The sequence below is a fragment of the Emydura macquarii genome, unplaced genomic scaffold (assembly GCF_026122565.2).
Source record: "Emydura macquarii macquarii isolate MOO-44397 ecotype Brisbane River unplaced genomic scaffold, CSIRO-AGI_Emac_v2 contig_306, whole genome shotgun sequence".
In the NCBI taxonomy this organism is placed as follows: domain Eukaryota; kingdom Metazoa; phylum Chordata; order Testudines; family Chelidae; genus Emydura; species Emydura macquarii.
The window spans coordinates 8,221,606-8,291,350 of NW_027130443.1; the positions used below are offsets into that span (position 1 = coordinate 8,221,606).

Below are 69,745 nucleotides of genomic sequence, written 5' to 3' on the forward strand. Positions count from 1 at the left end.
TTGTAGCTGTAACGGCCCCAGACACCCGCTCCGGTTCTGAGAGGCTCCTGCGGCCACTCCGGCCTTGGCTGCTGACTGCTGTGCTGCAATGGAAAGCGAGGTGGAGGGTGGAAAGGACAGCATGAGCCAGGCTCACTGCGTGCTATCCGCCAGCCTTTGCAGGCGTGACATCTGGGTGCAGTGATGGTTCTGGGACAGGCTCCATGAAGATTAAACCAACCCCCGGAGCTAGCGGGGGGCAGCTGCCTGACGCCGGGACTGCAGTTTCTCTGACGTGCAGTGGAAATGGCATGGACATTACTGGGCTTGGGGACATTTCTGGGGACTCCGTGAGCATATGTTTCACCGGCCGGCTGGATTAGGGAAAAGGCTGGTTTGCCAGGAATAATAACACCACCATTCGGTGCTGCTGGGGCCCGGTTCTGTGAGGGACTGAGTGCCCGCAATCCCCATTAGCTTCTCGGAGATGCTAGGGCGCTCAGCACCAGCATCGCTTTCCGTGGAAGAGCGCGAGTGGAGATGGGTCTCGGACCAGCCCCTGGCCCTGATTTGCCTTTCGCCGACACCAGTGTAAATCAGGAGCGACCCCACTGCCGCCAGTGGAGTTATTCTGGTGTACAAGTGGTGTAAGGCAGAGAGAATCACGCCCCACAATCTCTAGCCCACCCCACTCCCCAGCGGCGCCCGTGGGATGTGCTGCCACCTTGTTCTGGGACGTGCCCTCATGGGCTGGGTGCTGCATAGCCGGTGGCTCGTGGATGTGGGACTGGGCCAAAGGTGAATGCTTTTCAGTGTCACTTGCTTGCCCCTTTCCTCTGCCCCAAGAGCTCCTACTACAGAGCTCTAGCTTACAGAGGGGCCAAGCGCTGAGGGACCCTGGCATGAAATCTGCTGCAAAGCTCGTCACTCCTGGCAGTAATAATTGATACCTGGCAGGACGCATCGGTCGATTTCCGAGCACTTTTGCCCAGGTGCACAGACATTATCGACTCTCATCTTACAGCAGGCAAGCCACCGGCCCCACTCATGGTCACGGAGTCTGGGGCAGCGAACCAGGAATGGAACCCAGGCACCCTGACTCCCTTTTGGCAAGTGCAGATCTGGGTCTGACCTTGGCCACTGGGTCCATCTCTTTCTAAAGGGCTAAACTGACACCCTTGAGTCAAGACCCCTGATTTTGGGGGGCAGCTGGGGGTCCAGATGCAGGTGCTGAAGTTGCATTTCAGGATCATCTTTAGAGAAAACTGGCTCCTAGGAGGCCCCCAGTCTGAGTTTGCAGATGGTTAAAGTTCCAAGAAGGGTCAAAACTTTTGGAGGGTTTCCCAAGGCCACCAGCTGAACCTTCCCCCTATCAGCCCTGGCCCTCCCGCCTCGTCCTCCATTGAAACAAGGGCCCGCTGATGTCCTCACTGTTAACTTTGATTATTTTCAAATTATGCCAACAACCATCAGCCTTTCTTTATAAAACAAAAGCCCAGCCACCCATACTGGGGTCCAGAGGCACCGCTCGCTCTCGTTTTTTATTGGCGTGATAAATCAGGACAAATTGTGCCGCAGCTTTAAACAATTCAGTTTAATTTAAACCTTCCTTAGGACCCTAGTTCCACCATAAATTTGCAGGTGAGACGCTAACGTGGAACATTTAGCGTTTTGTTTCCAATTAAAAAAACACAACGGATGCAATCAGCATATCATGAGGGCCAGAACATTCACAGGGACAGGGTGACATTGACCAGAGCAGCCGGATTTACTCTTTGCTTACGTTCCTCTCTCTCTAGATCTGTGCTTTCCTTCCAGTGCCAAATGACTCCATCTTTGGGACTAGATTGGGATGTCTGATCCTAGGACCTTTTAGGAGGTAACAGAGGCCTGGGATGGGGGACCCACATTCTTGGACCTTGTAGGAGGAGGATCTATCCAGCCTGCAACTCCCTGCCTTTGCTTCTCCAAGGAGATGCATCAAAGGCACGCGGACGAGCTGAGTTGACTCCCCTTGGTATCCAGATCATGTCAGTCTTATTAGATTCCGCTCCATGGAAAGGACCTCTTTCTGAAGAGGACGGCCAGGGGAGGGACAGGAAGGGGATGCCCCAGCCACGGCCAGCTCAGCAGGGAGCTATGCAGGGAACTGTTTGCAGTATGGTCCTGCTGGGTGCTGTGCTTGGGACGGGGTGGGGACCTTGCCCAAGTACAGGGACCCTGGTCCAAGGCAAGCCCTTGCAGCGCTGAACTCCAGCCCAGGAGGTTTCATAGAAAACCAGCTTCCCAAACCCCCCAAAATGGGCTTCTTGGTGTCTCCAGGGGATACTTGCAGAGCGGGGTGTGGTGTTCGGGTGCCAGGCGGGGCAGCTGGGGACTGAATAAGGACCAATTCCAGGTGGTTGATGATATCCCAAGAGGCGTCCGGGTTTTTTGCTAGGGTGGGATTTCCTGGTGGGGGAAGGGGGATCTGTTGGGTGCTTAGCGGAGACCATCCCACCCCAGGGTGTCACTCCTTTGGCTGGGGGCGGCGTGTGGGAAGCCTTGTCTCACAGGCATTCGAGGGGTGGGCACCAGCACAATATGGCCTGAGTGTCCGAAGATATCAGCTGGCATGCTGCCCATTGGAGCTGAGCGTCGCCGCCTGGGCCAGCCGTGCTAGGCCTAGGAAGCATGGCCCGAAGGGAGGATGCAGGCGCCTGGGCGTTCGGCTGGTGCAGCTGAGCATGAAGCAATGAGATTGTCCCTGGCCGCTGCTGCTACCTCCTGGCCTTTGAGGTTCTCGGGGGTCGCGCAAAGGGTGCTCTGTGGGCTGTACAGGCTGACCGAGCGGCGCCTCACCCACTGCAGGAAGGAGAGCATGCTGCAGTCACATGCCCACGGGTTCTCGGAGAGATCCAGCTCCAGTGTCAGGTTCTGCCCTGAGAAACAGAGGGCCAGCGAGGTCAGGCTGTTGTTGGAGAGATCCAGCAGGCCCAGCTGGCCCAGACCGAGGAAGAGTTCTGCAGGCAGTGAGCTCAGGTGGTTGTTCTGGAGGAAGAGGTACTTGAGGCTCGGCACCGGGTCAAAGGTGCGCTCGGCGATGGAGTGGAGCCGGTTGCTCTCCAAGATTAACCTCTCGAGGTTGGCCAGGCCGGCCAGCAGCCCTGGGACCAGCCTGTCCAGGAGGTTATGGGACAGGTCAAGGTTTTTCAGGCTGCTCAGGTTGCGGAAGCAATTTGGAGGCAGTGCCTCGAGCTGGTTATTGGACACGTCTAACCACTCCAGCTCCCCCAGCGTCTGGAACCACGCCGGCTCCAGCGCCCTCAGCCTGTTCCCGTTCAGAACCAGGTGCTGCAGAGGGCTGTAGGAGCTGATGATCTCGGGGGGCAGGTCTTCCAGGAGGTTGTTGGTGAGATCCAGGACCCGCAGCGCTGGCAGGTCCCGGAAGAGGCCGCCAGGGAGGCTCCTCAGCCGATTGGTGGAGAGATGCAGCTCTCGGAGCTTGGGGAGCTTCTGCAAGGCCTGCATGGCCTCTGGGCTGATGCTGGAGAGGTTGGTGAACTCTACGGAGATCATCAGCGTCTCCGGGGGGAAGCTGGTGGGGAAGCTGCTGAGGGCCGTGGCGGTGCAGACCATGTGTGTGACGTTGCTGGGCATGGGTGGGCAGGGGGCTCCCAGACCGCAGGGAAGGAAGGGCACCAGCGCAGCCACCAGCGTGATTCCCAAGCAGCCCATCCTGCCGGGAAAAACACAGGGAGCTGCTTCACTTGGGGGCGTCACACGGGGGCCTCACGGCCAGTCGGCCTTAAAGGGGCCTTGCCCGGCCTGGGAAGCAGGGAGGCTGGAGGCTGGAGAGAGGCTCCCCACTTCCTCTGCCCACACGGGGCTTCTCAGTCATGCCCAACAGCCCTAGGATTCTTCCCCCCACAGATGCCCCTCCAGCCCCCTAGCCCCACACAGCCCTGCCGATGCCCCTGCACCCCCCAGCTCCACATAGCTCTGCCAATGCCCTTCCAGCCCCCCCTCCACCCCTGCTGATGCCCTTCCAGCCCCACGCTCCCACCCCACACACCCCTGCCAATGTCCGCCCAGCCCCACCTGCAGCCTCCTGCTGCTGCAGCCCTGAGCCCCGACCCCTCTACTCATCTCCCGAGGTCTCAAAACCACACCCAGAGTCTCCCCCTTTTCATCTCTGCTCGCTCCCTCTCCTGAAGTTCCCCTCCTCCCCCAGCCTGGAGGACTCTGGCTCCTCCACTGGAGGGCAGAGGGGGGGGTTTCTTGCTGGCAGCGCAGTGACCAGATTCAGGCCCTGCGCTGGCAAGGCAAAGCAGCCAGGACGCTCCCTAGATTGGCTCCTGGGTGATTCCCTTGGAGTCAGGGAACCCCTGGGTGACCCACAGGCATGGCTCTAGGCCTCCCCTTCCCGCCCCGGCACATGGGGATATTGCCTAGGGGAAAGGGGGCATGGCCAGGGCACCTCTTCACTTGGCCTCTCCAGAAAGGCCCCTGGGGTAGCAGGCAACGGGTCCTAACCTTACACTGGGGACCAGATCAGTCCTGAGGCAGCTCCTGGCCCGGGACAGGTGATGTCGAGCCCCCTGCAGGTGCTGAGTCCCCCCTTCCCACTGCAGGTAGCCACAGTTGTGGGTGCTCCGCACCTCTGGGAACCAGGGGCTCCCAAGCACCCCCAGAATATTTACCTGGTCACTATCCTGGCTGGGTCTCTTCACCAGCACAATCTGCTCCCCACGCAGCCTGCTGCTGGCTGGACTTCTCTGTAATTCAAACTCTCCTGCGTCGGAATCACTAGCTGTTTGCTTAACCCTATCACGGGAGGGGCAGGGAAAGCACAGAGTCTGAATCTACCTGGCCCTGACTACGAAGCCTCTTCTCTGGCTGTTCCTCCGGGACCCTGTCCTGTGCCTGCCAGATGCTGGCTCTTTATAGCGGTCCTGTAATCCCACCCATCGGCCCTGGGGCTGGGAGAACAGGGAAGGGGCAGGAGCTGGGTGGCTGTGAGTCTGGTTCTGGGAAATGCTCTCCTCCCTGCCCCCCCCGGCTCTGCCCTGTTGAGAAATCGCCTCTTTGCAAAACCCGCAGGCCGGCGGGCCAGATCCCGAGCGGCTGGAAATCGGCGTGACTGAATTTGATGGAGCTGGGCTGGTTTGGACCCGCTGAGGATTTGGCCCAACGCCTGTGATAGCTTCATAACAGGAACATTGTTCCCCGGATAGGTAAGGGCTCCCCAGAGGGGCAGCGGGTTATGCTGCTCCTTGCTCCGGTTCTCTGGGCCCGATCTCCCATTGCCCTGGAGTCACTGACCCGAGGGCAAAGCAGGGGCTGGGCATGACCATCCTTAGCTGGCAGCATTTCATGCCCACCCTGCCCTGGTGTGAATGACTGCCCAGGGGGTGGGGCGCCGAGGGATAGGGCTCTGTATCACCCCCAGATCTGGGGTCTGGGTGTGCGGCTCTGCCCCGTCCCCCCGGGAATGGCACAGTTAAACCCAGTGAGCAAAGTGCACCTTGACGTGCATGTTCCCTGCCCCCCCCCCAGTGTTTACCATGGCAGGGATTTGAATGTTTATCTCTGATTGGTGCAATTGCCGGGACAATGACAACAGCTGTGGGGATTGAAAGGGGCTTTTGTGTTTGATTTCCCCGTGGTTTATTTAGCCAGCTCAGCTCCAGGCCTGTCTCTCAGTCCATATTTGCTCAGGTTGGAATCCAGGGGAAGGGGGGATGTTTTTCTGGGGTTTGCATGCGTGTTTGCTCGCCTGTATCCTGACGCGCTGTCCATCTGCACACGCAGCTCCCGGCTGAACTGAGCAAAGGGCAGCAAATGTCTGTTCTCCCAATTCTCTCTCTCTCCCCCCCCCACACACACACACACATCCCGATCCTTTGTAGTGCATCTACTGGCCACGTTCGCCAGGCGGCAGCCGTGGAATCTGTGAACTGCGGGCACAGATTGGCACGATTAATCCTCTCTCTGGCTGGCGGTGCAAAGAGTCAGGTCTGATGCCTGCAATTTTCTCTGGTGGAGCAGAAACGTGGGTGTCATTTGCACCCACAAAACTGGCCATCAAAAATGTTCCCCTAAAGCGCCCAGAGGCAGATGGGTCCAAGAAGAGGGGGAAGGGCCTTTCTTGCTGTGACAGTGGCATTGTATGGGCCGCTCTGTTGGGATCGGCCAGTGTTTGCGGGCTGGGGGTGGGAAGGCTAAGTTCGCTCTTGTGGGGAGACCCATGGGGCGAGTGAACTCTGGGCGTGACAGAAGCTGGCTACAACCACGGCCCAGAGCCCACCCCAAGAGCTCAGCCCGTGGGCTGTTCTGACCCCGGCCGCGCTCCCTGTCCTGTCTGATCAGAGCTGGGCCAGCCCCTTCCCAGGAACGCTCGCTCAGGCCATAAATGGGCTCTGCTGCGTGGTGGAGCCTGTGCCCTTTGCCTGCCCCAAAGGCGCCGGTAGCCGGCCCCCAGAACAGGAACGTTTGCCCACCCGGCACCTTGGAGGTGGGTTCCGAACTCGGTACCGAGAGGCTGAGTCCAGAAGGCCCAACCAGGGAACAGAAGAAGAGCCCCGTGGACTCTTTGTCCTGTCACGATCACAAAGAACCAAGGATGGAGTCAAATACATTCTTGGCCTCTGCGTTATTCTCTGCTCTCAGGCTGAGTCATCTCGGCCCCCTGTTCCTCTCTTGCTTTTTGCTGGCTGGTTTCTTCCCTTCACCTCTCTCAAAGGGATCATTTCCCGCCCAGTCCCTCCCCTAGAGGGGCTGAATTCCCGGCCAGTCACTCCCACGCCCCAAAACTGGGCCACATCCAACCAGGCCACAGGTGACAGCAAGAGACAAACATCCTGCCCAGCAACTTTCTGACAGGTGCCACGTTCACTGTGACCAGCCGGTGGCAGCATTGCTGCTCCTTTAAATCCCGGCTCCAAGAAGAGCCAGAATTCCTCACCCTGCTTCTTCTGTTCTCTGGGTCCCGCTGGGACCCTGCCTTCCAGACCCCTTCCCATATGGCTTGCAGGCAGGGCGGCTAACGGGAACCCCACCCCCGTCGGGGTGGGAAAATGCAAGTTGAAAAACAATCCGTCCTGGTCCTCGTTAACACCAATAATCCGTGGCTCTCCCAGAGGCTTCCAAGCCCCGCGCCGAGGTGGACAAATGGATCCAACTCTGTAGCGGGCAGGACAGGTGCCGAGGAGTCGTCACACCCGTCCCGCCTGGCTGGCGGGGGAGCATTGCGGGTGAGCCCCAGGCGCCGAGCCAAACGGGCATTGCCCCTCGAGCCATTTCCCTTCGGGCCTTGGAGGGCGGGTGCTGGCGTTGAGCTGGAAAGGTGCATCCTGCAGAGGGGACCGTGGCTCGCAGGTGGGACGACGAAAGGGCTTCAGATCTCCAGACTCCTTGGCCCAAAACCCCTGGAGTCATAGGGCGTTAGAGGAGTCCAAGAAGGGGATTATATGAGGGGGTGGCCTGAGATCGCTGGGGAATGGACTTGAGCCTGGCCGGTCCTATGTTCCTCTGGGGTCCATGGGCATCTTTCCACTGACTTCAGCAGGATTTGCATCCGCCCCTTATTAGTGGGCCAGGGTTCTGCTGCTCCTCACAGCACCTGGCTCTAGCCTAGGGGAGGAACCGGCCGCGAAGCCAGCCTGGGCACGAGAGGGGCGTACACCTCCACTGCCATCCTGCCCTTGCCGTCCGTGCCGAGGGGGGCCAGTGAGTGCCAACCCTGGCGCAGCTTTTGGGACGCAGGCACCTCGCTGGTGTGCCCCAGGCTGAGACTCAGCAAATTCATTTCTCCCGGGCCACCTCCGAGCTGCTGGCTTCTGGCTACAGTCCTTTCACAACCAGCCCAAGACGGGCTCTGTACCAGCAAGTGGAACGGGTGGCTGGATACCACAGTGAGGGTCTCTTTAAAGAAGGAGACCGCCTAGAGACAAACAAGGGGCATCGCCTGCAGTTCTTCCTCTCATCTCCTTCTGATTGTCAGCAGGGACCCGGCTCCCTTTTCGTGCCGAGCTCCCACTGCCCTGGGTGCCCCTCTGCAGCTCTTACATTGAGACAGGTGCTCTCAGGCCAACTTGGGCCAGGACAGACTTGGGAGGAGAGAGAGGAATGGGCCAGCTCTGCCCCTCCAGATCGCAGCGGTGGGTATCAATATTCCCATGCCACAAAGGGGGAAACTGAGGCCCGGGCCTGATTTTCAGCTGTGCTGAGTGCCCCGAGCTCCCGCTGACTTCAGTGAGGGTGGTGGGTGCCCAGCACCTCTGGAAACCAGGCCTGAATGAGACACACCCATGCTCACACAGCAGGGCAGCGGCACAGCTGGGAGGAGAACTCAGGAGTCCTGGTTCCCAATCCTGGGCTCCGACCCAGTGGATCCCCCTGCCCATGTCCCTGGAGGTCCTCGGTCCTCCAAAATGCCCCGCCCTGGGGCTAGCGGAAGCTTTCAGAGATGCAGAAGGCCTGCCAGGCCCCCTGTGCCAGGTGACAGTGCTGATTTGTTTCCTTTCCTAGCGTCATTTGCCTGTGAGCAGCACTAAGGGGGCAGTGGGAGGGTAGCAAAGGGGGCTGGATGGGCTGACGGCGTCAGCGAGACCTAGCCAAAGGCAGCATTTCCAGGCAAGGCCGAGCCAGGCACAGCCCCAGCGAGGTGAGCGGCTCTCCCCGGTCTGTTCCCTCCCCCCATCTCTGTGCCGCGCGGCTCCTCCATGAAGTTTTTCATCGTGTTACCGATATTGTTTTCTCTTTTATTACCTCCTGGGGAGCAATCAGCCTGTGGATTTACAGCAGGGCTAAAATCACCTCCCCAGCTAAGTGAGCCATCCATACTCCCTGTTTGGAGGGGCCCGGGCTTAGTTGCACACAGTCAATCTCGCTGCTCCCCTGCGGAGCTGATCCTGTTAATAGAGTCAGCCGCGAGAGCCCCCCAGCTCTGACCTTGGGGTAGGGGGCCCTGCCTCGGACGCAGAGGATTTGATTAGCAACAGCACCAGATACTCAGCATCAAGTGCCTTCTGCCTTGTAAAAACAACCAGAGTCCTGTAGCGGGTTAACACATTTAATTTCTGCAGGCAAAGCTTTGCGACCCACTTCGTCAGATGCAAGAGACAGAAATCAGATGGGGGGTATATATACACAGCCAAGGGTAAGGAACAACCATGGGGAGGGGAGGTGTTCGCAAAGTCCATTCAGTTAGAGTAGATGGGGCCTATTCACAACCCTTGATGAGAAGGTGAGAATGTGTGAACAGTGACAGTTACTTCTTGTAATGAGAGAGCCATTCCAAGTCCCTGTTCAGACCCAATCTGATTGTGTCAAGTCTGCATATGAGTTCCAGCTCTGCAGTTTCTCGCTGAAGTCTGTTTTTGAAGTTTTTTTGTTGAAGTACGGCAACTTTCAAGTCAGCGACAGTGTGCTGGGAGATTGAAGTGCTCTCCGGCTGGTTTATGGATGCTACCATTTTTTAGGTCTGATTTGTGTCCATTTATTCTCTCGCGTAGTGACAGTCCGGTTTGGCCAATGGTAACATCCATAAACCTCTCGGGCCCTATTCCCAGTGTTGTTCGGGCGGCACCAGTTGCTGTGCTCCCGCGCTTGGATGAGAGGGCGTGGCTCAGCAACCCCCAGCTTCTGCAGCCGTGCCAGGGCTCTGGAAAGCAGCAAAGAGTTCGCTGCCCTTGGCTACCCTGGAGACCCTGGGAGCGGCTCTGGGATTCCCGCCAGGCCCCTGGACTCTGGATGAGCTGCAGCCGTGGCTGTTTGACCATTCCACTCTGCACATTCCTCGGTTCACAGTCATCTTGGCTTCACGTCCGTCCCACGGCTGGGTCCCTGGGGAGCAATACACATTTACTAGTCAGTGCATCTCCTTCAAATGCCTCCTGTGCCCTAATGCCCAGCACCCAGCTTCTGCCCAGGCACATGGGAGGCACGGGCTGGCTGCAGGGAGCAAGCTCGCAAATTCCAAAGGTCGAGCCCGGCATGAATTCCATTATTGCAGAACCGATGAGGAAGCAGATTCCAGTGACGTGCCAGCCCCTGCCGGCTCGACTTGTTTTCAGACGGTGACTGTGAGTGTGTGAGAATGTGTGTATGTGTGCATGGCTGTGAGGGTGTGTTTGTGTACATCTGTGTGTGTATGGCCACATGCAGGCACACATGTGAGTGTGAGCATGTCTGTGTGTGCATGCATGCTAGTGTAGGCACGTGTGCCTACTTCGGGGTGGGGGTGTATTGGAGTGTGTCTGTGTGAATGTTCACGTATGTCTGGGTATATGGGTGTGTGTCTATCAGCATACTAATGAGTGTGTGTGTGTGTGTGTGTGTGTGTGTGTGTGTATGCAACAGGGAGTTAGCGAGTGTATTGGTGTGCACAATTGTGCATGCCAGTGAGTGGCTGTATACACGGTTGTGCATGTCAGTGAGTGTGTCTATGCATGATTGTGCATGTCAGCATTTGTGTGTGCAATTGTGTTAGCGAGTGGCGGTGTGTTAGCAAGTATTTCTGTGTGCGTGATTGTGCATGTTAGCGAGTGTGTCTGTGTGCACACGATTGTGTATGTTAGCAGGGGTGGTTGTGCATGGTTGTGTGTGCACCAGTGGTGCAGGGATACCAGTGGGGAGGGACTATTCTGGGCTGCTCTGCTTGCTCACACATGCTCAGAGCTCTTGCTGCTCTTCAGGTTTTTCTTCTGGGTTATTTATATCCCCGCTACCTAAAGAATCCCAAGGAAGCAGACTCCCTTATCCCCACTGCAGCGATGCCGGGAGCGCGATCCCTGTCGCAGTGACATGGATGCAGGGATATGAGCACAGCAGGGCCGGGCCCGAAAGCTTTGCTCCGCTGCAGGACGATGGGGGAGGCTCATCCCAGCATGGCTTTGCTGCTGTGTCGGCTCAGGACTGCTGTGAACCAAACGTGCCTGTCTCGGGGCGGAGGCAAGCTGGGAGGTGCACGCGGAGATGGCTGGGCTCCTGGAGGAGATGAAGGCAGCGCCTGGCCTGGAAGGGGTATGGAGAGCAGTGCTGAGCTCAGCAGGCCCAAAGTGTACTGGATGGTCATGCACAAATCCTCGGGGCAGGGGGAGAAGGAAAGGACCCTCTCCTCACCGGACTCAGGCCATTACAGGAAATCAGGGTCAGAGCCCTGGCTTGTGTCCATGCATCATTGAGGTCAGAGGAGCTGCGGTGAGCTAGCCCAGCCGAGAACCAGCCCAGAGAGAGTTTTCCCATCGTGTCCAGCTCAGGGGGGTTAGGTCCATCTCTCCCCAGTGCTGTGAGAAGCCTGAGGTGTGCAACCGAGTCTTGTTTACTGTCGTTGTTTGTACAGCAGCACGGAGTCTCCCGCCGAGATCAGGGCCCCAGTGTGCTCGGAGCTGCATGGACCCATAGCGAGACAGCTCCTGCCCCCACGGGCTCACACTCTGAGCTGCCAGCGGGGGGGGAAGCTTTATTATCCCCTGTCAGCGAGCGGGTGAGAACCTCAGTGATTTATCCCAGGGAGGCTGGGTCAGAGCAGGGAACTGAACCAACATATCCAGTAAAGGGCCCGGACTCACCTTCTGCTCACACTGTCCCATTGACCATGTGTGTAACCTTGCATTGCGGCCCTCTGCAGTCCCCCCTCCCCTCCCCGCAAGGCCTCAATGCTGGCCCCTTAGCCCTGGTCCCTGCTGGCCGACCACTACGAACTCCATGGGCAGGGACGTCAGCTGCTCCCAGAAGGCCTTTCCCGGAGCGGCACCCCCAAGGCAGCGCGATGACTAGGCCCGGGCTGCGGGAGCAGCGGCGTGGGCCGCGGGTGCTATAAACAGCAGCCGTGTGGGGCTGGCCGCTCTGAGGCCGTATTTTAAAGGAGTACATTGCACTCTATGGGCGGCCAGGATGGACGGTTTGAGCTGCCACAAAGCAGGCGTCAGGTTCTTAGCACCCTCCCTCGCAAAGCCCTTCGCAAAGCGCATGTTTCTGGCCTGCACGTACGTTTCACCAGCAGGTTCCCCTCCGCCTTGCCCAGGCGTGCTTGATCCCTGGACACCTCTTTCCCAGGAGGGGGTCGGGGCCTGTCTGCGGTGTCCAGGCCCGGCCCGCTCCCTGGAAATGATCAGCAGGCAGGGCCAGGGCCGGTGGCATGGCAGCCGGCGCCACCATCCCTGTGCCCAGTGGCGCATCGGGCCAGCCGAGCCGGGGACGGGCTGAGAGCCTTCCTGTGCTCTTACGGGTCCTGCGGGTGAAGTCGGCTGCTTCCGGGGCTGCTGTTGCAGGCACTAAAACCCGGGCTAGCGTCTCCGTTGTCTAATGAGTCATGGCAGGCGGCGGCTGCAAATTGGACACTGAAGGAATTCATTAAGCGGGAGAGAGGCAGGGAGCAGGCAGATTCCGAGAAGGTTTTTATTAAACCCAAGCCTGCCGTGCTGCATATATTAGTTTGTATTATTTCTCACCATCTGTTAGTGCGAGCTCAAAGCTGCCCCACTGGGTCATTTATTGTCCTCCCTCCCTCGCCCCGTTAAAGACGCGTGTGTGTGAAGGGGGCTGTGTTTTCTCCCCGTGCCTCTTTCCGTCTGCAACCTGCTAATTTGTTGTCTAAAAAACTAAAGACTCGCTCAGAGATCAGTTTCTGGTTCGGCAGTGCTGCTAATGCAATGTGATATGCTCCCGCTTGCTCCGCATCTAGCTGCTCTCCCTCTCTTGCTGTTTCACGTTCTCTGTATCCAGTGTCTGTCTGTCTGTCTCCCTCCTTTCTGCTCTCTCTTGCTTATAGTATGTTTTATCTATATATCTATCTATCGATCTATCTATCCCCATACACCCCATCTATCTATCTATCTATCTATCTATCTATCGATCTATCTATCCCCATACATCTATCTATCTATCTATCTATCTATCTATCTATCTATCTATCTATCTATCTATCTATCTATCTATCTATCTATCCCCATACACCCCATCTATCTATCTATCTATCTATCTATCTATCTATCTATCCCCATACACCCCATCTATCTATCTATCTATCTATCTATCTATCTATCTATCTATCCCCATACACCCCCTCTATCTATCTATCTATCTATCTATCTATCTATCTATCTATCCCCATACACCCCCTCTATCTATCTATCTATCTATCTATCGATTGATCGTTTTTCTGTAGCACTCATTGCCTAATGTCAAGTACAAAAATGAAGAGCCGAGGAGGTTTGTTTCTAGAGTACCCTGCTGGCCAGCGGTCCTCAATTCAGGTGCTGTTAACCCGCCCTCTCCACCAACTGATTTTCTCTTTTCGTCTCCTCCCCTGCACTGTCTGTCCCTGGGAAATGGTTACAAGTAAACTTGTGGCCTTCACTTTTGTGGGCAGGGATCGGCTGGTCTCCCGCTGTCTCCCATCCCACCGTGTGTCTGACCTCCCGTCTGCGTGCCCCCACTGCGCTGGGTGTATGTGCACTGTCACAGGGGCGCACTGCCATCAGCCCAGACGCACTCACACCCACACACTCTCCCAGAGCTGCATTGACCTACATTCACCGGCAAGTCCTCAATAAAACAAACGCAACCCACAGCCGTAGGAACAAAGGCATCCCCATCGCGCAAGGCAGGCTCCCCCAGGCAGAGCGCCCCACACATTAGCATGGCCCTCGCATCGCTCGGGGGTATTAGACACGCAAAGGAGGCTCAGCTTTTGCTGGCATTAACAAAGGCCAACGTTTCAAAATGAGCCTGGAGTCAGGTCCTTTGGTCGAGTTTTAGGCACCTACGTGTGCTTGTGAAAGCACCTAGCTACGGCGCCAAATGCCTAGCTTTAAATCCTCAAGCTTGCAAAGTTTAGTCTAAGTTTCCAGCCTGTTTCCTTGGGAAGGTAGCCCTGAAAATGTAAATTGATCACTAGGAACATAAGAATTGTCAGAGCCAACCAGAGCATCGGTCCATCTAGCTCAGTGTCCTGGCTCCAGCAGCTGCCAGTATCAGATGCTCATGCTTCAGAGTCCCCGGAAGGAATAATTACAAAGTAACCGACCCATCAGAGAAGTTCCTTCCTGACCTCTATCAGTGAGGGTTGGGTTTTGTCCTGAAGCATGAGGATTTATATCCCTTAGTTAGTACACCACTTTAATCTTGTCTGCTGTAACTGTGGATCCTGTCATTGCCCATTTGAATGTTTAATCCTTGATTGTATCCTACTAAGCTCTTGGCCTCGAAGCGCTTTTGTGGCAGGGAGTTCCAAGGGTTAGCTATGATTTGTGTAAAATAAATTGTATGCCCTTCTATCACAACGTATTGTGTTTCGCTTTCATACTGGGATTGGATGTGAACGCACGCACACCCCCCACCCCTCAAAACAGCCAACGCAGCAAGGTGCGTCTATGTAGGTTTGCACTATCATGGTCAATTTCACTTCAATTAAATTCAATAAACTTTACTGGCATAACAAGGCTGCTCAATCAAGTCTGTTTCCAGGGTAGGCCTTTGCTCCAACAGTGGCTTTCCAGACTACATGCATGTGGTAGGATTGTTCATTTCTAATCCATTGGCCGGCTGCCCCACATCAGGAAGCGAATTCTGCCGCCTCACTCACTTCTCCCAGAATTATGCTTCCTTTTTCTTTCCAACTTTTGCATGGGAGAGCTCATGGTTTGACACGTCATTTGAAGAGGAAGGAAACATCTGGAGGGTGAAATCCAGGCCCCATTGAAGTCAAAACTCCCATCCACGTCAATGCAGCCATGATTTCGCCACTAATATTCCTCCCCCTTCCCCCCCACCCAGTCTTCTGAACAGCAGAGAAGCTCACAGCGTTGCTCACAGAGTCGTTCCTTCCTGGGTTTCTGGTGGATCTTACATCTCCCAGGCTGACTTTCCAGCTTGCTGTCACTGCCTCTGGACAGGCCTGTGCCTGGCCTGTTTCACGTCAGCAGGGCAATCTGCTAAAGCAAACTGTCGGTGGTGCAGCGATCTCTAGCAATCTAGCCTTGCCGTGGGTTTAATCTGTTCTTCCCAGAGGCTGTGTTCTGGTTTCTGTTTTTAGGGCTCAGTCAGGGCTTTTGCATGCCCTCCATTTCTCCCTGGGATTGTTCGGGTGCTAGCCTCGGTGTTATTTAAGACTGGGACTTAGGTTGCATGCTAGCGAAATGTGTTTTTCATGAATTTCCACCTTTGATCTTCTACGGCTTTGTGATGGAAGGAGCATGTATCGCTTATAAGATGAGTCTAGAAGCTCAGTGTCTCTTTGATTATATAGATTGGTAGAGAGAAATGCTCTCCTTCTGCTCTGCAGCCATGGATGAGAAAGAGTTTCTGGCTACTGTATGTCGCCATGCTGCATGGGGGGGCTTTGTCCCATGTCTGCACTTAGGGCCTGATCCAAAGCCCATTGAAGTCAGTGGAAATAATACTAGTAATTATTACCTACCTTGCCACTTGTGGATCTCAAAGCACTTCCCAAAGGCGGGCAGGGGTATTATCCCCATTTTACAGATGGGGAAACTGAGGCACTTAACAGGGACGTGATTTGCTCAAGGTCACCCGCTGGCCAGCAACAGAGCCAGGACTAGAACCCAGGTGTCTGGAGTAACAGTTGTATCCACTATGCAAGGCTAAGTCAATTGCCTTAGCTTAGGGGGCCTGTCACTTGTGCCCAAGACTTTGCTCCTGTGTAATAGACTGGCAGAGAGGGAAGGTGCCACTAGCCTTTGGTATCGGAGACCAAAGTTCTATTCCCTCTGCCACAGGCTCCCTGTGTGACCTTGGGTGGGTCACTTACCATTGTGAGGTCAATATGGACTGTGAGCTGCCCAGATGCTACAGTGATGGGCTTCATATAAGTACTCGAGATAGGCAAGTGAACTTGACGGAGGAGGATAATGTAGATGCTGATGGGGGGGGGGGGGAGAGCAATCTAGGCCACATTACCTTTCCTTGGGCCTGCGTCTGATCTCATTTACACCCCTTTCACCATAGAGTCCATCCCTGGCCTGCCGCTGAGTTACTCCTGGCTCCCAGATCAGGCACCTTGGCTCTACAATCCCAGATGGGCTTGGGGGTTTAGCTGCGAGAGCCCCAGTTTTGTCTTTTCCCAGCTGAGCCCCCACCCTACGTGCGGCAGGAAGCCTCTGGTGTGTGAGGGTCTTCGTAAGGCTGCCCCGCATCCACCTAGAGCAGGCATTATATCACGGAGTCAGCCAGGAGCAGGGCTGGCGTCTGCGCCCTAGGGCCGGGGCTGTCTATGCTGCTGTCACATCCCGACGTGCCCCTCCCGTACGCCCAGGGCTCCCTTTGCATGTGGCTGGGACGCAGGCTGAATGGGGGCATATGTTTTCCCACCAGTTCCGTTTTGACGGCTCTACCCTGCCGGCTCGATTGGCTCAAATGCTTTTCTAAAGCCTCTCACGCAGGCAAATCTCTTCCCCTGGCCTGTGCGTTTTACATAATTGTTAAGAAGGCAGGTCGTGGGGGGGAGCTGGGGTCGGAAGGCGGAAGCTAAGGTAGCTTGTGTGTTATGTCAGGAGCGGTCAGGTGGAGGCTTGTTCTGTGGGGGTGAAATTAACCCTGCGGGCTGCAATCATCATCGTGTGCCACGCCGAGCCCTATTGGGTGGGACTGGTGCCTTGGCCGTCTGCACCGGCGTAAATGTCACCCGGCCTGAGTGTGCGACAGAGCAGGCTGTGGCTAGTGCAGCTACAGCCAGAGTTATTGGGCTGAGCCACGGTGAGCTGTGTACACACACACACAATCAACCACACACACACAACCAAACAAACAGATGCACACACCAACACACATGCTTTCACTCCTATGCGCACACAGGCATGCACCCACATGTGGACACACACACACAACCATACATGCACACGGATCCGCACACAGGCATTTACACCTACATATGTGTGCACACACACGCTGTACACACACGCATTCCCACCCACATACACAGCCAGCCTTTTTTTCTCGACTTAGGCTCCATGCAGGGACTACCGCGCTGACCTTCAAATGAGTCAGAAACCCTCCAGCTCATCAGCCTTTCCCATACTAAGCAGTGTCAGGCATGGGTAGCGTTTAGGGGAGAGACCTCCACACACGCTACAGGAAGTGGTGTCAGAGCTGGTATGCTGTACCTGCTGAGTTAGGGCTGGGCTCAAGCGGCCAAGCGGCACCATGCCACTGGAAATGTTATCTCATGGCAAAAATCCTAAAACCAAAGGTCCTGAACACCAGTGGTCATTAAAGCTCCACCGGCAGCTTTTGTAAAAGCAGGCACGTTAACCTCAATGTCTTGGACAAATTCCAGTGTCGGTAATTACAGCTTGCCTGCTGGTCCCGTTTGATCTCACCTGCCTCGGCCTGGAAGGATTAGATTTTTATCGGTAAATGGCAGTAAACATCGATTTCACAGCACACACACGTGCACCAACGAAAAAATATCTCCATGGATGAGACCTGAAATTTAGAGCTAGGCAAAGGAAGAAAAAAATGGGGTTTGAGAACCTACTGGAGTCCCCTGTTCACGTGTATAAACCACGTTGTAATGCTGGCCTTAGTGGCGCTGGAGTGGGGGGAGAAGCATGCCGGTAGCTTTAACTTTTTGGAGCTGAATATCTACTGTCAGTAGCTAATTATTGTCTGGCGCCCTCTCCTTTAATTTCCCACAACTGTGAACAGTTAAAGAGACAGGGAAAAAACATGCTTAAAACTCATAATTTTGCACAGGCTGTGAAAATTTAAGTGGATTAAAAAAAAAAAAAAAAAAGCTTAAAAAAATACACCTCAGTAGTATCTGTTGCAATTATTAAAAAATCAAAATCCAATTCTGCCAAGCCTACACATGCCACGTCACCTCCTGGTCCATAGCGTTGCTGTGAGCTGCTAAAGGGCTGTTGCACTCCTCCGCAGAGGTGGCTGCATGTCAGTGGCAAGCAAAGCCATTCCTGTGTGCATCGCTGATGAGAACACTACATACAATGCATTTCTTTGATGGCATGACTCAGGCTGTGGCGCTAAGTAAGCAAGAATGGCCAGCTGAGGTGTGTATTCACTAGCCATTATGTGCACACCTCGGGGTGCTGGCGACTCGACACGTACTGGTGGCTAGTGTTACCTAGGCATTGTATCACAGTAGCTCTTAGCGGTCGCAGATGCGAGCAAGACCCTGTTGTGCTAGGCGCTGTACAGCCCCATAGTGAGAGCCGGTTCCTGCTCTGAAGCGCTCCCAGTCTAAACAGCCAGGACAGACCAAGGGTGAGACGCAGCCGCACATAGTGAGGAAGAGTTGGGGCTTGTGCAGCGTCAATGGCAGAGCCAGGAGCACCTAGCCTGGTGCTCTATCCACTAGTCCTCACTACCTTCTAGGGGCACGGTGTCAGTGAACACACAGCCCGATTGCATCACTGTGCTTATAAAGTGTGTGTGTGTGGGGGGTCTTGCTTTGTCAAATCAAATGTTTCGCTTTGAAGGGAGAACTACTCAGGCAGCAACCTGCTCTGCAGGCCAGTTCGGCCTGTCCAAAAAGGGCTGTTCTGTTAGTTGTGTGTGGTGCGTGCCTGAAAAATAACAGCCGAACGCTTCACTAACCCGCTCCTCTGGCTGGCTCTTAGCTGTTGCCTTTCCATTAGCAGGGTCAGTGAAAAGGCCAGTTTAACTGCCCTGCGTGACAGAAAGGTTGCAGGCGCCGGGCAGTGCAGAGTGCTGGACAGGTTTGGCAGCCCCCGTGTCAGCTCTGCCCGGCCGGCACCAAACAAAAAATAGGCTAGCTATGGGCTGCAGGCAGGGATCTCTGGGCAGGTGCTCTGGCCTGTGCGATGCAGGCGATCAGCTGGGTGGCTCATACTGGGCCATCTGGGCTTAACTGTGAGGACATTCGTTGGGAGAACACGGTGCTTGCAGACTCGGGGCCTTGGCCTCTGGCTTGTGCCTGTACAACCATCGCCAGGTAGGAGCGCACAGGGGCTAAAAGCAGCCGGCGCCAGTGGCACAGCACCGCAGAGGGGCTGGGATGGTCCATGCAGCCCAAGGGGGGGGGGTTAGGCATCCCACGCCCATTGATGCTCAGCTCCTTTCGGTGCCTTTGAGAAGCCCAGGGAGGCTGGGCTACAGCGAGTGCAGTAAAGCAGGAGTCTTGGATCTAGCCTGTGCAGCCCTCATTCAGCTGGTGAGCGGCCGCAGCCCCATTGCACTCCGTGGGGCTGGGAACACTGGGACGAGTGAGGCTGCACGACCCAGCGCAGCGTTTTGAAGCTGTCTCAGCTGATGTGACCCAGGCCGGGCCATTCGGGACTCAGCTCTGACCCAGCCACTTTCTGGCCAGCCTTCTCCAAACCCTTGCAAGAATCTTTACTACCCCCCCCCCCCCATTTCACAGGCTCAGGAAGGGGACGGCCCCCAGCTCCCCAAAGGGCTTGAGTGGCCTTGTTTTCCTTTGCGCGGCTGGGCAGAAATGACGGGGCCAGGAGGCGTGTGGCAGAGGCAGGACTAAAATCTGCAACTTTCCCCAGCCCGCAGCAGCTGGGCTATTCGCCAGCGCACCTGTCTGGCGCCAGCGCTAAGTCCGCGGGGCTCGGTGGGGCTCATCACTTCCAGGTCGCTGGCTTGAGCCCTCTCGGAGCTAACGGTGAGCAAACAGCCGTCCAATAGCGACGCCGCTCGGGCTGGCACGGACCGAGTGTCACGGACTGGCCGGAGTCCATCCGTCCACCCATTGGCTTAGCAGGGTCAGTGAAAAGGCCAGGGTGGGATCTTCTGTTTAACTGCCCTGCATTCGTGACAGAAAGGTTGCATGGAAAAGCTCAAGGACTGGCACAGGGCAGTGCAGAATAGCTAGCCTGGGTCCTTTGCTAGATTTGTGGATGCCCCTCCTTCTGCCCCCAGGGACCCCAGGGGCACACACAAGGGAGAAAAGCAAGCAATGCTCCTGGAGGATCCAGTCTTGTAAACAAAACTTTATTGGCAGGGGGAACTCCAGAGATACACAGAGAAGAGTTTACTGCTGTAGCATGCAGGGCCTGCACAGGTCGGAAGGAGAAAGGTCACAGGGGGCACAGGTCACAAGAGAACTTGCATCGTACTGGACCACTTGCTTTGCAATGGGTCGCCTCCTTGCGGGCGGCATGCCTCACACACCTTATTTACAGTGGTGGCTCGCGGGCGGCCTGCACGCCTGGCTTCCCCCGGGGGCAGTTAGCGATGGCTGCCCCTCTCCATCACAGCTGTGGCTTCCCCCAGGCTGTCCCGTAGCCCTGGATGTCACCCCGTCCCCCTGCCCTCTTCCCCCAGGCCTGGCTCGGCTCCCTCAGCAAACGCCCCCGTGTGGGGATCCCGCCCCACCAGCCTCCCTTGGGAAAGCAGGGTCCTGGCTGGTGGGGCCCAGCCGCGGGTGGGGCGGGATAGAAAAACCTGCTGAGCCGTCACTGTCTTGCCAGAACCTTGACTGCCTTTTGAAGCCGGCCTGGGCAGCGTGGCAGCAGGATCCTGCCAGGCGCGGGCGAAGGGAACCAGCAGCCTGGGCATGGCATCTGCTACAGCCGGGGGCCGTGCCTGCTGTATGCCAGGCCTCTGGGGCTGCAGCATGCGCGTGGCATGTGTCCTGCCCGTTGGCCTGCGGTCCCTGCTGGCCAGATTGTGGCATGAGCTCAGCTTCCCCTTTCGGCACCTGAAGGAAGCGGCTGGATTGGCAGCTCCCATTCCCCTGGGGATCTGGCCCCAAGGCGGTGCCAGGCAAGAGCCGGGCTTTGCCAGCCCTGGTGGAGAAGGCCAAGGGGAGCAGGCTGCGGGCCAGCTCTCGGGAGCGGGAACAGCTGCTTCCAGCCTCCCGCCACTCCCAGCAACGCCGTGCCCGGGCTGCCCTGTGCTCGGGGGGGGGGGGAGGACACATGGATGTTCCAGCTGCAATGAAGGGGTTCAACGCTCTGCTTCCCCCAGGCTTCCCCTTCCTGTCCAGCACCAAAGGGCAGCTCACCCCCCGGTGTCCTATCTTGCCCTGCCCCATGCTGCTGCTCCTTTCCCTTCACCAGGGTGGGCAGAGGTCCAGGCTGGCCTCGGAGCTGTTGGGGGGTGGGTGGGTCAGGCTTCCAGGCAGCGCCTCTTCATGGGGCTCTGAGCCTGCCCCCGTGGGCAGAGGACAGAAGAAAGCAGCAGGCTCTGCCCCTGGGCCCAGCGCTCTGGCTAACCGGCCCGGAGAGGACAAGACCCCTGCTCCCACCCCCAGCCCAGCCTCCTTCGGTGGCTTTTGTGCTTGTGCAGCCTCAGAGCTGCCGAAATGGCGCAGGGGAAGCCATCCTTGTCAGCTCTCCGGGTGCAAGGTATCTGGGGAGTGGGCAAATCCCTCCCCCCCCCCCCAGCCCCGTGGACTCTGCACCCCCCACGAGGCTGGCAGAAGCAGCTGAGACTGTCTGAGCCAGTCCCATCGCCCGCAATCTTCTCCACTGGCTCAGCCACCACGGGGAGTGAGTGTAGACGAGAGCTGGTCCCGAGCCCCGAGCTCTGAGCCTCCCGCCAACACCTCTGGGGAGGCTGAGAGCTGGATGCGCCCCTGCAGTTCACAGCGCAGGCCTGGAGAGGCGGGCCGCCTTCCAGCAAGGGGCAGCGCCAGGCATGCATACAGCCACGCCAACACATGCCCGTGGTCTCGCGTGCTCCCCTCCCCCCTTGCAATCGCCACACACTCAGGCTCCAATCTGTGCTTGGGGGGGCTGCGGGGGGGGGGGGAAACCAGACTTCCCAGAGAGCCCCTCCTCCCTGGCTGTGGGTGGGCGGAGCTGGGCCCCAGAGACGCTCCCGACCCCTGGCCCAAGAGATGCCTCCAAGCCGGAGGGATTGTGCGATTTGTGACAGAGGAGGAAAGGAACGAAGAAGAAGGGCCCCCCCTCTCCATCCTCCCCCCCACCAAATAAACCGAAAAATACAAACCGGCCAAGATCCGATCCTGGCCACATTCACAGACTCGGCGCCAAACCAGAGCACGCAACACACGCAGCAGCCCCCGCTGCCTCCCGGGCCCCTGCCCCGCCTCGCCATGGGTAGAAAACCAACCCCCCAATGGGTGAAAACAACGACAAAAAGATTGTGCTTCCTAGTGTTCCAGCAGCATACGCCCCCGCTCCCGAACCCCCTGGGGGCTCTGGAATCCCTAAGGCTACATTTGCCCCTCTGCTCCAGGCCTCCAATCTCCTGCCCCACTGCCCCTCGCTCAGTCACCGCCACCAGAAGACCGGGCTCCCGCTGGCACTGGGTAACGTTCTGCCCCCGGCTGGCACGGGGGTGTGAGTGACTGCGGCAAGGAGAGGCAGGCGCCGGTGGCATCGTGCGGCTGCGGGAAATCGTTTACCCAGTCAGTTCAGATGGGCTGGGGGGAGAACGGGCTGGGGGGGCAGTATCAGGAAAATGCCGCGCAGGGGGGGCTATGGGGAGTGCAGCCCTCCAGGCAGCGCTCTGCCACAGTAGCCCAACGCTGCCCGTTGGGGTCTGCCCGGCAGGGCTTCCCCGGGGTGCTGGTTAAAGTGCTGGTCTGTCTGAAGCGAGGCAGCTGGACGGGCCATCGGGGAGCCAGGACAGGCCGGCTCTCAGCCAGGCGGAAAGGGAACACCCCCCCCCGGCCCGCCAGCCGAGTGGCCACCGACACCAGGCCAGATCCCGGCACTAGCCCAGCCGGCGGGCAAGCCACCAGGCCTCATTCGCTGGAGATCGCAAGCACGCCTGTCCTGGGATTGGCAGAGGGGGGCCTTGCCCGGTGAGGCCAGACTCTGTGTCCTCCCAGCAGGAGGCAGAGGGGGACTTTGGGCACTGGGAGGGACCTGGCAGCATCAGATGTGCCGGGCGGGGGGAAGGGGGGAGGAACAACAGGGGAGAACTCTGGCCCCCCCAAAAGGAAAGAAGGGAACTCTGATATCCTGGGGAAGCTGCTCTGCCCTGGGGGCGCTAGGGGGGGTCGTCAAGGATCGAGTCACCCATTCATTACAAAACCTCCCACCCCCACCATTTACAGTACAAAACCGAGGCGGTGAGGAGCTGGGTGAGGTGGGGGGGAGCCCCAGGTTCCCGGGGGCCTTTTCCAGCCAGCTGCCTTCCACCCCCTCGCGCTGCTTTGTTAGTATCTATGGGGATGATGAAATCCTGCTCGCCTCTCTCCCTGGAGGGGCCCCAATCCTGACTGGGCCCCACAGAAAAGAGGGAGCGAGTGGGGCAGGGTGGGGGAGAAGAGTCCACTGAGGAAGCACCAGCTGGCAGAGCAAACGCAGAGACCCCTGGTCCTCCTCCTCCCCCGCCCCACAACCAGCTCCTCTCCGGCATCCCCTACAGTCATTTGCTGGAGATGCGCGGCTCTCGGGCGTGTCTCCCTGGATGGGAGCGAGGCTCCCTATGCTCCGCCCCCTCCACTGAAACCCCGCCTCCAAGAGGAGGCTATAAAACCAAACCACACCCCCTCCCCGGCCGGCTCCTATTTGACAGAGGGAGTCCGCTCGATGCCGTACTTGAGGAGGTGGCTGAGGTCTGTGAGGGTGTGCTGGCTGCCCAGCGTGGGGGTCCGCGGGGGCCCGGCGTGCCGGCTGTACACCCCCGGGTTCTCTCCGCTGTTGAACGTGTGGTTCCTCTTGAGGTGGGCGGCCGCCTGGCTGGCCGTGTTGTTGCTGTTGAAGTTCAGCTTGTCGGGGTTCCAGCGGCTGCCGTCGGCGTAGTCCCCGGCCTCCCCGCTCGGCGCGGACACCACCCGGCGCCGGTCCGGGCTGTCGTGCGGCGTGGCAGGGAACTCCCCGCAGGAGCTCCTGCCCACGCCGGGCCGGTGGGAGGGCAGCGGTTGCTGGGGCCGGGGCCCCTCGCTGTGCTCCCGTCCCCCGCTCACCGGCAAGTAGTGCATATCCATGGAGGAGTCGCTCGCCTCGTCCTCCATCTCTTGGTCCATTAGCATGGAGTGGCAGGAGATGGGGATGACGCGCCCGGCCCGGATGTGGTGGGGCACCTGGGCGTGGCTGGAGTGCAGCAGGATGATGGAGGAGCCGGCGCAGGGTGGCTCGCGGACGGAGGAGTTGATGAGATTGTGGCTCTGCTCCCAGTTGCAGTTCTTGAGGCTGCTGGGGCAGCGCTTCTGCTGCAGGGGGGTCTGCTCGGGGGTGGGCAGCACCCCCGAGTCCAGGTCGTGCTGGCTGACTTTGATGAGCCCCTTCGGCCAGCCGTTCTGCATCAGCGGGGCCAGCAGGTTCTCGGGCTGGCCCCCGCGGGAGCGGCGCTCGCCCAGCCGGCTGACGCTCACCACCGACTCGCTGTGCGCCAGGATGTTCTCTTTGTCCTTGCGGCGCGCCAGCTCCTTGCGGTCCCGGTGCCCGATGAACCAGCACACGCTGAAGCCGGAGATCACCGCCCCGATGACGAAGGCAGCCACGGAGGAGATCACCAGCAGGTTCACGGAGACCAGCCCGTCTGGCTCCTCCACGAAGCTCTCGGTCACCAGTCCTAGGGTGGAAGAGGAGTGGGTGAGCGCACGGGGAGCAGGGCAGAGCCTGCAGCTCAATGCTGGGCACGGGGGACCCAGGCTGCCCAGCAGGTTTGCACTGCGTCCTGTCCTTCCAGCAATGCTCAGAGAGGCCGCGGGACGCAGCACGGCTCACGCCGGAGCTGTGGCAGCGTGAGCTTCCCCGCCGCAGCACCCGGCCCACGCCAGCCGATCGTCCTACACCGTGAGTTCCCCGCAGCAGCCCCTCACCTGCGCCGGCCGGGGTGCCAACCGTGCAGGCTTCCGCATGGCAGCTCCCTCCTCTCCCCCCCGCCAGCAAGCCCAGGGGACGCTTACCCTCACAGTCCCCGAGGTGCGAGGTGCTGCCTCCGGCGACGTCCTGTTCGAACACAGCCCTGCGGGATGGCCAGGAGGAGGGAAGGTATCAGTCAGAGGGAGGAAACGGGGCCAGGGGGCTGCGGTGCTGCCCCGGGGCCTGAATGTGACTCTGCTGCCCAGGGGGAAATGCCAGGCTGACAGGGGCCAGCGGCCAGACCAGCTCGTTGCTGGCTGCACGCTTCCTGCACCTGGAACCAAACCGGGGGCTGGGGAGGGGGCACTTTCCCCCTGCAGTCAGTGCAGACCCCAGGGCAATACTCAGGGGTGCTGTGCTGCAGGGGGACGTGCTCGAGTCGGGGTTACTCGCCCCTGCAGTCGGTGGTGCTGGGGGCGCCGGGGGCCCCATTTCAGCTGACAGGTGGATCTGAGTCTGGTCAGTCCAGATCCCGGGGTGTTCCCGCTCCCCTGTGTCCTGGCCCGATTCCTGCAGAGGAGGCAATTCCATCCTCCAGCCCCCCTCCAAACAGCCCCCGGGACTCCAGATGGAAAGGACACCCCCCCCCCCCCCCTTGGTTCAGGCCGGGGAGGCGCCCTCCAGAACGCAGCAACAGAAGATGGGATGGAGCAAAAGACTCAGCGCCCCCTGCGCTTCCAGGGGACAGAGCGGGTGGGAGATGGCTCAGTGGATGGTCCCCCATCAGTGCTCCGGGCCTCAACAGCCCCACTGGCAAATCCTTTCCCTCTCTGTAATCTGGGGCTTGGTCCACCCCTATGTCCGTGAATCCCCCCGGGAGGGGGCTACTCCCCAGTATGCTGCTGGCCTCTGAGCATCTCCCCTTTATCTCTGGACTCCTAGGAAGGGGCATACTGGAACATGGGGTCTCCAGAAGGAAAAGGGCTGAGACGCTGCATGAGGAAGAGGAGGAGGAAGACCCCAGCGTCCTTTCGGCAGCAGAACTCCAGGTCCAACCTCTCACCTGGGCACAGAATTCCCTCCCTGCCTGGCGGGGACCATGTGCCCATTACCGTCGGGTGGCTCTTGGGTGTGAGATGAGTTTGCTGGTTCTCAGCGGGATTGCAGCACAAACCCCCACCTCCACAATCGGTGCTGGTGCCCCTGCCTGGCTGGCTCAGAGGCCAAAGACTGACAGGGCCAGGGAAAGCACCCAGGGAGGTAGCCCCACCCGAGTAGCAGGGCAGTGGGGGGAGGCTCATCCCACAGCCTGGGCTGCCCAGCGCCATGGATCCGCACAGGTCTCCAGCACCACCCGCAGCAGCCAATTCCCATCAAGGCTGCTCCTCACCCCCACCCCCGGAGGGGTCGTCGCTGGTCAGCGTTACCTGGTACTGGGTTCCAGGAAGACGCAGGAGCCCTCAGGGGTCCAGCCGCAGTAGGGGTCCCGGCTCCCGATGCAGTTCCTAAAAGCCGGCAGGAAAGGGGGCTGGTTAGAGAAATCCACGTCCCGGCCCAGTGGTCTGCAGACACCTGGTCCTCAGTCGGGCTGGGACAGTTTCCTGGGCGGGGGAATCTCAAACATGCTGGTTCAAGTGTATCCCTGGTGTAGAGTCCCTGCAGCCAGCGAAGCCACCCACCAAGAAATCGGCTCTTGGTGGATCTTGATGAGAACGCTGCCTCCAGGGCGGCTCGCAAGAGGGCATGGAAGCAGCATGGACTAGATTACTAATGAATGAAGAGGGGCGGGCGTTTAAACGGGCCACGCACTCAGGACTCCTGGGACCTGGGGCAAGTCACTTCCTCTGTTTCCCTCCCAACTTTGGCGTTGCCTGTTTCCTCTGTGAGCCCGTAGGAGCAGAGAGGGTCTCTCGCTGCCCCTGGCCCTGATCTCTGGTGAGGGGCCTAGACGCAACCGTACACAAATCACTGCCTATCAAAAGCTACATTCGGGTTACAAAGCCAAGCACTCGCAAGGTGGGAAGTGGCAGCATTAATGCCTGGGCCACCTTAATCCGCCGGCCCAGTGCGCCTGCATTGTGATCCAGGCTTTAGTGACCTGGTCACGCGCTAGTTTGAACACAGGATCCCCTGCTTCATTCAGCTCTCCGGCGACGCCCAGCTCCAGGGGTCAGAGGATGGAGAGCACATCTGCTCAGGTGCGCCGCTGGCCGTAGCCAGGGCTGAATCTGATGGCAGAGAAGGGGCACAGGATACCCCTGGAAACCCCCTTTCGCCCACCCCATGCAGCAGATCCCAGGAGCTGGCGGACAAAGGCTCTGGGGGGAGGAGGGGAGCAATACTCCCTCACCCCCCTCCACATTTTGCTGATCCCTCAGTGGTGGTTGTCCTGGAAAAATCACATGCTGCCCTCGGCTTCCTTCCTTCCCAGCAGCCAGAGCTTCAATTTGCCCGGAGGTTCCCCACGGGGGCAGGCATTAAGCCGAGACGTTCTGAATAATTGCATCTTGGGCTCCATTAATGAAGCCGGGAAATGTGGCGGGTGAGGACACGGACGCCTGCCATCAGGCCCCGCCACGTGACGAATGGCCCTAAGCAGAGCTGCTTGGCTCCTTCAAGGGGAATGCACCTCCCGCTCCCCGGAAGCACAGTCGTGGGACAGCGGAGGCCAGAGACGGGGGAAAGGCTATGGGGCAGAGCCAAGGTGATCCCACGTTGCGGGAGGGTGGGTTCGAACCCCTCCTGCTCCCGAGGTTACGTCCATGCCCCCACCCCAAAGAGAAAAGCACAGCAGTCTAAACCCCCAACCAGATCGCAAACTTCTCAGGGGTTTCTGTGCCAAACCAGGGAGAAGGGGTGTTTGGGTGGTGGGGGGAAGGGTGCTCTACAGAAACCCCACCCTCAACCCCAAGCCCCACTCACCCACCCACAACCCCAGCCGGCAGGCAGGCTGTGGTGGCAAAAACTGCTTGAGCCCGCTGGTGGGGGAGGCTGCTGAGAACGAGAAACTCACTTCATGCAGCCCGAGTGCTGCTGGCATCGGGCAGTGGGCACCCTCACCACACACGGGGGGAAGGCCAGCAGCAAGGACCCTGTGGCTTTGTCCAGCTCCATGCCCAAGAGCCTCCTTTCATCCTCGTTGTCTTGGCCGCACCTGCAGGGAGACCCGAGGGAAATCTCAGCCTGTCCCGCGTCCCAGAGTAGAGCCCGCACGTCCTGACTCTGGGTTGCCACTGCGGGGAGCGGCCAGTGTGCTGCTGGGTCTGGTCCCAAGGGGGGCATGGGCCGGGGGACCTTTTGCATCCTTCCCAACAGGCGGAGAACAGAGCCGAAGCCCCACGCTCCTCCCGCAACCTCAGGGAAAGTGCCAAGCCTTGGGCATCCCCCGCGCCCGTCAGCGAATAGAAAGCAAGGAAACAGAGGGCCTTTTTTGCTGCAGGAGATGGTGGGTCCAGTGATGGAACGTGGGGAGGGATTTGCTGCGCGTCGCTGTCAGGGAGGCCTGGGACCCGGGGACGGATCCCACCCTGCATTGGGTGGATGTGGAGGGGCAGGACTGTGTGGTGCGGACACAGAACATGAACTCACAGCACCAAAAGCCACCAAAGATCTGACACCCTAACGGAATCCAACTTCTCTGCCAGTGCCTGAGAATTACATGGCAGCCCGTGACATAGACATGCCTGGGCAGGTCTAGTACCCGTGCTGGACCATCTGCTCACTCTGTCACCAAAGTGGGGTGTGCGGGGTCTCTGCCGAAAGCTAAGAACCAGCTGCTCATCCTGGCTAATGCGAGATGTGTGTGGAGGAAATCGTTTCAGAGAGCTGTGACCTGGAGAAGATTAGCTTTCAAAACTGTGGGGGTGAAACTTGTCACCAGAAGCGAGGTGGGTCTCAGGGCTGATTCAGTCAATAGTTTACTGAGTTTACTGTCTGGACCAGCTGCAGGCCTGAGGATTTACAGACTTGGGTATCCCCAGTAAAGTCTCGGAACAGGGGACCGCCGGGGTAAGAGACAATGTTCTGTAACTGTACAGGAGAAGAGGAGAGGACCTGAGATTTTATCCATTTTGGAGGAGACACCCAGTATCTCTGGGTGAATCCCAGCTTTCTGGACTGGACAAGCGCTGCAGGGACTCACCATCTGGGTGAGAAATACCTTGTTAGACAGGAAAGCGACTTGTTAATAAGTACGGGCGATGGATTGGGTTTTGTGTTTTTCTTTTACCTGTAACCCTTATGTAACCAAACCCGTTTACTTGCTGTTATTTGAATCTCAGTCTCAAGCTCCGGGGAATAAACTTCAGTTTGGGTTTGCTACAGACACGTCTACATGCCTCTGGCTAAGGAGGGCGCGGAATGGAGATGAAACCAGTTCCATTGGTTGCACTGTGCCCACAGAGGCAGCAGAGCCGTGTGCGCTGCGGGTGTCCAGAAGACAAGGGACTGGGCACGCGTGTGTCACAAGAGTAGCAGCTGGGGCATGTCACATCGGGTAGCCGGGGAGAATTTCCCTGGGTGGGCTCAGACAAGGCTCCCTCCTGCTGTGTGAAAGCAGCAGTGATTCGCCCCAGACACTTTCGTTAGCCCCCAAAAGTACCCCAGCGACTCCGATCCAGCCAGCCAGGTGCTTACACCATGCCCATCGCCACGGTATTTCCTGTTCCCTGACGGGCATCTCTGGGTCCCCACCTCTCACTGCACGTTCCCCCAAGCCCCTCCCTCACGTTTAACTTCATTCCCACCCTGCTTAAAGACGCGGGCAGGAGCCCATGGGCGCCACTGCTGTGAGCGTGCCGGCCGCACCCAGGCATAGCGGCGCCTACCTCCCAGGGTGGTAGGTCTCGAACTCCTCCAGCAGCAGGCTCTGGCTCCCAGCACTGATGGCCGAGGGGCTGCCACTGATGTTGGGCTTAATCAGGAACTTGAGGACGGTGCCAGCGTTGGAGCCCAGGAAGACCACAGTGCAATTGCCCCAGGGCCCTGCTGCCCTGTCCACCACGATTTTACGTAGCTGATACCTGCAGAACGGGACAGACGGGGGGTGGGGGAGAAAGCGGGGTCGCTTGTTACTGTTCATGAGATTCAGGAGAAGCCCCAGAGAAGAGGTGATGTCAGCAGGTGTGGAGGAGTAAGACAGGAGGAAAGGTAGAGGGGATAGTGTCCCAGCGTTAACACACCGAACGTGGATCGGGCCCTTTGTAGCTAGAAAAGAAGTGCTAAGTTACCACTTACTGCCCTGCTGATGGTGTGTATGGGAAACCTACGTCCCCACCAGAACCCAACCCAGATCCCCACCTGAATTCCCATCAGAACCCATCCGGATCCCCAGCAGAACCCAACCCAGCTCTCCATCAGAATCCAACCCAGCTCCTCATCACAATCCAACCCAGCTCCTCATCACAATCCAACCCAGCTCCCCATCAGACCCCGGCTCAGATTCCAGACCGGATCCCAAGCAGAATGTGTCCCAAACACAAGAAGGGATGCCCAGGTGCCAGGAATACCGCGGGATCCCCAAGGGAGTGAAGGCTCCAGGTTTTGGGAGGGACGGTGGGTGCTGGGAATGCTGCTGGGCTATGTGGAGACAGCAGGGCTCCCAGAAGAGTGACACCCCCCGATGCAGCTCGTGGACTGCACCCTGCGCTGTGGGCAGCAACCGCTCAGGGCGTTACACAACCGGCCCTGCAGCCTGTGTGCGGAGGGGAAGCCCCATAGCACTTGACCCCCTGTCACAGCAGCAGAGATCTGCTTAGGGCTCTCAACAGATGGGACTTCCCTCGTAGGCTCCTACCGTACAGCCGCTATCCCCAGGAATTATATACACACACACACACACACACACACACATATGCACATACATGGGCAGAGAGACACACGTGCATATGTATACACAAAGGTATGTGCACGTACACATATGCACCGACCGACACACACACACCACACAAAAACAGCACAGGATAGCCACACGTGCACATGCACACACAATGCACACGTTTCTACTCCCCTGCCACACAGCTCACACACATGCCTGCACATTTATACACATCCAGCCCCCATGGAGCACAAGTCATGGACCAGGACCCCACTGCGCTAGGTGCTGTACAATCTCAGAACAGAGGGCTGACCCTGACTGTGAAGAAACAACGGCCCAAGAAGGTTTACACACCCACACACATCATTACATTCCTGCTCCCACACATTTATACACTCACACATTACATGCAGGCACAGACACTCCGACAACACTTCAGTGGTTTCCTTGCTATGCAATGTACATACACGCAGTTCCACACACAGACAGACAGACCAACCCCCGAGACAGGCTCCGGGAGGCTGTGGTAAGGCCAGGCAGAGGAGAGGGGAAGATTTTGGTTGGCATCGTAACCTCTAGAGAAAGCTGCAGATAAACAAAAGGCTCCTTGTCCCTCCCTTTCCCCCCATAAAAGGGTCAATTAGCATAAAAGTTTTCTGTTGTCTCATTAAAGCTGTAATTATCAGCACCAATTAACTCCGGCTGTTTTGCATTTTCGCAGAGCGGGGCCCATGGGGCGAGGACTCGGAAGCGCAGCGCTCCCCGGCCCCTCGTGCGCCATCAGGGCCCGGCTGGCGACCGTACGCCCCCTGCCCGTGCACACGTCCCCGTCCCTGTCTTCCCCGCATGCAACTCCACGCGTGCAGCGCAAGCTCCCCGCCGCCGCCTCCCTGGGCCTCCCCACCACGCCCCGCCGCCCAGCGAGTGATACATCTGCCCGTCAACACAAGCCCCCAGAGCCTCTGGTCGGGAGCTTCTGGCTGGAGAGCCAGGGAGTGACGCTTGATTAATTCCACATAAAACAGCAATTAAGGCCGATTTAATTAGAATGAGGCAATCTCGGCTGCAAAGTTTCGAAGATTTATCAACCCTCTTGGTGCTCTCAGTCCTCGCACAGGCATGTGCGCACACACACACACACATGTAACACACCCCACCCGCTCACAAATGCATTTACACACCAGTACACACACTCACAAGAGCATGCATACACACACGAGTGTGCTTGTAGACACGTGCACAGGGGCGCACACAAGTAGTATATGCATGCACGTGTCCACACACTCACGTGCACACAAACATGCACACCCACTCACAAGTACGTGTGTGTACGTACACTCAAGTCCGCATACACGTACACACGCAAGTGTAGACACACTCACAGGTGAACGTGGACGCACACGTGTCCACCTACACTCACCAGGGTACACGTACACATGCATAAACCCACTCCCAAGTGAACGTGCACACACACACACAAGTATTCGTGTACACACGTAAGTGAGCACACGCGCACACACACACACTCACAAACACACACACCCTTCGCATCACTGAACTCCCTCTCTGGGAAATCAGACCCAGGCTGCTTAGCCGGGAATGCAGGGGGAATCCAGTGAGCCCTGCCTGAAACGCAGCCAGCCTGGCCTGTTCGTAGAGACGGCTGCTGGTCAGCTGGCTGGGAGCTGCCAGGCCAGGCCTCCCGGTGGCAGTGGCTCGAGGCGTGTGCTGCAGCTGCTCCTTAGTGGCTACGTAGGAAGAGCTGGCATCTTCACACGCTGGCTGCGCTCACGCTGATCTCTCCCTCCACCCCAGCGTGGGCAGCTGGGCGGTGCCCTGAGCTGCGTGGCGGCTGGTCCAGCCATGGCCTGGGCCCCGTGGGTGCCAGCAAGGGGGAAGCGGCGCCTAGTGGGCGGGTGTCTCACCGAGTCATGGTGCGGATGATCCACGGGGCGTGGCCCAAGGAGGGCACCGACTCGTCCATCAGGGGGTGCGTCTTCACGAAGTTGAGGATCTCGTCCGGGAAGGAGCTGGAGGAGTTATAGCGCATGCCGGGCGCTGCGCAGCCTCCGGGCCTGGGGGCAGAGGGGGAGGTAAAGGCTGAGCAGGCGTGGCTCACCCCACCTCCCGCCCGCAGACCTTGGCCCCACCCGGAGGATGCAGCCGCCAGCTCTACTATGGGGGGTGGGCTCAGGAAGCCGGGGCAGGGGGCTGACCCACGGATCATGAACGGACCATTCCCATTGTTGCCCTACTAACCCCAGGGCAGGGGGGCAGGGGTGGGTCCCGAACCCTCTGTCTGACTGTCTGGGTGATTCTCTAAAACACAGGGCCCGAGGTGGGGCAGGGGATGGTGACCCAGGACCCACGGCTTGGGTGGGGAAAGGTGACACCTCAGGACACAGGGATTGGTGGGGGGGGGAGGAATTTACACCCCAGGACCCGGGGACCAGGGTGGGGGAGTGGAAGGACCCCCAGGACCCAGCTGAGGGACCCACAGGGCCCAGAGTTGGGGGAGGGTAGATAGATAACTGGCCATGCTTTGCCATTTGGCTCCAGGTTCGCGCTATCTGCTGTGGCTGTGGCCCCTGGTCCAGCCCACCCAAAGCCCGTGGCAGCCGGCCCGCCGCGGGGTCCCCCAGGGCGTGTGCCGTCTGCTCACCGCGGCTTCGGCACCATCTCCTCTGGCACGGGCGTCCAGATGGACTCGGGGGATTTCTGCTCCCGGAAGCGCCCCTCAAAGACAGACGCCACCTGTGCCATGTCGAAGGCGCAGACGGCCGAGCCGGGGATGCTGTGGAAACACAAAGGCCGTGTGAGCCACGTTGCCGCCCCGACCTCCCAGCACCCAGCCAGGGATGAAGCTGGACTCAGCACCCACTCAGACTCTCTTCCCCCACCATGCGAAGGTCACACCGGACGTTGTGGGCCTGGGCTGAGCAGCTCACCAAGGACTTTGATGAACCTAGTGAATTTTTTTTGGTGTCCTGGATGGGTTCTCTTCTGGAGCCAGGGCTGAGTTCTGGTTTGACTCGAGGCTGATGCCTCTGTTTGGGATCGAGCACTGCTTGGGATCTGGTTTGGTGTCCAGGCCCAGCTCCGTTTGGGGTTGGGCTCTGCTTGGGATCTGGTTTGGGATCTGGGCTTCATTCCATTCAGATTTGGTTTGGGTTCTGAGTCTGGTTCTGCTTGAGATCTGTTTAGGGATCTGAGCCAGGTTCTGTTCGAGATCCAGTTTAGGCTGAGCTCTGATTGGGATTTGTCTTGATGGAGATTGGTTTGGACCCTGGGCCGGGTTCTGTTGTAAGGTCGGAGGCCTTGTTCTTTGGCTAAGCAGCTGCTGCAGCCACCCTTAGCAGAGACAGCAGCCGCCAGAGCTAAGATGCAAAGAGTCACATCTTCACATTCCATCTAAATTGCATCAAGCAACGTAATACCGGGCTGTTAAGAAGGCGCCCGTCCTAATGGTACCCACCCTCGCCAGATAAAGAAACAGATCTTAAGATGTTTAAAGAAAACTTCGTTTGCGCCCATCTGTCTGGCCAGGAATCCCTGATCAACAGCTGTGATTGTAAAATCTACATGTCTATTGTTTCGCCTTTATGGTCCCTACTTCTTCATTGTCTACTTGGGTGGTTTCTGTCTGATTCCTTGATCGTTGCTGTCTGTTGCATAACTAATTTTGCAAGCTTTAAATCAGCGAAGGTGATGGAATATGATCGGTTAAAGGATTGTTTCGTAATGGGCTAGGTTCGGTGGTACTTTAGTTTAAAATGATTGGTTAAGGTGTAGCTACGCAGGACTCAAGTTTAATAAACGGGGGTCCAAAAGGGAGTTCTCTCGAACCTAACTAACTCCAGGACCCAGCCCAGGACCAGAGCTTCCAGATCTCTGCACCCTCCCAATCACACCGTGTAGAAGCTGGAGGAGCCCAGGACAACCTGATCCTGACTGGCCACCAGGCGAAGTTTGTCTGTCTTACTGGGAGTGGTGTGGGGGGGAGCGTTGTAGGTTTAGCGTGTGTGTCTGTTTTGGTAATTGTTAATAAATAGAGATGAAGGATATTACTGCGTACGGCTCCGCAACCTGCAGAAGATTACGCCTTGAATCCTAGGCCCTGGGTAAGGGTAGGTGCTGTTTGCCCGGAGCCCTACAGACTGGGAAAGGGTGGGGTGCCCTAGGGTGTGTGAATAACACTGTCTGGGATCCAGTCTGGAGCCTGGGCCGGGTTCTGTCTGCACAGCAGCTAATGGCTCCCAGTCCCACAAGGCTGTGTCAGACCCACACACCAGCATCCTCACACCTCGGGGGACCCCTGGCCTTTCCTCGGCAGCGGCTGGCACCTACCGAGTGGCGGCGGGAGCTGGGGAGGTCTCTACACCTCGTGCAGGGGGTGTGTGTGTGAGTGCGTGTGCACACGTGGGCGTGCACACATGCACGTGTGTGTGCACGTGCAGAGGTTGCAAGGGGATCTGAAGAAGGAAGGAGGGACTGATCTGCGCTGGGCTTGGTCGGGACGCTGGGGTTCTCTGCGGAAGCGCCGTGGGAGCCAGCGGCCCAAGACTGAGACCCACAAGCCTGTGGGAGTGTTGCCTGACATCAGCTGGGGGGTAGAAACGATCAGTGGGAGAGACCTCCAGCCGGACACGGTGCTGACGGACCCTCCCTTCTTGCCCTTTCTCTGGGGCTGAGCGGGGCCCACCTGTTGGAAGGCGTGGAGAAGACCGCCAGCACCACGGGCCGCCCGTCCAGGTCCAGGATGTCCGTCACCGACTGGATGACGTTGAAGTAGAAGTGCGAGTCCCCCGGCACGGAGCAGTTCAGCCGGGCCTTGAGAAAGGATGTCCACTGCTTCTCCAGCACGCGCTGCGAGCCGCCCACGTCGTTCTTACACACCCGGGCCACCCGGGACACCACCACCTGCAGCCGGGAGGAGCGCGGACAGGGGCATCACGGGGGAGGCACCCACACCGGCCGCCCTGCCAGACCGGGCCAGCCTAGCCAAGGCGCTGACTTCCAACCTGGCTCGCCCACCCCAGAGCTGCTATGTCCACCACTCCCTGGCTACTCGATGGCCTTCTCACGCCTGGGTCACGGCCTTGAGGGGAGTAGGGTGGAGCACACGGTGGTTATCTCCCATGCAGTGGGTCTCTGTCCCCCCTTGTCTACAGCCCGGCCTGAAGACTCTCCTGTGGGTGGATCTTCTGCCTGACCCACCCCAGGTCCCAGGCCAGTCTGTACGGCCCGGCACGGGGAGGGCACTTTCCTTTCCCCAGAGGATCACGGATGCCAGAGGCCAGGATCCGCAGAGCTGCCAGGCACACGGGGGAGCTGGGCCTCCGGTGTGGCCTGCAAACAGGAAGCCGGAGTGACGCTCGCCCCCTTTCGCTCCCGGCTCGGGGTCCACAGCTTCCCTGGAGATCAGTGCCCTGGCCAGGTCCCCCCATACTCGGGGGCCTCACTCACAGGCATGAGGGCCCCCCCCCCGGACATTCTCTACCTGGCTGTGCTTCACAACAGTACCCCCCCCCCCCCCCGGTCTGGAACAGCCCCATGGCTAACGCCTCTCCTCTGCCCTGCCTCCGCAGACAAGCACTGAGTCACCACTGGGGAGACAGCAGGGGCACTGGACCGGGGCTTAGGAGACTTGGGATCTAGTCCCTGCTGCGCCGGTGACCGCGGGCAAGTCCCGTCCCCTCTCTGTGCCTCTCCCCCCCCTTCCCCCGCTTGTCTGCTTACACTGGCTGTGCTTTGGGGCAGGGAGCGTCTCTCCCTGTGTGTCTGTGCAGCGCCTGGCACGGGGGAGCCCTGATCTCGGCTGGGCCCTCTGCGTGCTGCTTTGAAACGACGGCAATTCACCCAGGGCGCTGATTGCCCTGTAAATCCGTACTGACTGGTCAGAAGCATCCAGCAATGCTCCGTGTGCCCCCGAAGGCCTGGGAGCTCCACTCTCCACCCCAGCCAACCCCACGGGAAATGAGTGAGCAGGGCAGAAGCCAGCCGGGCGGTCCTGGGAGCGCTGGCTGGGGCTGGGCCGTGCAGCAGGGAGGGGAAGGGGGGGGCGCCTTACCTTCTCCAGGTAGTTAAACTCCATGGCAATCTCCCGGAAGAAGAAATAGACGTGGCTCTTCCACTCCACAGCGTGGACAAAGTAAGGCTCTGGTGGGAGAAGGGCAAACACAAGGGGGTCAGGGCCTACCCCCAGGAAGCGGGAGGGGCTGCTTCCGAGATGGAGGGAAGCAGGGCTTGTCCCCTCTTGGGGCGCCCTCGCCCTGGAACAGGGCCTTGTGTGAGCTGCCCAGGAGCACCCTCATCTGCAGCTCCTTTCAACGAGGGGTCTAGGGTGAGCTGCCATGGGACCCTCCAAGACGAGCAGCTTTCTACGGTAGCAGATAACTCAGCCCAGCTCCCACCTCAGGATCCAGCGTGGTCCCCAGCAGAGAATGTTCTCCCTCTCCCCCCCCCACTGGGCATCTGCAGGGAAGGGAAACCACCTTTGAACCACTTGGAGTCGTGCTTGACGGTGCGCAGAGTCGGGCTGTCCCCCAGGCTCCGGTAGATCACTGTGTCGATCGCCAGGAAGTCCGTCACTGTGGCTGTGAACAGCATCCCACCTGCCAATGAGAGACATTGAATGAGATAGATAGATAGATATGTATGGGGATAGATAGATAGATAGAAAGAAAAGGAAGGTGACGTAATATCTTTTATTGGACCAACTTCTGTTGGTGCAAGAGAAGGTTCTGACCTGCACTGAGCTAAAGAAGAGCTCTGGGTAGCTTAAAAGCTTGTCTCTTTCACGAACAGACGTTGGTGCAATAAAGATATGACCTCACCCACCTTGTCTCTCTCATATCCTGGGACCAACATGGCTACAACCACGCTGCAAGACAGAGAGCTGGACAGAGATAAATGGGTATTTACTGGAATAGACAGACAAAATGAAAAAAGAAAGACGGGTAAAGCGAAGGAACAAATGCACCAAAGAAAGAAAGAAAATGAAGCCCCGAATTTTGCGGGTTGTCCCCCAGGCCAGGCAAGCTCAGTGCAGGGAGCTCAGCACCGAGTTCAAGAGGAGACACCCAGGCCCAGCACCCGAGGGCACGGAGCAAGGCGGGGTGTTACTGACCCGTGAAGAGGGCGACGTTGGCATGTTTGGGATCGTAGGGGCACCGGGCCATGCCGCTGATGTTGTCTCCAATGGGCTCCAGCGTGTCCATCTGCACGAGAGGGAGACAGGCGGTAAGTTCACACCGAGACCTGGTAGCTCCCAGACTCCCTGTTCCTGCCTGTTAGCAGCACACTCAGGAGACCTCAAGCAAGGCACCTAAACCCACAGCCAGGTGCCTCAGTAAGTGACTGGACAGTAGGGGGGGCTGAGTGCCTGCAGCTCCGACCGACTGCCATGGGAGTGCCGCCATGCCGCAGGCTGTGCACGCCCGCCGTCCCGGCCTCAAAGAACTTACACTCTAAATGGGCAAGGGAGGGGAAACTGAGGCACAGCGAGGCGAAATGACTTGCCCAAGGTCACCTCACAGGTCAGTAGCAGAGCCGGAAATAGAACCCATCTCTCCTGAGCCCAAGGCGGGAGAACGCTGGCTCCCACACAGCCTGCACCCCCATCCCCTTTTGGATTCAGGAGGTTCTCCAGCCCCCTCCCTTCCCCTTCCTGCCCGGTGCCGTCAGATCCACGCCTGAGCTGGATGCCACCCACTTAGGACTCTCACTACGGATGCTTCCTTGGCTTCTCCCTGGCATGTGCTGCTCCTCTCTGCCCCTCCCTGGCCCCTCTTGTCCGGCTCTGCTGTGCTGGGGGAAGGCAGCAGCGCAGGCCAATGGAATCTGCTACCATCGATATTTTATACACTCCGGCTCTTCGCCTTGCTCCCTGCTTCCCTGCTCCCTCCTGGGCTCTTGGTAGCCTGGACTCATGCGCCCCGGGCCAGGCCCTTGGCAGAGCTGGCACTGATCAGCCCTGCATTCTGTCTGTCCGTCCGCAGGGGGCTGCTCGGCAACGGCTCGGAGCTGACCCATGCAGAGATCCGGGCCTGACGGGGAATGTCCCCAAGGCGCTGTGCCCCTGGCTGCACCCGCTGCCTCATGTTGGCCATAGACACCCTCTCCCCAGTTGGGCTTCATCCTACGAGCATGCCCCAAGTGCGAACGGCCCCTTGCTCTCCAGGGCCAGGGTGACGCACTGGGTGCAGACTACCCCCCTTTCTCCCTCCCGTGCTCAGCTCTCTGCCTGGCCCAGCTGCCTTGCTCCCGATGCTGTGAGCGGCCTAAGGAAAGCAGCCGTCGGAGGAACAGGGTGGGCAGTGCCCAGAGGGGAGAGTGCCGGGGCAGGGCAGGGGAGCTGGGGAAAGACACCTGCACACTTACAGCAACCACGTGCCACAGAGTCCCACATAGGCTACAGGGACCCATGCCACGTATGTGAGACACACTCCACACACGGGCGCACGCTACACGTGAGACACCGCACATAGGAACAGCCACGCACACAATACATGTCACACGTCCATACGATGCATACATGGGCACACACTGCATACACACTCCACCCAGAGGAACACGCTACACACACGCTCTGTTACATGTTAAACACATGGGCCCGTGCCAGATACATACCCTCGCTACCCACATGGGACACACTCCGCGCGCACGCGTATGCGTGCCAAACACTGGCAGATGCCACGTCCCGAGAGGTTCTCCCCACCACTACCCCCGAGACACACCCAGGTGCCCCGTCCCGGTGGTAGAACGCGCTCCCCGTCCCCAGCTGTGCGGGGCGGGGCTGACTCACGCTGTAGTTGGCGCAGGCGGGGTTGAAGGCGTTGGTCCCACACACAAAGAGCGTGCTCTCATTTCTCACCAGCAGCACCTTGACAAAGTTCCGGCACTCTGCCTGGGGAGGAAAGGCGGGAGGGGGGTTGTCAGCTGCAGTGACGGCAAGAGCAGCCCTTCTCCGTGCGCTGAAGTGTGCTGTGACGACGCTGCATAGGGCGAGTTGCTCTGATCCTGCCTGAGATGACGAGCCCATTCCCGCTCTGAGCACCCACATCCGTGGGGTGCTGCCTGGTAGCTGAATTTGGCTTGATCCACCCCGATGGCCAGACTGTGGGCTGGTTCGGCCACCCTGACTTGTGGGGAGCCCTGCACTGCGCCGTGGGGTGAGGACCACACCACGTAGCCATCTCAGTACGTCAGGGAAAGAGAAACCTTCAAAGAGACATGGTCAGGGACCTTCGCTCCACACATGGGTATGGTAAAGAAATTCAGCTCAGTCACCATGCATCCCTGTATCCAGGCATCCTATCTACCTAGCCACCCATTTATCCATCCATTCATCCACCCTGTGCATCCCCCTCCATCACTCCCATGGATTCCTACGTAGCTAGTTACCCATGCACCTCTATCTATCCATCTCTTTATCTGTCCATCCATCCACTTGCATCCCCATCTATCCAATTTCATGCCCACTATCTATAAAATCCTCCTATCTCTAAGCAAACCTCTTTATCTATATAGTTATCTAGCTAGAAATGTTTCCCTGTTGCTTTTGTTTTCAAATCTAGATGAAAACAATTTTCTGTTTCTATTTTAAAACTCCCTGGAGGGCTGGCAAGGGGAACACTGCAGCACTGGGCTATTGCATGGGAACCCACACATCAGGCTTATTAAAGGCTTCGTTTAGTTTCATTGTCCAACTGTAGGGAAATGCAAAAAGGGAACAATATGCACGGACGGAGGCAACAAAGAGGTGTTAAAAATCCTTCCAGCCTGAATCAGCTCCGATGTCGTTGGCTGCCCAGGTGAGGGAGCGATTTTGATTTTTAACCTGACAGCGTCCCTTTTAACCTTGCACAGAGGTGGCCGCATCGGTGGCTGGATACAGATGAGTTCCTCCGGCTGGCAGGGCTGAGCCAGCTGGCTCTAGGTGCCACTCCAGACGGCAGGGTGGACACAAACAGAAGGGCTGCAAGTGTAGGGGTGATTGGCCATCTGCACACCCTATAGCTGGCCCTCCAGAGCCAAACCTCCAGGAAGGAGGCCTTCAAAAGTGTGCATGGGGGGGAAGGGAGGGGGGGGGAAATCCAACCAAGCACCTTAAAGAACCATTTTTCCAGGCCTGCTAGGAAACCATGGAAACAAACATTCATGTGCTTTGATTGGGAAACAAAGAGAGGCCGAAAACCTATGAAGCTGCCTGGGCAGAAAGACAAGACATGAGTGAGGGCTGGGGTGGATGGAAACATCTGAAAATGCTTCTGCAGCGCTCGGAGGTGTGGGAGAGGCAGGGGTGCCGGCCGGGTGCACGCGTCACGCTCAGGAACTGTTCAAGGTCACCGCTGAGGAGTGTTCCCACCTTTATAAGGAATAAAAACTGGCCCCGGTGACAGGGTTGGGGTGGTGAATACGGAAGGCAACAGTCCTTTAAACCCTCACTAGCGCCTAAGTCAGGCTCAACAATTTTAAAAAGCTTCGGATCAACAGAAATGTTTGATTAAAAGAAGTGGCAACTGTTAAAAAAAAGAAAAAAGTAAAATTTCTCCCCCCACCCCGCAGCCTGTAACCAGGGCTGGCCTGCTGAAAATGAAACTGACTAGGAAGAGCCCTGAAACTGACACGCCTGTTGTTTTCCTTCTCCCAGGAGCCCACTTGCCTGTCCAAACCCTGCTCTGCTGCTCTCTGAGCTCAGGAGATATTTGTCATGTGGATAAAGAAAACAAGGAAGCTTATCACAGACAGACGGGGAAGGTTAAGTGCCCAATCCTCACTGAAAGTCCAGTGGAGATGGGTGCTTAGCTCCCATTCGTGCCTTTTGAAAACCTCCCCTGGGATGGTCAAAATATCCACGCCTGGCTGCCTGGGGCTAAGCCCTTGAGATGGGATTTTAAACAGAACTGAGGGATCTAGGCACTCGACTCCCTTTGAATTTCAATGAGAACGAGGATCCTGACTCTGCTCGGCGCCCTTGGACATCCCAGCACTATATCTATCCGGCACAAGCATCCTGCACCCACGGTTTGGACCCGAGGGGTTGGGGATGCATCTCGGTGTCATTCCCCGGCCCGCAGGGGGCCCCTCCATTGTCATCTACCAACCGGGGCTGGATTCTCCCAGGCGTCCATTGGGTTGAGTGGGGGAAAGGGTGATGGAGGGACTGGGAATGGGGGCATTGAATGAGAACACAGTGTAGGAAGAGGAGAGGGAAAGCAGGCTGGTGTGGATCAGCCACCAGTTTCAGTGCGTGGGTGCTGCAGGTGCCCCAGAACACTGACATTGAGACCACTTTTACTGAGGTGTCTAGGTATGGATTTGAGGCTGTGAGCCAGGGGAACTGGGAACCCAAATGCCATGGGAATTCATAGGGACTGGGTGCCAAACTCCAGGACGTTCCCTTGAAAATCCCACTCTCAGACCCGCCAAGTCTGAAAACAGTGACCTCCCTCCGATTTTCTAGGAGTATGATGTGGGCCAGATTCTCCCGCCCCTTACACGGCTGTCGATCTGGAGTAATTCTTTGCATGTAAACAGGCCCTCTCTCAAGTCAGACTTGTGTAAGTGAATTCAGAGTCTGGCCCTGGGGTTTTAATGAGACAGCGCCCCATTCAGCTAACCCTGATTTATTCCACTTCCCGGCTGTAATCGTGAGCCAGAGCTCCTGCTGTCCTGGGTTCTGATCCAGTGGGGCACTGGGTCTCCTCTCTCCGGGGAGCCTGGCACTCTGCCTTTTTCAGCCTGAAGAGGCATTAATAGAATCTGGAAATTGGATTTCTCACAGATTATGAGATGTGTCTGTTCTGATCAACAGACCAGAAATAATTAATTACAAAGCCAATTATACAAGCATCTAATAAATCACATTTGACACAAATGTTTGCAGGGAGTTAAAAGGCGGAGAGTATGACACACATGGCTCATGGTGGGGCCCACGCCGACCACCCCACAGCTAGCGGGAAAGCACTGGGAGGAGCTGTCCAGAGAGTTAAAGGAGAGAGGTGGGCTGTAGATCTTGGTGGATTCCCAAGCTGGGAGTGTGAATCCTGGCACCAGTGTGCACAGCGTGGGGCCGCTGTTTTGAGTTGCCAGGAGGGATGGCAAGCATCCTGGAGTCCTAGCGTCGATAGGAGTGGGGGGGCCGAGAGCTGAGGCAATGTGGGCAAAGTGCAGAGGAGACACCACTTCCCCCAACCCCCGCAGGCCAGGCAGCAGGGCAGGCTGCACCCTTACCTCGTGCTTCCCCTTCATCCGGCAGATGCTGATGTCATGTGGGTTCGAGCGCCACGTCAATTTCTGGGGATAAAACGAACAGGGGACTAAAGTCAAACTCAGATGTGCGAAAGGCCCAGATTTCCCGCAGCCGTAGCTCCCGCTGCAGCTGGGCACCGAGTTAGCCCCATCCAGCCATAGCCATCAGTGAGAGGAGTTGGCTGGGTCTAAGCTCCCTGAATTTGGAGCAACAGTGGAAGCTGCATGAGCATCTCTATGCATGTAGGGAAGATACCAGCCCAAGCACCCTACACCCTGTGTGCCCAGGGCTTCTGATTGCTAGGAACTGCCGGGACTGCGTGACTTGTGCGCCCGGATCCTGCTCTCAGGCTCCCCCTGGAAGGCAGTGGCTTTGCTCTGAGCCTGTGAATAAGTGAGGCTGGTTCCTGGCAGAGGCACGGGGAGCTGTCCTCGCAGGTTAGTCGTGGCTGGGAGAGACCTCCAGCGCCGCCCAGAACGTACCCGCTGGTAGCGCATGTCACTGGAAGTGGCAGACTCCAGGCTGACCCGGTACAGGTTATCCCTGATGGGAGAGAAGGGAGACAGGCACTTGAGAGAGAGCTAGATAATGGGGCTGAACTTTATATACAGCCCTGCACAACCCACACGCACACAACCCCTCTAAACCGCACTGCCCATCACACATCCCCCAGCACACACCCCAAAACATCTCCAACCCCGTGCTAAGAACCTCCACACTCATAACACGGCCCTGAATCACCACACAGCACCCTCACAAATATCCCCAGTATGCACCCCACTCATTCCCAACCCTTCCCTAGGAACCTACACACTCATAACACACCAAACAACAAACGAGTCACCAGACAGGCACTCGTAACACACCTCTCAAACATAACCACACCTACACCTCGCAACACACGACAACCTCTAGGATTGTCCTAACACCTCCCAACACATGACAATCTCTAGGATTGTCCTAACACACACACCCACTCTCTCTCTCTCTCTCCTAAACAATTCCAACTCCAAAACAAAAACGCTCCCCAAACACCTCCCCCTCTGACACACACACACACACACACACACACACACACACACACACACACACACGGGCATCATGGGTGTAAGAGCCGGGCATGGTGGGTGTGACAGGCTGGCTCTCGGGTAAGTTGAGGGCATGGTCCCCATCTGACATGGGAACAAGCCGCCTGCCTGAGGTTCCCCAGCATCTACCCCACCTGCCAGGGCTCTCTGATTGACACGCATCTGTCCTCCCCGTGGGAGATGCTACACCCATCTGTCATGTTGACAATGTTGTCCCCCCCCGCCGCACAGAACCGGTGGCCTATTCTGAGCGGTGGGTGGGGAGGGGGGTGAACTGCGCCAGGCTCCTCTGCAGGGAAAGGAGGAGGGATCCCCATGGGGAGAGGGGGTCTCCACCAGGGAAATGGGGGGGTCCTAGTGGGGCAGGGAGAGGGGATCCCTGTGTCCCAAGTGTCCCCCCCGGAGCTAAGGATCACAGCCCAGGGCTATTTTAAAGAAATGTCTCCTTGGTGACCCCCCCCCCCCAGGGGCATCAGCCTTGTCTCCCCCACCCCCCGCAGTTCCCCTGCTCCTTCCACAACTGGATGTTATGCCCCCACCCCTCTGCTGGTCCCTGCCCCCTTGCCCCACTCCCAATCCTGCCCCCTCTCCTGGGCTCCCCTCCGGTTCCCTCCATGCCTGGGATGGGTTACGGAGCCCCTTCCAGCACTCAGCGGGTCCCTGTGGCCCTTCCACTCCTCCCCATCTCCCCACAGCTGTTTCCCGCCCCCCTCTTCCCGCCCCCACCTGCCTGGCTCCTGCATCATTTACAAGTGATGGTGCATTAATGAACCTCTGGGAAACTTCCCCCTAATTGCTGCCTCACGGGGCTCTGGCAAACGAGCAGAGCCGCGTCCTCATTAGAGGCAGAGACCTGCGCGCCGGAGCTGAGCGGCGTGGAGGAGATGCCCCCAGGTCACTCGGCTCTCCGCCTCATCAGGGATGTGGAGCTGGCGGCCCAAAATGCCTTCTCTGCGGAGGCTGCGTCATCCTCTGTGCTCCTCCGCTGCTACCGAGCGGCCTCTCCCCCCCCCCCCCACCCCCGCTCCGGTGCCGGACGAAGGACAGAACAGGGGTGAGTCGTGCACCCCCGCTGGGGAGGGGGTTCCTAGGAGATGGAGTCAGGGTGGCAGATCAGGGCACGGCCCCTTAACGCTGCCAGGACCTGCTGCTGCAGGGGAGGACAGGGGACAGGTTAGGGTGACGAGCACAGCGTCTGCTGGCTGGGAGGACATGCTGCTCTGTGCTGCCCGAGAGCCCGGCGTGCTCATACCGCCAGCCCCTGGGAAGACAGGACGTCCCTGCTGTCATCACAGCCCTGGCTGGAGGCTCTTGTCTCCCTGACATCTCCAGCCACGATGCAACCTGGGACTGGCCCCTCCCCGTTAAGACGGCTTAGCACACACCTTGGGCCACCTACATATGACAGTGTCCGGGGGCTACAGTCACAGCTGGCTACCTGTGATATCAGCCACTGAGAGATGGGTGGTGGGGGTGTTTTCATAGCACCCCCTGATCACCAGGGCTTCTGCCTGCCCACATCTAAAGGTCCCCCCCAGCCTAAGGGGACCAGCCCCCGGACCCAGTAATCAAATCATTCCGGGGGACGACAAACGCAAAACCAGGATGAAAGTGGAGGTCCCAGGGACAGAAGCAGTGATCCAAAAGGGGGCGCTGAGCAGAGAACCCTGGACAGTGCCCACTGCGCCTCGAAGGCGTCCAGGGAGCCAGTGGACGCGGCCCAGGGGAACTCCACCCGGAGATGTGACTGGAGGGAGGGCCGGAAAAAGGCCCCACAGTCGCAGAGCACCTCCCCATCCAACTTCCTCCTCCTGGCAGGGTGCAGGGCCCCGTTGGCCAGCACCAGGAGGAGGTTGACGAGGATGTCTCGCGACTTCGTGGGGGCACGGATGGGGCGTGCATAAATCAGGAGGTGCGGGGAGACCGGAGGAGGTTCTGGAGGAGCTGGAAGAGGGGCTGCAATCTGGCGCACTCGGTCTCCCTCTCGCCACAGATGGGGCAGGTGTCAGGGGAGGGGGTGAACCGCGCCAGGTACACGCCTGTGCTCACAGTTCCATGAAGGAGCCGCCAACTAATATCCCCGCTGGGCCGTGGCATGAGGGTGCTGTACAGACTGGCCCACCGGGGATCCAAGGGGAGGAAGTGAAGGGTCTGGGGGGCTAAATAGAGGGAATGAATCCTGGGCCGTACATCCACAGCGTCCCAAGCACCTGGCAACCCTGTGTCTCCAGCCTTGCCTGACCCGGCTCCGGGGGATATCAGTACGCTCTCTCTGGCAATTTGTTTCTCAGTCTGGTTTTTTTATGCTGATTTATGGGGCTAGTTTTCCCCATAATCGGTGCAGTTAAGTGCCAGCCGTGGATGTGAAAAGTTCGCTGCCTAAGTGCTGCTATCGGCATGTAAGTGCTGAGGCAAAATTATGATTCATGGAGCAGATCTGTGAGTGGGTAATTTATGCGCAGAGTGGCCAGATCTGTTTTTATTCCTCTCAATTAAACTGGGATGGCAAAAACTGATACATTTGGGCTAATGAATGAATACGTTAAATATGCATTTATTTTCATTTGTGTTCGAATGCTTCCAGGCTGGCAGGCCGGGCGCAAAGCCCCCAGACAACAAAGTGCCTGGATAACATTCCCTTCTCAGCACCAGCCAGCAGGTGATGCCCAAACGCTGCCAGCCAAGGGCTGCGCTGGGAATATGCAAGTCAGGGTCCCAGGACTGTCTACTTTAGTGGCGCATGACGCAACCTACAGCGACTACAGTTCCCAGCATGCATCATTCAATCTGAGCAGAAAGCCACTCAAACCTAGATGAGCACTGCATGCTGGGGCTTGTAGTTTCTACAGCTCACATCTCCTCCTCACGTCTAGGCAGAGCATTGCATGCTGGGTCTGCATCTCAAACCCCCTGCTCAGGTCCAGGCTGAGCATTGCATGCTGGCTCTGCAGTTGCTGAGGCTCACGCCCCTTGCTCAGATTGTGGCTGCGTTCTAGATCTCCATGTGCTCCTGCCGTGACCGAGTGCCCCAGAGACTAGATCTCGGTTTATCCAGATCAGGTGCAGCTTGGGTACCAGGGCAAGATTTCCCCCCCCCCTTCCCCCGGGACACATCTCCTGTGTCTTGTATCTTGGGGAGTGGGTGCACTGGGGCGTGGGGTCCCGGGCAAGGGGGCGCCCCACCCAGAGGCGGGCGCATTACCTGTCTCCGATGTACAGTGTCCTGTTGACTTTCAGCATGCGCTGGATGTTGAGCCGTTCTGCCCCGCCGCCATCCGGGCCGGAGAAACGGCTCAGCCCGCTGCCCACAAACACCGAGTAGTGCTTCACATCTGCCCGGGGACACAGAGACAGCAGCTCCCGCTAGTCCCCTCTTCAACAGGGCCCCTGCTCCGCCCCACGCCCCACTCCGGCCTAGACGACAAGCGGCCTGAGTTGAGCAGCCCCCGCTCAGCCAGGGGTCCTCTCCCCCATCAGCTCGGCAGGATCGACTGGTCCAGGAGCGAGGTGCCCTTCCCCAGCGCGGCCGATCCCCCGTCTTTGGCTTGGAATAGCCTCCCCCCGCCCCCAGCTCTGCCAACCACCTGCAAGGCAACCCCCCATTTGCACGCCCATGTATCTGCCCTGCTGCATGCCAACTTAGATGCCCGGCAGGAAATGCCCCTCTCCTGCTCAGCTGACGCGGTCCCTCCCCGCCCCGCGGGACTGCCCCCCTGGCGTGCCAGCGCCTCACACCTACAGGACCAGCGCAGCCCCTCTCCCGTCAGTGCAAAAGCCTGAGGCACCCTGCCTGCCCTCTCATGCAGCCCCCCCCCCTTGGCCCCCAACGCAGCTTCCCCCGGCACCCCAAAGCAGCTCCCTGCTCTTCGATGCTGACCCCCGGCTCTGTCAGCATCCCGCAGCGCGCAGTGTTCAAAGTGAAACCGGGGTGTGAGTGTGTGTGTGTGTGTAAGTGGTGAGCGAAGGCCACACCGCCGCCCCGTGACCCCCCGCTGTAAAGTTACGCAGGGTTGGCTGAGGGCCCCTCCAAACCAGTTTGGCACCAGACTGCCCCCCCTCCAGCCCCCCCCACTCACTCACTGCCCGCCCCCCGCTTCCAGAGTCCCCCACTTACAGTCTTCAGGAGCCACGCTAATGGGCCCGGGCTCTTCGGGGAATACGGCGTCGGCCGCCCCCTCCAGCAGCAGCAGGATGAGCAGCGCACAGGGCGGCCTCATGGTCTCCGGGACGGACGGACGGGCGGATGGGCGCCCTTCACACCTGCGGCAGCACAAGGAGAGAGACAGGAGTGTGAGGGGCAAGGGGGGAGGGTGCGGTGGCATGCAGCAGCCAGCAGGGGGCAGGCAGAGACCCCCCCCCCCACATCCCTCTGCCCCCAAAAGGCGAGCAGGGGATGGGGAGGGAATGTCCGGCCGTTCCAGTTTCAAAGGAGCGAATCGAAGCAGCTGTTTGGCACCATCACGGCCGCAGTGGGGGGTGGGGAGGGGGCACGGCTCAGGTTTCCCCCTGCCCCTGGGGCCGGTGAGGAGAGGGTTGGGGGGGGGAGTCAGACAGGCGCTCCCCACCCCCACTCGGCTCCATTACTGTGGGAGGGCCCCTTCTGCGCCGAGCTCTGGGCTCCTGCCTGCGTCCCTGGGATAGGGGAGGGCTGCGTGGGGCTGGGGACCCTGGGGGTCTAGCCCCAACTCTGGGAAGAGAGTGACCTAGTGGTTGGCACAAGGGGGCTGGGGCGCCAGGACTCCTGGGTTCTATTCCCAGCTCTGCCATCAACTCAGGGTGTGGCCCCGGGCCAGGCCTGCTCCTCCGTGCCTCAGTTTCCCTCTCCGTGCAACACGGCTGTGCCAAAAACGGCGGTGACTGGGAACTGCCTCGTCATCCCTGTGCCGTGACCGCCCGAAGAACCCAGACTCCTCTACGCCCGGTGCAGCCGTCCCGCTGCCGGGCATCTGTCTTGGCAGCACTGGCCCTACAGCACACGGCTGAGCAGCCTCCCGCCCCGTCCCTGGGGGGGCCCAGTGCTGCCTGAGGTCTGCTGCCAACCCTCCTCACTGAGGGTGGGGCAGGAGTCGGTCAGGCTGGGCACCCCAACGCTCTTCCCAGGGACCCCCAGCCCCCGATAGCAGAGCAGGGCACCGGCTTCCTGGCATGCCGCTTTACATGGGGAGAGCTGAGGGAGGGGGCTCCGGGCACAGGCCGCTGGGCGGGGAACCAAGTGCTGCTGTCTTCTGGCTACGGAGGAGGCCGCGCAGGGGGGGAGTGTGTGGCGGGACGATGCAGGTTGCTGCTTTGAAGGGGAAAGGAAAACGAGTCATTCCCAGACAAAAGAATCCCAATTATGCTGGGAAAAGCTGTTCTTTCCACTCCCCGCTCGGCTGCCTTCCATCGCCCGTCCCGCGCACGCCTTCCCTCTCTCTCCCACTCCTCTGTCACCCCCTCTGCTCTGCCCTGTGGTACACCAGCCCCTCCTCCCCCTGAGCACACTGGGTCCCCTTGGGCAAGGGTGCGCGTCCCCCCACGACTGGATCTGAGCTGAGGACAAGGTGCCCAGGGCCACCAGGCAGCCCGCACCAGGGAATGCGAACCCCGCACAGGTGGTTCGAAAGAGCTGCCCCCTGCCCCTGCTCCCCAGTCAGGGGAGGGGCTCTCTGGGTTTGGGGGTTCAGGGGCCTGCTCTGGCTGGGTTGCCAAGGCCCCGAGGCCACCCCACTCCCTGGCCTGGGCAGCGTCTTCCCAGCCAGGGACTGAGCAGGGGTAATTTTAGATTTTGCTCAACACTTCAGTGGCCTAAATCCACATGTAGGTGAGTGACAGAGACAGGGAGGGCCACCGGAGAGCCACACAACAACCCCCCCCCCCCCCCCAGACACACCCCACTGCCTGGTCCCAGCACACATCCCCAATGCAACCCACTGCCGGATCCTGGCACAACACCCCCCCCCCAGACACACCCCACTCCCAGATCCCGGCATAACACACCCCACAGACACACCCCACTGCTGGACCCCAGCACAATACCCCTCAATGCAACTCACTGTCGGATCCCGGCACAACACCCCCCCCCCCAGACACACCCCACTGCTGGACCTCAGCACAACACCACTTGACTGAGAAACACCCCCCCACCCACGGGAACATGCCCTCGGGTTCTTTCAGTCGCAGCTTTCCCCAGCAGCCTCCAGCCTCCTTTAGGGACAATAAAGCCCCATCCCTTGCAAACTTGGTGCCACTTTGAGGGACCCGAGCAGAAACCCTGCAACCCAACACACTCGAACCACAGCCGAGGCCCCACACGTTACTGAACGCCCCCTGCCCCGAGGAAACACGGCAACCCGCTCCCCCGAGCACCTGCTTCTGACACTGATCGCCCGACCCACTGGAATTGCTCATCGCTTTCACGGCAGCAACCCGTGCCCCTGCCCACTCTTACAGCATCCGTGGAGAAGGATCCCAACCCCGGAGCAGAGAGCTAACGCAGGGGATGAAGGTCCATTTATGGAGAGTTAAAAACAGAAGAAAAGCAGAGGGAGGGATGCAAAGAGAGAGAGAGAAAGCAAGTAAAGCAGCACCAACGAACACCCCACTTCCCCGCGCTCTGGCAGAGGCCCCACCCCTGGAACTGCCCCTGCCCAGACGGGTGGGTTTGTTACAGGGCAAGTGTGGCCCATGGAGGCGCTCAGCCCTGCTGGCTGCTGCTTTCCCCTCCCCAGCTCGTTCCCACACGATCTTGGTGTTCCAGATTAATTGCCAGCTGATTCCGCGCTGGAGCTTAATGCCCACTGCAGGCAAAACTCGGACTCCTCAATTCCAGCAGGTTTGAGCCATTAGCCATTGCCGGGAGACCTCTGACAGAGCAGGGTTTCCGTTGTGCCCCTGAACAAAGTTGCTTCCCAAGCATCTGATCGGTGGGGAGATGAACTCCCAGCATAGCCCCAGGGCCCTGACTTCTTAAAGCGCCAAGCACAAAATCTGAAATCTGTCACAATTGAGTGTCACAACTGAGAGCTGGTGAGTGCTCAGCTCTGTGGAAAATCCGGCCCTAAGGAAAGGAGGCAGGAAAGGATACAGCAAGGCAGTACGCATCGAAGAACCAGCCGCTTGGATTTCCTAAACACAATCTTTTATTAAACCTAGACAAAAAGCCCCAAGGTGCCAAAGATCAAAGCAGCTTCCAAAAGCCGCTGCTCTCTTTTCTCACTCAAGGAGATTACATACAGGTGCAGGCTACACTGCTGGTTGCAACATTGTGCCTAGCATCTTTTAGCTCTTCCAGGGCCTTTTTAGCCAACAGGAAGACAGCAGCTCATGCAAGTACTCCAGCTGTGTCCCAGAACTCTGTGTGCTGAAGAGGAAAGGTTAAAAAAAACGGAGCGTGTTTAGTCTTGAGAAAAGAAGACAGAGGAGGGACCTGATCACAGTCTTCAAATACATGAAGGGCTGTTCTAAAGAGGATGGTGAAGAGTTATTCTCCACGTCCACTGAAAGTAGGACAAGAAGAAGTGGGCTTAATCTGCAGCAAGGCAGATTGAGGTTAGATATAAGGAAAAACTTTCTAACTAGAAGTGTGGTTAAGCTCTGGACTAGGCTCCCAAGAGAGGTTGTTGAATCCGCAGACCTGGTGATTTTTAAGAACAGGTTGGACACCCTCCTTCCCCCTTCAGGGATGGTCTAGGTTTACTTGGTCCTGCCTCTGTGGAGGGAGCTGGACCAGATGACCCTTCAAGGTCCCTTCCAGCCCTACTGTTCAGAGAGTCTATGAATTAACTCTTTCCTTGCTGGAGCAATGGAAAACCTCAAAAGTTCCTGATACATGTGGCCAAACTCTAGCTGAGCTGCTCCAGTGGGGATCTCCTGAAGGCTCCCCGCCGCTCTACCCGTTTCTCTTTACCTGCGGTACTTACACAGCCTCCATTACTGTAGTATCTGAGCGCCTCACAATCTCCTTACAACACCCCCCTGACGCATCAGCCGCACCTTACAGACGGGGACCAGAAGCACGGAGAGGCTCAGTGACTTGCCCAAGGTCACAGAGAAAGTCTGTGGCACAGCATGGGTCTCTATGTAGGGTGACCAGAGAGTGAGTGTGAAAAACCAGGATGGGCGTGGCGGGTAATAGGCGCCTAGACAAGACAAAGCCCCAAATATCAGGACTGTGCCTATAAAATCGGGACATCTGGTCAACCTATCTCCAAGTCCCAGGCTTGCGCTCCAAGCACCGGATCATCCCTCCTTCCTCTTACAGTAGTCCTGCACCCCTGCTGCCTTTCGGATCAGCGGGAGCAAGGAAGCCAGTGAGTGATATTTTCTCATTACAACCCAGAGATAGCTAGGCACTCAGCTGCTTTGCGCTTGTTTCTTGTCTGAAATGCAATCAGATTGGGCTGTACAGAGTGTTGGAAAATCAATTGAAATACACTGGAGCCTGAAACAGATGGCTTAAAAAAAAAAAAACCAACCACCCCACCCGCTTCATTCCCCTCCCAGAACCTCCTGGGGGCGAAAGGCTCCCTCGTCCCCTCCAGGTGTCCCATCAGAGCAGTCTAGCCTACCCGGCTGCAGCTCTCTGGAGCAAAAGCAATTTCACCAGGCAAATCTGGGGGGGCCCAGAACTCAGGGCAAGGGGGAAAGCAGAAGGAACTGAACCTAAGGCCCTTGGCTGCTGTCCAGTTGCTGTAATTAACAAGCCAGCAACAATTTAATTGATTAGTCAATTTCGTGTAACCAGTGAGCTGGGACTCTGGTTAAATCAAAACGCCTTCTCCCCCTGTGTCCTATGCAGAAGAAGCCATCAAGGGTGAAATTGCACAACAGCACCTGTGGAAACGCCAGGCTGTGACACCCCCCAAGCCTTCCCTGGGAGGAGGAAGGGGATTGCAGGAGGTTAGGGGGCGGGGGGACACCTAGAAAGTTCTTGCAGCTCAAACCGCAATGGGGCACTGGGCAGAGAGATTTTAGGGGTGGACGGATGCCCACCTGCCCTGTCTTTGGGTTCCCTCTAATACAGCGGGAGGCACTTGTGCGGATACAGGCTGCATTGGGCTGAGATCTGACGGCTCGAGCAGGTGGAGAGGTTGATGGGGGAAGCCAAAATGACACAGAGACCAGGGGAAAAAAGGAAGCAGAAGCCAGTTTACCAAGCATTCCTCTCAGAGACGAGTCTCTCTGCTTGCGGGAGCCCATTGATCCAGCCTCAGCAGAGGGGTAAGACCTGGCTGGGCTCAGTTAGGGAGGGAGCATGTTTCCCCCGGCTGTGTCGTGCAAACCAAAAGCCGTGAAGAGCAAGTACGAGTACAGGCAACGCTCCCCGCCACAGAACCCGTAACACGGAGACTTCACGGCTTCACCGCACCTGGGCTGGGGAAACTCCTGCACCAAGGCCCCCCAGTTATGAGACATGACGGGTGCATCGCCTCTGCTCTATCCCAGCCCTGGGGACCCCCCGCCCCACACACTGAGACATGAGTGCCTCCCCTATTCTATATCCCAGCCCCTGGGGACCTCCAGCACGGAGAGGTGATTCTGGCACCTCCCCTTTGTTACTGCCCAGCACCAGCATCCTCCCTCTTGTAGAGATCTGCACGCAGGCCGCCTTGCGCGGCGCCCTCACCCTTACACCTCCTCTGCCGTTAATAGCAGCCCTTTCCTTCACTCCCACCTCCTTGCCTTCCCCTCCCCCTTCATTGTCTTCCTGATTGTGCAACCTGCCCCGAGACCTCCTCCCCTGCCCCGAGGGGACGTTAATAACACGGGTGCCTATGACAGGCAGTGAGAAGGAACCATCGTAATTAGAAATTAAAAGCTGCCTCTTCTCACAAAGGGGTCTCTAATATAGGACTCCGGGCAAGCAGCCAACCGAACGCAGAGTCGATATTTCATCTCCCTCGCGAGACAGCGGCAAACGCGCTGGGCGGCTTCCCAGCTGGGCTGTGCAAAGCAAAGCCAGACCTGGCCACTAACCTCCAGGAAAGGGCCCGCTGGCTCCTGAGAAGCAGCAGGCAGGGCTCCCAACCCCGCTGGCCCCAGGTGCCAGGAATGATCCAAGAGGGTACAGAGCCAGGGGAGGGACAGAAGGGCTGATTCTTAGTATTATGTATGAGCTAATTGCGAGGAATAGAACATTTAGATTTCCTCATCACCTGCCCCTGTCGATTAGTCTGGTATCTTTCGGGGCAGTCGCTGTATGGAACAACGTCACAGAGACGCACAATACTAGCTACAGGGCAGGATTGCTGTCTACAGTCTATGCTTATAGACTGGGTCAGACCCAGGGATCTTCTGTTCCTGTACCCTGTGTCCAACATGACCAGTACCGGCTGCTTCAGGGACGGTGCGAGAGGCAGTTATGGGGTAATCTGCCCCTTGGGAAAATTCTCCTTATCCCAATAGTTAGAGGCTGGCATGTGTCCCGGAGCAGAAAGGTTTATATCCTTTCCAATACTCTTATCTACTAATTTGTTATGCTTTACTGTCATAACTTTGGATGTTCTCCCCGCCTATATAAATGTTCGGTCCCTTGTTGGCATTCTGCTCGTCTCATGGCTGCAATGGCATCTTGTGGCAATGAGTTCCACAGGCTAACGGTGCGCTGTGTTAAAAAGATCTTTCCTTTGATCACCCCAGGCCAAGAATTTCAAATGCTGCTCGTCCAGGGTCAGCTACTTCAGAGGAGGCTTTTAGAAAGCGCTGAGCTTCTGCCCCTCTGAAAAATCTCGTCCCATTGGGGTCTCTCAAGCTGGGCACCCAAAATCACTAGTCACTTGCGAAAATATTGAGCCCTTCTTTTTTAACTCTCCTGAGCAACGGGGTTTCCAGCCCTTCCTTTGGGGAGAGGAGCCTATAGCCTCCTTCAGCTCCACATCAGGATGTTTTTTGTGTAATGCTCACGGGCAAGGAAGGTGATTCAGTTGTTAGGATAGCTGCCAGGACTTGGGAGACCTGGGTTCAAGGCACCACAGACTTGCTCTGTGACTTTGGGTGAGTCACTCATGGTACATCTACACTGCTGGTTTGCGGTGGGTTTTTAACCACCCCCATCCTCCACACTTGAAGCCCCTAGGGCTGCATTGAATCAGAGCTGGCATGCTCATCTGGGAATAGGTGTGGGTCAGAGTGTGTGTTGAACTGTGAACCGTCCCCCTACTCAACTACCATGAAGTGGGGAAGTAGCAAAGGCACAGGGACCTGGCCTCAAGTCTAAATAGTCCTCCACTGCCATTCCCACAATTCCATATACCCCCCCCACCACCACCACCATGCCTCAGTTTCCCCTGTGTAAGATGGGGATCATAATATGGCCCTATGTTATATGAGGAACACAATAAGACTGTGAGGTGCTCAGATACTACAGTCACAGAGGCCATCTGAGTACATAAGCTCTCTAGAGAATCAGATTCATTTCCCCCTGCCATTCTTAGGCTGCTAGGTTTTAGTTTCGGATTGCAGATCATCTTTAATGTTTTACAAAGGGGAAATTACGAGCAGTCAGATGGAGGGTGACACAGTGCGGTATATTTTTAAAGACCATTTTGATGTACCCATGGCTGTAAAAGAAACTGAATTATTCTCCAAAGCGTCCAGGGTTGACTTTAAACATTAAACCATGCGAATGAATCCCCGGTGGAATTCAGAACGCAGCTCTCAGAGAAATAAAAAATATGGCACTTCATTTGCATGTCAATTATTTCCCCCTTTGTTATCACTATCACATCTCAAAGTTTAAGTAACAACTTAAAAAGAGATTGCCTGGCACCAGGTCTGACCTGCCTTATTTTCATCTTCTGTCTCTTTGCAAATCCTGTGCAGTTCAGGATGTGATTTTTTTTTTCAAAGAAAGCTTCAGTTGCTTTTTTTTTTTTTTTTTTCCCATTAAAAAAAAAGACAGGTGCCTGGACCTTATAAGCAATTCTGCAATAATAAAGCAGAGCCCATCTGCCTTGTGTAGCCTTACAATGTAAAGTAGGACTCAGAACACAGATCATTCAAGCAACAAGATGCCGAGTGCAGCTTTCCTTGCGCTACCCTATAATAATAAATCGGAATGCAGGGCCCCGAATTTCTGAGCAACCCCACCATAACAAACCAGCAAAGTGGAAGAAGAAGCAACATGAGAACTGGGGAATGGAAAGAGGTTTCAGTCTGATGTTTCCGAGGAGTTATTATTCTGATGATAAAAAATGAGTGAAAAATGTGAGAGATGCTCTGATGGCATCTGTAGAAATACAAAAGCTGCCCCAGAATAACTCTGTGCCAAACCACTGAGTCCTTGCCAGCTCCTGATTGCGTCCCCGTGATGCTCAAATAGCAAACAGCTGGATCTGGGAAAATTTCAGCCTTTTCCCACCGCTGCTGGGGGCAATGGCTCAGGGTCCTGGGAATGGGCTTTGGAGCTTTTTGTCCCTGAGTCACCAGTTCCAACCCATCTTGGGCCTGATTGCCAGGGGTATCTGATGGTTGCTTTGAGCAAGTTGCTGGTCTCAGTCTGGCATCTAGCAGCCCCTCTCAGCTCTTTTCTGTCATTGTGCGGCCCCCAGTAGCCTCTGTCGGTGGGAGAGCAGGTGATGGGGCCCATCAGCAGAGAAGCCAAGCCACAAAGGAGCCAGAGAGGCTGAATTCCCCTCTCACACCCAGAAGGGAGAGCTTCAGGGTTTAGAACTCAGGACCCCCTGGGACCCAGCCCTCTGCTCAGCACGTCTGTCTCTACCCAGCCTGTGGGCGTGAGCACAGAGACGCCCTGCTGGGGGATGGGGGGGGGGGGGCGATTGCAGCACCAGTCGCAGTCACAAGAACGGAGCGGAGCAAGTGGGAGCAGTGCCCTGCTGAAGCACCAGTGGCAGGTGCTTGGCGACAGTCTCCGCAGGGGGAAGGCACCTGCCCCATGGCTAAGGCGGGCGCATCAGGGCGAGGTGGGGCAGAGTTGCTGCCTGTTTCAAAGCAGCTCTTCATCATTAAAGCAGCTATTGAAAGAGCGCTGGTGTCAGCTGCCTTGGACGGGGAGGTGCAGATGTGTCAGCAAGCCCTGGGGAGCCGCGAGCTGTACTGCTGTGAGTGCAGGAGGACTCACAGCCGTTCTTCCACGCACGTATGCACTCACACTCATGCATGTAGGCACACACACACACACACACACACACAAACGTGCACATTCACGCTCTCTTACATGCACATAAACTCTCACTCATATATATGCACATACATTTGCACCCCGCCACGCATATTCTCCCACACACTGCTCCACGTAGACATGCGCTGACATGCATGTTCACGCACAAGCACTTTCTCCCACACACGCATTTGCACAAATGCACACCCAGAATCACCAAGGCGCACACACCCATGTGCTCATGCAGTTCTGCACATTTCACACTCGCAAGCCCACCTACCGGCACGCTCCCACATGCATGCACACACCTACATGCACACACGCTCCCATGCCTACATCCATGCACACAAATTCACACCTCATGCACACACACACACGCTCAGTGGTGCACACAGCAAGTGCACGCCTGCTCACATTCGCCCCGTGCACCACTCTCGCCACCCCTGCTGCCTCACTCACTCCTGTGAAAGACAGTCTACGAAACCGCCAAGCCCCTTTGAACAGCCAAAGGGGGCGGGGAGGCCCATGAAAGCGCTGGGTCTCAGCACTAAGGGCTGGCGATATTTCCTCTCCTTGTGTCGCCCCTTTGAAAGGGGCTTGGCAAACAGGCTGCGCGACTCATCAGCGGCTGGGGTTTGGGGGGAAGAGGGGGAAGGGGATGGATTTCCAAGCGCCTGGAGAAGAAAGGGAGCCTGACTCCTGTGACCTGTGCTCTCACAAATACACCTCCCTGTGTGGGCAGCCGGGGGGCAGCTGGCTCGGATCAGGCACAGCCAACCCGTCCCCGGCTGAGCGCCTGCGCTGGGGAGATGGGGGCACGCACACGCAAGGGCGCATCAGCACCAAGAGAGGGGCCGTGCCGGGCGACTAGTCACAGAGCAAACACCTTCCTGGGAACACAAACCCCACCCCAGGGCAACACTGCTCCCACACAACCCAACATGCACACAGCACAACACCCCTCCCCCGTATACACACAACACCCCCCCACAACCCACCCCAACCCAACATGCACACACAGCCCCTCTTCCACAACCTAAAGGACACACACCTCCACAGTCCCACCCCAGCCCAATACACACAACCCCCTCAACATTCACATCCCAAGATACACAGCTCTCCCACAACACGCAAACGTGCCCCACTCAATACACCCACAAAAACATAACACGACCCCCACGCCGCACACACCACAAACACGCTCAGGCCAAAACAACACAAAACACCCCCACATAACTTAAGGCCTCCCATAACACAACACCTATTCCTCATTTAGCCTCATGCAACACATACACACACTCAATTTAAATTGACACAAGCGCCCTTCATGTCTCAGATAACACACCACACACAAAACACCTGCCCCTTTCACACAGCCATGTCCCCGCCCCCGACATAACACAACCCACTAGCCATGAGTCACTCCTTCTCCAGCCCCCTCTTCCCTGACATGTGTGATCCACCGCCTTTAGCACCTGACAGGTAGTGCCATCCTTTGCACTCACACGCGTGTGCGCAGGCATACACACGCGTGTGCGCAGGCACACACACACACACACGTGCGCTCAGCACAGCCTGATTACACTCCAGACCGGGGGGCGGGGGGAGTGAACGTGGCATTGCAAAGGGAAGTTCCTCCAACACTTACACTGCAAGGGAGGGAGGCGCCAGCGTCCCATGGAGAGACCTGCATCCACGGGGACAGGTCCCCAGGGGCACACGCCTGGATCTCGCTCTGCTGAGGCAATTGCTCTCGGTTCAGCGTGACTTGGCCATCTCTCGAGGGAGGCTTCATCTGCCCAGGCAGGGCACTTCTATAGGTGCAGGGGGCAGGATGGCTTTGGGGACTGGGTCATGGCTAAGCAGCTTTTCGCTACAGCCCGGCCCCAGGGGAGCTCTGCTACCCACTGATGGCTGTTGACGGACCTATGGAAATGCGGCTGAGCAGCTCCCAGTCGGCTCCCAGTAGCCACATCACACAAAGCAGCCAGGAGGGCAACCTGGGCAGAGGGCTACCCTGCCGCCAGCTTTCCCCGGGCGCGTGAGCGACGCAGCTCGTGTGTGTGAGACGCCCACGCTGCTCAGGGCCTCACCCCACCTCCTCCGCCACAAGATCCCAGGCCATCGCCCCTCGCCCCAGACGTTGCTACAGCCATCTGGCCCCTGGGGGTGACGGTCGCTACAACAGCCCCTGGCAAAGATCAGGGCCCCACTGCCAGCGGCTGTAGCACACGTAGGGAGAGAGAGAGCCCCTCCGCTGAAGAGCTGAGTCTGAGCAGACACAGGAAGGAAGGCTGAGCTTCCTCACGTTACAGATGGGAAGAGGTTAAGTGACTTGCCCAAGGTCACCCAGCAAGTTGGTGGCTGGGCTGGGAATTGAATCCAGGTCCCCGTCCCAGCCTAGTACCTTAACCCTGAGCCCATCCTTCCTCCCTAGAGAGGTGCTGTTACTGAGCCCAGAACTGTAACCACAGGGGAAGGTGTGACTGTGCAGGCAGGTGAGTGCATATGTGTGAGTGCACACGTGTGTGTGTGAGAGAGACCGTGAGTCATGAGGCCCATCCTCACTAGGGACTGGAGGCTTACCCCACACCACGGCCTGGAGCAAGGAGCCCCCTAGCGCTGCGCTGAGACCAGCACCTACTCCCAGGGGAGAGGTTTCGCTCAGAAGTCTCCAGTCCAGACCCCGTCTCCACCCGGCTTGGTGCAGGAGATCCAACCTGAAGACAGCCAGGCTTGGCCCATTCCCCGGTGAGCTGGGGACTAGCTGCTGCAAGAGCTGCCTTGAAATAGACTCCTTGGCGTGAAAGTCACCCAAGCATCAGGCTCTCTGCTTTTGGAAAGCCCTTCCGAATGAGGGGCTGGCAGCTTGGTTAATTTCTGAATCAGAGGGCCCTGGGATCTGAGAGGTGGAGGAGGAGGGAATGGTGGGGTTCTGTTGACAGGGAAATCAGCCTTTAATTAATGAGCTTGTTAGAAGGGTCTGAGATGGCAGACTGAGATACCTCACTGCTATTCAGCGAGCTGTCAGGGAGTCCCATCAGCCAGGAGGCAGCTAGCTCTTCCTCCTGCTGATTAGATCTGGAAGAGAGGGCACTCTGCGGAGTGGAGGAGAAACTCTCTAACTGTCCTTATCAGGGGCAGGAGGAGATGGATGCCAGAGACTGCCCGCGCCTGCAGCATCAATCCTGTCCACGCTTAGCCGGCCAGCTGCTGAGAACAGGCTATGCGGGGAGGGGCTCTGATTGCACTCGGGGATTCTGATCTCACACTGGTTTAAAACTGGAATAACCTGTAAGTCATTGACTGGGGGCTTGTCTACACACAATGTTACTGTGTGGCCGGCAAGCCAGGCTATGAATCTACAGCGCCCTGAGTTGCCCCACGGTTACGCCCCACGTGGACACCGCTACAGCGCACTGAGATTCCCAGCGTGTACTGTGGTTAATACCACATGTAAAGTGCCATAAGTGAATTACTCCCGATTTACACCAGCAGAACTGAGCTCCGCATCTGACCCAGATGGCTTTGTGGTTTGCCTTTTGTGGTTCTCGTGGTAATTTACACATACCTGTGCTCTGTCAGTGCGTGAGCACTTGTGTTTTGCAGGGGTGGGTGTCCTCTGATGCATTTGTGCACACTCAGACATTTGGGGGGAAGCCCCTATGCATTTTGGGGGTGCCGCATGAAAGCACCACATGCACACTCGGGCAACGTATGGGTGTGCTGAATGGACACTCCTGGGCTGTGTTAGTATATTTGGTGGGTATTCGGTGCACGCGCAACTACTGTGTCAGTTTAATTGTCTGTGCACGTTTGTGCACACCGTGTAGGCATTTTGCGCACACGCCACATGTGGTTGTTGTTACCCCCCTGCACGGTTCCCATCTGTCCCTCTCTCCTGACTGCTTGGCTGCCGGGTGGCTTCTCCAGGAGATGAGCTACAGCCGGTCCCTCGTGGCTCCCAGCCGGACGCGGGTCGTGGCTACCGATGGTGGGAGAATCGGAGCTCGGGGCTGGCTCCCCGCAACCGCCGCTCTCCTTAGCGGGGTATGGTGAGCTGCTCTGCCTTGGTAGCCCCGGACAGCCACCTGCTCCTTCAGGGCTCCCGCCCTGAGATTGATTCTCTGCCTGGGCCATTTTTTAAAAAAAAGCCACTAACAACTTAATCGCAATAATGAAAGGCTCCGTGTCTCCCCCCAGGGCGGCCATTCACGGCTTTTGCCACCTGTGCTGAATTACCGGCCCCTCTCAATAGGCCCCCCAGGAGAAATTGCAACAGCCTTTTCATTTACCTGCAGCCTTTTACTAGCTGCCTGAGACTCCTCCTTACCAGCCCAGATATCCTGCTCACTTACATCTCCTCCTCTCTGTCTCGCTTCTTCCCAGCACCACTTCTCCCCCCGCTTCCCCTCCTTCCCTTGGCCAGGGTCAGCCTCTGTCCCACCTGTCTGAAGGCAGCCTGAAAACATGCTGTGCAGGTTGTTTGCACATGGAAAGGACAGTGCGTGTGCAGGAATGACCCACAACACGCCTGCAAAACACACGCGCGTGCACAGGTCACACCAGCGCAGGACGACTCACGCATGCACAGCACATATCCGCTGCACGCACGCGTGCGGAAGGGAGCGGCGAAGCGGACGCGTGCGCGCCGGTGGCAGCTCCCAGAGTGTCGCCCACACACACAAGAGCGCAGGGAGCCGGGGTGTGTGCCGAGCGCACCCGCGGTCTGCACAAGCGCGAATGCGCTAAAGCCCCACCCGGTGCCAGCCAGACGCAGGGGAGCAGGCGGGACGGGCACAGAGCCCTCCGGTGAGGCGTGGGATCGCGTGCTGAACAGATCGGCCCATCGAGAGGGTGCATGCTTGGTGACTGGAGCTGAGCAAGGTGCCCCCTTTGTTCCCATGAGGTTCACCAGGGACACAAAGGGTTGGGAGGCAGGTCGCTACCATGCACCCTTCGTGTGAGGGCGTCTTGCCTCTGCCTGCGGTGGATCAGCTCCCTGACTCCCCCAGCCTCTGGCGACACAAGTGCGGCCTTCCAGGCCCCCCTCTCGCTGCACGGACTAGCGAGAAGCGCAACCCCGGACCTTCCGAGCGTCCCTCTGGAGCGCCCAGCCCCCGTGCCACGGGCCACTCACAGCTCTCAGCTTCGCGGCTCCCAAAGAACCAGCTGACTAGTTTTAACTGGGGATCATCGCTCTGCTCAACACCCCGCGCGCAGATCTATTTATAGAGAAAACAAGGGTAAGTTTGTTATCAACCAACAGAGATCCCAAGGGTAGAAAGTCAGAACAGGGGGAACAAATGGTTACATATAAAACAAAATCACAACTTGCTTCTTAGAGCCTGAATTTAGCTCACCAGCCCTTCCCCTGTCTCCTAGAGAATCGCTCCCCAAATCTTCCCCCCAGTGTTTTCAGCCAGGACAGCTGAGATTCCCCCTTTCAAGCCCCCTGGCAGCCCGTCTTCACAGATGGAAGGATACCTTGGATATACCAGACCTGACCTTTTCACCTCTACCTGAAATCAGGGCACCCGCTTCTCCACAATTAACTTCTTCCTGTTCATTTCCTTCCAAAGTCTCCTCAAGTTCTTCATTAGCATCTGACTCAGCATGGGAATAGACTTCCCCTGTGAGCCACACCAGGGTCCGCCAGGGAACGAAGTGTCTCCCACCGCCTGCCGGGAGACGTTTGCCTCGAGACACGCGACCTTTGCATGTCCTGCCTTTAACGATGAAGCCAAGAGAACAGAATTTCCAGCGTACGTTCGCAACGTATCTTCCGTTCTGGACGTCTCGCAACGACAGCGAGGACCCGTGTGACGCAGGCGTTCTGTAGAGACCTTACGCGGCCCCTTTTGGGGAAGCCAAGGGATCCCGGTGCCCCGAGATGCCCCGTGCCCTCTGCCAGTTGGCACCAAGAGATCGTTGAATCACAATTCTCCACCCTCCCTTCTCGTGACTCTCCCCATCACGGATTGTCCCCGCCCTGCTTTGAACCCTGCAGCGCAGTGGAAAGAGGTTCTTGGTACAGAGAGAAATGGGGGGAGGCGTTTCCACAGGCCAGCTAAGCCCAGGGGTCCAATCCAGCCAGCCGAGGGGCCTGCGTGGGGCCCAGTGGCGGCTCCCTCTCCCGGCACTGCACGGACCCCCCTTTCGACTCTGCCTCTGCTCACCCAGAGCAGCGTCTCTCCGCCCCACCAGCATCCTTCACGCGCCTCAGCCCCTCTCTCAGCCGGACTGGCCTCTCCCAGGCTGGCTCCCGCCCTGCGAACGGCTGAGCACCCCGCAGGCCCTGCCATGGAGCTCCAGGCAGGAGCTTGTCGCCCCCGCCCCCTCTCCACGCACACACACACTGTCCCCACGCACACCCCTCCGTCTAGCCACCCCCCATCATCTCCATAGACACCCTCCATTTACCCATCTCTGCCTGATCCCCCTACACACCCCGCTCGCCAGCCTCCAACGCTGCACGGAATTAGCCGATCACCAGCTGGTGCCGGGAAGAGGTTTCCCCCTGCCCGGGACAGCATGGTGCAATGAGGGGCACGATGCGGCTTTCCGCTGAAGTCTTGCACATCTGCCACTTTCAGAGCCCTTCTGATGGTGCCTATGGCCCCCCCCCCATGTGCCGTCCGCCTGCCTTGCTCTGCCCCCCTTGCTGTGTTTTCACCTCCCTCCAGCACGTTCCTTCTTCCAGGGCACTGACAAGAACGAAGCAGGTCCTAAAATCGATACTTCCAGTGACACCTGACCTTCCGTGGACCCCACAGCTCCTGCCAAGCAGCGATGAACCAAAACCTCACCGCCCGAGGCATCACCAACAGGGAAACTGAGGCACGGAGCGTCATCACGCTCAGGGTCACCTGGCATAGTGAGGAATGGATCCCGTGCTCCTCCAGGCCTGTGCTTATAGCACTAGGCCATGCTGCCTTTTGGAACCCAGAAGCCGGCCCATTGGCTCAGCCCATAGGTCCATCTATTCCAGCATCCCACCTTCAGCACTATCCCCAGCTGATGCTTCAGAGGGAGATAGCCTCTTCCCTCCTTCCCTTGTAGCCCCCTGCAATGCTGTGGAGGAGCGTGGGGGCTGATGGGGGAGCAGATTCCTTCCTGACCACCCCCCCAACACACACACACACACACACACACACACAGTGGCCAGCCCAAGCTCTGAAGCCTGGGGTTTGATTACCCTTATCATTACCTTGGCTCACACACACACAGCCACAAAATGTTATTAATAGTCATAAAAATTACCCAGGCGGGTTTTAAAGCCCAGCTCCGGCGCTTCCACTCACCCGTCACCTCCCTCCTTCCCAATGCAGCTTCCAATGGCCGGCCAACCCCCTCTCGGTCGCCTCCTCCTCCTCCATGTTCAAGCCTGATCTTTATCCACTCAAATGCCTCTCACCCTTGTACCGCGGCAATCCGGCAACCTTGCAAATGAACCTTTTTTGTGTGTGCCTGGCTCCGGTAGCTTCCTTCAGTCTGGGTAAATCACATCCTGCTCCAACCACCCTGCGTGTGCCCCGCGCTCCACGGGCTCTGCTTAATTAGATTGCTCCTCCCTGCTCGCGACCCCACGGTCGGAGCCCCCAGCACCGCAAACGCCGGGGGTTTTCTTCCAGCCCTTTATTAAACAGGGAACACTGCGATGCCCTCGCATTATTTCTATTGATCTGACTGTAAAGTCGGCACAATTCTTTGGCTTCTCTCGTCAAACAAGCACGACCCGAAAGGCCTGCTCGTCCGCCAGCAAAAGGCTACGAATCAAAGGGCAACCCCCCCGTATTCAAAGATAAACACGCAGGACTAGCCCTTAGGAACAATCCTACCATCCCCCTCCACCCCCACATTCAGTAACCCGGTATCATGAATCACGATGCAGGGCAAAGCTCTCCCGGGCAACACGGCCGCCCAAACTAGAGTGCCCAGTCCAGATTTATGAGCAATCCCGCCCATCACAGGCCAGCATGCGGTGCCCTGCCCGGCTGAGCAAACCCATCCCAACGGCTTAGGATGCAAGGCAAAGATCTCACAAGCGTCCCTACCAGAGCAAGCCGGCGTGGGCGGCTTTACCCGCCCGGGGAACCCTACCGCGTCAGACCAGACCTAGCTGCCAAGGCCTCTGCACAAGCCGCCCAGAACTCCACATACTTAGCTCAGGAGAACACGGCTGGGACAGAACCGGCGAACGTCCGGGAGCAGGAGCCCTGCCAACCCAACGCCTTACACCACCCGGCAGGACGAGGCCCAATCCACTGGCTCGTCTAGCGCCCCCTAGCTGTGCTCTGGGGAGGGAAGTAGGAGTGCAGCGAGGGCGTGGGTCTCATGCCCATCCCAGGGGAGCCATGGCAAATTTCAACCAGAACAGCCCAGAGCCTGGCGGGAGGGGCTGTAACGCCATCCGGGCCCAGAAAAGCCCCCGCTGTCCCCTGGGGGTGTCCCGTGAAGCTCCTGCAATGGCTGGGCTGGGAATAAGGGCCTCTCTTTAATGCGGGAGAATGGGATGGAGGGGTGGGGGTAACGTGAGCCTCTGGCAAGGCCGTTAATGCCTGGGATTGTCTAGGCGAAGAAAGGCGAGAACGTGAAACGGGGTCGGGGGGCGGGGACTGGAGGAGAGAAAGGAGAAGAGCTGAGACAAGCCAGCCCCTGAGTGGCCCCGAACCTATGGGGAAAGAGGGATCTATTCATGGCCCCTTCCATCCGGGGCCCAAGGACAACTGGGGGAGACGGGCCACGGGGAGGGGGATGTTTGCTTATGGCAGCAGCTCGCTGGGGACGGCAAGCCAAGGCTCTCCCGGCTCCTTGGGAGTGTTTTGCAGGTAGCCCCAAGCTCTGGGGAGGCAGGCGGGGAGCGGACATGCTCTGACCTCCAGCCGTTTCCATCCGAGGACCTCAAAGCACCTGGCAGCATCCATTAGTGGGTCCTGCCAGGGTAATGGGAATGGGGAGGGGCACACAGCACCCCGCGGGATTGGCCTCAGAAGTGTCACGATCGCCCATCATGACTCAGGACTGGTCTACACAAGAAGGGCTGTGAAAAATGCCCCCAGCGACGCCAATCAGCTCTCTAATGGAAGTGCCTGCCCCCTGGATGTGGGCACCTATGTGGGGAGAGAGCATTGTCACTGCATCTCACGCTGGCCTGGGTGGCTCCTAAAAGCTACTGTCGCCTCTGGACAAGGGGTAGGGGCAGAGCCCAGCCCCGCTTCTGGCTAGCGGGACACTGGGCGAGGGGTAGGGATCTGACCAATCCAGAACCTGATCGGGCTTTTCCTTCTCTCCCCTTTGAACCAGACGACGGAGAGCGGGAGCTGTGCAGAGCCCTCCCGATAGGGGGTGCTCAAACACACCCCAGACACAGCTGCAGCATGATTTCTTCTAGCGCTGGACAGGTGTCTTCAGCCCTGCTCAGAAACTAGGCCATCGGTTTCCTAAATCTCCCTGCTGGGCCAGGCTCTCTGCCCTGCCACGGCAGCTTCCGCAGGCCCTGCCGCTTACTGCTGATCTTGTCTAGACTGGGGAATAGGTTTAGATTTAATATCAGGGTGACGTCAGCTCCAGCCAGGAGATTTGATTCACGATATCTTAAATCAACAAGCCACTGCGCCGCTCTCCCTACCTGAGCTCAGGGCTGCTCACAGGCACCTTGTGGGCTGACTTAATTGGGAAAGTTATTACTCTTCCCTGCATATGCCAGCTCTGGGAGGGGAGTCAGAGCTGGGGTCAGGACTCCTGGGCTTTATTCCTTGGAAGCAGGAGAGGAGCGTGGCCTTAGGGTTAGAGCAGGAGGTGGCAATGGCCCAGATTACATGGGAAGCTCTGGGGGCAGCGGTGGGAGGGACGTGCGGTTTAATAGTCACAGCAAGGGGGCTGGGTATCAGAACTCCTAGGTCCCATTCCTAGGTCTGGAGTCGGGGCGAGGGCTAGCATATCTAGTGGTTAGAGCAGGAGGGGGCGAAGGAGTCAGGTGAGGCACCCTCCCGCCTCCCTTGTATGGCCCCCCGGTCTGATTCCTCTCCCAAGCTCTCAGAGCACATCCTTTCACAGGAGGCGGCTCTCTCCCAAGGAAGACCAAGCACCTAATGGGCCCAGTTTGCATGCCCAGAGAGGCAGGCGTGGGCTGCCTGGGGGGGATGAAGACGGGGGGGGGGGGAGAGGCCCCAGCTGATCAGCTGTCACTCGACTCCGGCTGGAAAGGGAGCCAGGAGATGCGCCCCGGCCCCTCGCAGCCTCGCACTACGGCAGGTGGCAAGGTAGCGCTGATGTCACTGCGTAACCGGAGCCGGTGCTAATGGCAGCTGTCAGCACTGCACAGAAACGGGTTTGATTCTCATTCCTGCCCTGACGTCAGAGGAATTTGCCTTCCATTGAGGACTAGGATTACCACGGACCCCGACCTGCAGAGGCCCCTAGCCTGGCAGGGTCTAACAATGGGGGATTGAGAAAGCCACCCCCCTTCTAGGGGGGCAGGCGATAGCAGGGAGCAGGCAGAAAATCACGTCCACCCCTGCACACAGGTGGAGCGAGCTCCCTGATCAAAACGTAAAACTTTATGGGAGTGACCCCAGAGCCGTGGGCTTGTGGCTGGACCAGAGAGTTCTGAATCAGGACCCCTGGCATCTATTCCCAGCTCTGGGTGGAGAGTGGTGTCCAGTGGTTATAGTGGGGACGGGGGTGGGATGGGATGATGTCTAGTGGTTAGAGCAGGGGGGCGCTCAGCAGTCACGACTCCTGGTTCTATTCTCAGCTCTGGATGGGGGGTGGTGTCTAGTGGTTAGAGCAGGGGAACTGGGAGTCCGGGCTCCTGAGTTCTAGTCTGATCTTTGAATGCTCCCTCTTCTAAAGGCCCCTCCCCCCGGATCTATATATTCCTCATCACCATTGTATCAGTAAAATCCCCCCTTTGGCTGCAGCCCACCCGCGACCCATCTCAAACAGCTGCAAACCCGGTGGCACCAACAGCTGTGTGTAAAATCCTGCGTGGCTGCTGCCTGGTTATCTGTCTCCAAGCGGCGGCCGTGTGGGCAGCTTCCATGGCAGCGGGGGAACGCAGGCAGCAGCGAGGAAGCCCTGGATATTATTATAGACGTGTGCGCTGCCAACCTCCTCTTGCTCCTTTTAGAAGCTAAGATGCCTCCAGGGACTGGCTTAGAAGAAACGGGACCACAGCCCAGGAGGGTAAACAATCCGGAGGGAGATGGGAGCAGCTCCAACGCGGATCCGGAGATTTAGACTGCGATATGACCCATGGGCCAATTTGCAGCCGAGAGTGGATTTTAAAAGCTTGGCTTTGCCTATAATGGCTCATCACCCGTAACCTTTTTAGCCATAGGCTCGTTGCAACCAGCAGTAACTTACCGCCGCTATTCGGAGGTAAACCAGCCGCTGCGTTTATTCCCCCCCGAGCTATAGCCGCGATTAGAAGCCGTGCAAGAAGATAACTAAGCCTTGGCTAATTTTCTATTGGTTCTAGGGAGCTGACATTTTTATCCACTCAGCCTTAAAATAGAAAAACCACGAAACAGGAGAGAAACTGCACGCAGACGCGCACACCCGCGCCTGAAAAGCATTTCATTCCTTAAAATGCAACTTGCTCTGTAATAATGTGAAATGTCATACTCCAGCTGCACCAATAACAGACCTCAAAGCAATCAGCCAAAGATAAACTGGTTAGTTAGGAGCCATCTGACGGCAGGCACACGAGTCAAAACCATACACGGGGGCTCTGACATATTATCTAAATATCTAAATTGCTTCTCTTTTAATATGGATAATGCTGGATTTTTATTAGAGAGTTAAGGTAATTTGCTTATTGGCCTTCGTTACTTGGTAAAGGACTCAGCACAAATCACTACACAGAGTCGACAATTATGTATGTTAACGAGTCCCTTAAAAGCACCAACAGTAAATGCTCACATAATGAGTAGCTGAAAGGGACACAGTGCAGAAGAAGTGTGAGAAAGAGTGGGTATGCACAGAGCATAGCTAGATTTCTGACAATAAAGTAACCTCTGTAGTGTTGCTGTGCGCTGTTCACAGCTGCTGCATTTCACCCCAGCAGTGGCTGCATTTCCACGGCAGGGACCTGATTTCTATCTAATACCGATCCGTCAGTCGTGTTGGGATCTTCCAGAATGACAGGGCCTATGCCGCGGGCGCCAAAGATATGATTTATTGCCCGTGTAAAGATACAGGAACATGACCACACATGTGCCAGGCAGCGCTCAGCAAGTACGTAACCTGCTGCTAAGTCATTGCCGAGTCTGTGCTGAGTGGTGGTGGCTGGGCTGCGAAGATGGCAGGGTGAGAGATGGGATGCCTGCCACTGTTTCTCTATGGTGGGAGCCCCACAGAGTCTCCAACTATCGTGGGGATTTTCTGGTGGGGCCGGGGGCAGCCACCCTCTCCCCCCCGCACTCAGACACGGGAGCTGCCTATGGGGCCTCCTCAACCCCGGCCATCCCGCCAGCCCCACACAAGGTGCTAACAGCAAAAGCCAGGCCCCACATCTGCTCCCCGGGGGAGGGGGGGGAGGCGCACAGGGGAGCCCGGGGCCCAGCTGCCGCTGTCATGCACCGGGCACCGCGGGAACTGGATGCCCGGTTCAAGGCTCCCGCAGCGAAGGGAGGGAGGGTCAGGCTCAGAGGTTTCCGTTTCACCCAGAGTCGGCCCTGCCGTCAGGGGACGGGTCAGATGGCAGGGCCAGGAAGCAGCTGCTCTCATACTGGAGGGGAAGGGGGGGTTGAGAATGTCACCCTAACCAGCGGGCAGAGTAGGCCATATGACCTACCCCCCAGCACAGAGCTAGGAATCAATCCCAGCATGGCAGGCAAGCCG

The 69,745-nt window shown here is 57.8% G+C and overlaps 2 protein-coding genes across 3 annotated transcripts; both read right to left on the reverse strand.

Moving 5' to 3' along the window:
• Nucleotides 1-1,555: 1,555 nt before the first annotated feature.
• Nucleotides 1,556-4,864, reverse strand: LRG1 (leucine rich alpha-2-glycoprotein 1). 2 transcript variants are annotated; one of them, XM_067558367.1, is made up of 2 exons: nt 4,662-4,864; nt 1,556-3,697 (listed from the first exon to the last, which is right to left on the reverse strand). In XM_067558367.1, the coding sequence occupies exon 2, from the start codon at nt 3,694-3,696 to the stop codon at nt 2,644-2,646; it is 1,053 nt and encodes a 350-aa protein (XP_067414468.1). In that variant the 5' UTR covers nt 3,697; nt 4,662-4,864; the 3' UTR covers nt 1,556-2,643. The 2 variants fall into 2 exon arrangements, with proteins under 2 accessions (XP_067414468.1, XP_067414476.1); XM_067558375.1 differs by having other exon boundaries at nt 4,828-4,862.
• Nucleotides 4,865-20,520: 15,656 nt separating this feature from the next.
• SEMA6B (semaphorin 6B) lies at nt 20,521-48,017 on the reverse strand. Its single transcript, XM_067558387.1, has 16 exons — nt 47,915-48,017; nt 47,003-47,132; nt 43,195-43,255; nt 42,694-42,756; nt 39,263-39,364; nt 37,586-37,676; nt 36,951-37,070; nt 36,527-36,615; nt 35,159-35,376; nt 33,119-33,250; nt 32,382-32,531; nt 29,468-29,662; nt 27,655-27,795; nt 26,069-26,146; nt 24,746-24,804; nt 20,521-24,408 (listed from the first exon to the last, which is right to left on the reverse strand). Exons 1-16 carry the CDS (start codon nt 48,015-48,017, stop codon nt 23,399-23,401), a joined length of 2,742 nt encoding a protein of 913 aa, XP_067414488.1. The 3' UTR covers nt 20,521-23,398.
• Nucleotides 48,018-69,745: the final 21,728 nt, after the last annotated feature.

Excerpts from the sequence above, each read along its gene's own strand:
- LRG1 (XM_067558367.1), bottom strand. The coding sequence starts at position 3,696 with ATGGGCTGCTTGGGAATCACGCTGGTGGCTGCGCTGGTGCCCTTCCTT.
- SEMA6B (XM_067558387.1), bottom strand. The coding sequence starts at position 48,017 with ATGAGGCCGCCCTGTGCGCTGCTCATCCTGCTGCTGCTGGAGGGGGCG. Across the intron at positions 47,133-47,914 it reads TAGCGTGGCTCCTGAAGACT|ATGTGAAGCACTACTCGGTG; the intron begins GTAAGTGGGGGA and ends GTCCCCGGGCAG. Across the intron at positions 35,377-36,526 it reads AGTTTAACTACCTGGAGAAG|GTGGTGGTGTCCCGGGTGGC; the intron begins GTAAGGCGCCCC and ends TCCCGGCTGCAG.